The sequence below is a fragment of the Heloderma suspectum genome, chromosome 6 (genome assembly GCF_057233095.1).
Source record: "Heloderma suspectum isolate Gila_16-S chromosome 6, 16-S_ref, whole genome shotgun sequence".
Classification (NCBI taxonomy): domain Eukaryota; kingdom Metazoa; phylum Chordata; class Lepidosauria; order Squamata; family Helodermatidae; genus Heloderma; species Heloderma suspectum.
The window spans coordinates 119460578-119532666 of NC_139463.1; the positions used below are offsets into that span (position 1 = coordinate 119460578).

At 47.7% G+C, this 72089-nt stretch overlaps 2 pseudogenes and 2 gene segments (V, D, J or C); all 4 read left to right on the forward strand.

The window, feature by feature from the left end:
• The first annotated feature begins 5702 nt into the window (after positions 1-5702).
• Positions 5703-6193, forward strand: LOC146342880 (Ig heavy chain V region PJ14 pseudogene; annotated as a pseudogene).
• Positions 6194-7462: 1269 nt separating this feature from the next.
• Positions 7463-7983, forward strand: LOC146342881 (Ig heavy chain V region PJ14 pseudogene; annotated as a pseudogene).
• A 21773-nt stretch (positions 7984-29756) lies between these two features.
• Positions 29757-35462, forward strand: LOC146342882 (Ig heavy chain V region PJ14-like). The segment is given in 2 exon segments: positions 29757-29830; positions 34880-35462. Coding segments are annotated over 2 exon segments (360 nt in total).
• A 17436-nt stretch (positions 35463-52898) lies between these two features.
• Positions 52899-53377, forward strand: LOC146342883 (Ig heavy chain V region PJ14-like). The segment is given in 2 exon segments: positions 52899-52944; positions 53055-53377. Coding segments are annotated over 2 exon segments (369 nt in total).
• The last annotated feature ends 18712 nt before the right edge of the window (positions 53378-72089 follow it).

Genomic DNA, 72089 nt, shown 5'->3' on the forward strand with positions numbered 1-72089 from the left:
CCCCTCAGGAAAAATATGCAAATAATTGTAAACACCCCACTGTTTTATGTATGTTTCATTGCTATGGATCCAAAAGTCTGTGTGTGTGCACACGTGCATATATGTGTGTGTGTGTGTTCTTTTAAGCCCCACCCACCCACACCCCACCACCACCACCGCCCCAAAATCAATTTTTTGTGTAATATGTTGTGTTTAGTGCTTTCCATTTTGTTCACTCAGTTTCCAAAATGTATGGAGCATGTCATTTACGCAATATGGATATGGTGTGATGTCCTATGTTATGGTGAGTTCCAGCCTCACTGCTACCTTGGAGCTGGATGACTGTTAGAGGCAGGGTGGTGGAGGTTCCAGTCAGTTCCTGGATTTTCCTAATGCTGATCATTGCTGATAGATAGATGGTGGATATAGATACAGATACAGATATAGATAATGATACATACGTAAAACAGATTAAGAAGAGAATACTTTATGAATCATATGCTTTGAGCTAAAAGCGTGGGCTTCCTCCCTCATCAGGAGCTGTGCTGGTAAAGGAGTGGCAGTCTGGAATGCCTGGAGAGGCAATTCTTTTGGAGAACACTGAGGTATGATTAGTAAAATGATGACAATTGTCCTCTGGATTGAGGCCAGTGGACTAAGTATTCTGAGTCTGTAGATCCAGAGGGATTCCCTTTTGTCAAGCATGCCAGTGTCTTTTGATTCTTCACTTGGAATCAGTTGTACCTCAGAGAGACGATGTGCAGGAGAGCTGGAATGTCTTCCAAAAGGCTGCTCTAGATTTTTTGTTGAGGTTTGTGGTTACAGAATTTTGCTGCTAGGTCCGTTGTCATTTTCCCCAACATATTGCAAATAACATACATTTTCCTCGTCCCCCCCGTGTTTATATTCAATAAATAAATCACATTAGCGGAAGTGCATATTCCTGATGGTCAAACATCTTTTTTATGTGCACCCTGACCTAAAACTTTACGGAAATTGGGGGGGGGGGTCTGAATGTGAGGCATGGTGGATAAGTAATGGCTTCCATTAAACAAGCCACGTTGTTGCTTTGCTGCTGTGCTTGACCTAGATATAGAGATACAGAAAGATATATAGATGTGTGTGTGCTGTCAGTTCATATGTTTCTATGTAAATGCTATTTATAATATATATGACACTGCATATTCAAGGTTTTTAATTTTTTTTAACAGCCTTGAGAGCTTTGGCTATTGGGCGGTATAAATATGCCATAAATGAAATGAAATAATGACCAAGATGCAGTAATGTGCAGTCAGAAGACACAGCTGACTACTACAGTTAGGGATGTACGAAAGGCACTTACCTTTCGCAGATTATGTTTATGGTTGGGGGGGAGGCATTCCGTCCCTACCCCTGAAATCCTCGCCGGGGGGGGAGGCGCTCCGTTCCTCCCCCCCCCGCGGAATCCTGGCCGGCTGGCTAGCAGGGACGCAAATGGCGGCGACCGTAGCCTCCGCCGTTTGCGTCCCTGCAGTCAGGTGTGATAGGCTTCGTAAATGTTTACATAGCCTATCACGGCTGACTTAAACAAAAAACAAAAAACATGCGTACACAAATGGCGCTACACTATTTGTGTTCCCCTTATTTTTGCCATCTTAGTCTACGTAAATGTTTACATAGACTAAGATGTGCCAAAATAAGGAACGCAAATGGTGGCGGCCGTAGCCACTGCCATTTGCATATGCGTGTTTTTGTTTTTTGTTTTTAAAAGTCAGTCATGATAGGCTATGTAAACATTTACGTAGCCTATCACAGGTTTTTTTCTAAACCTAGCCGTGATAGGCTATGTAAATCTTTATGTAGCCTATCACTTTTTTTAAAAAAACTGGAAATGGTGGCAGCGGCGGCCGGTCGAAAGACCGGCCGCCGCTGCTGTTAAACAGCTGCTGGAGCCGCTGCCACCAGGAAGATCCGCACAAAGTAAGTCTCGTCCCGAGGGGGGCGGGAGGGCAGGCCGTTCTGCCACTGATTTTGGGGGGCCGAATGCGCTGGCATTCGGCCTCCCCAAGATCTGTGGTGGAATTTTTGTACATCCCTAACTACAGTGCAAGTCAGAGACACAGTCATGTGAAGCCAGTCTTGGGTAATTTAAAAAATGTTCATAAGAGTAAGGCCTTCTGTTGTTTGAGCATAGGGGGATAAATCCTGAAGGTGGCAATCATGTTCCACTGTGTAGGGATGAAGTAAAAAATGCTCAGAAACTGAAAGCAGAAGGAACCACAAGTGGTGGAAGAAAACAGAAGTGGAAACTGAATTGACCACAGATAGCAGATGTCTAGGAATTGTATGTTCAATGGAGAAAGGCACCTTAGTTAACCCTTAATCTGACGTAAGCTTTTGCACAGTGGAACAAGAAGGCCATTCAAGGAAATTGTGGCAATGGTTCATTCCTGTGGGAGTCCATGGCTCCATCCCCATCAGTTAGTGTGTCTGTGTGTGTGTGTGTGAGCGCACGCACACATGCACGTGTACATGAGAGCGTGCAGTGGTGCCTGGTGCCCATCTGGGCACCCGGGTTAGAAGGCAGTGCAACAAATGTTAGGTGGGGTCAAAGGTTCTTCTCCACAAAAAGAACTCATTACAGAGAACGGGCCAACTGAGGCAAGGTAACTGAAAGATCATGAGTGTGAAACAAAGGTTGGGGTTGTATCCCTGATCCAGAAAATAATATAAATGCACTCATCTCTGAACCCACATGTGTCTGCTAGAGGAGCTGGGCACTGCAGAAAGGGCAAATTGAAGTGCCCAAAGTAACTTTAAAATAATGAGTGGAAAACAAAGGTTTGGAGATAGAGGTCTGGGCCATACATGAAATCAAAGGACTTCCTTTAAGCCAGATTTCTCTGCTTCACAAACAAGTCTTTTGAATAATAGAGGGAACTGCAATGACTTTAATATCATGAATACAAAGCAGGGGAGAGATCCATGGCGGGGGGGACACACCTCCCTGGGATTACATTTTTTTGCTCCAACAGCAGCCTCTACAGTACAGAAATTCAAGAAGTGAAAATGGCAGGGTTGGGGGGAATAGGAAAAATTGATTCAGAAATACCCTCACTTTCCTCCTCTTCCTCTGTGACATCAACCCACCCACACAGTCAGACACCTCCCCCCTCACACAGGCAAACACAGGGAAATACATAGCATACTTTGTAACCCACATGCCCTCCTCCTTGCTCCTAGGCTGATCACCACCCACCCCTGCAGATTGGGACCCGGAACAGCTATTGAGCACTCCATTTCCAAGGTGATCCAGCTGAGCAGAACATGGAGGCAAACAGCAGGATGGCACACACTGTGACCCCTCACACACATCCTCTCCCTGCTGCCCCTTGAATTCGCACATGGAACAGTTGCGAAGCTCTCCTATCAACATGCTTCTCAGGTGTTCCAAGCACCAAACCGCACCTGCCCCATTGTGCACCTCCCACCCTGCTCCCCATTGCCAATCAGGGAGAGAGAGAGGGGCGGGAGAGAGGAGGAGCACATAACCAGCCTCCCTCCTGATCCAATCATGTCCTGTGCTGACATTTTACCCCCTGAACCTCCACTAGTGCCAGATGCCACCCTCCGGGGCTGAATGTTGCCCACCCCTGATTTAGAGGCCAAGACGATGGAACTTTGTGGAGATCCATCATACTTTTTCCTTGCCCAGAACTCCACACCTTCCAGATGCCAGTTGAACAATTGTGCAGATTCTTGTATTATTCAGCAATAGTTTCGTGCAAGGGTTAGGGATGTTGGAGAATTTCTCCATCAATCTCCGCGAGGCCGAATGCCAACGCATTCGCCCCCTGAAATTGGTGGGGAAATTCTCCCCCCCCCCAAGATGGGACTTACCGTGGCCGAATGTCCCTCGCGTCGGTGGGTCCCGGCGGAGTTGCGGCGGCGTTGCGGCGGTGGCGGCGGCTGCAGCGGCCGGTCTTCCGACCGGGTGCCACCGCCGCCATTTCCAAGTAAAATGTAAAAAAACAAAAACAAAACCCTGATAGGCTACGTAACGATTTACGTAGACTATCACCGCTACATTTTCAAAGTCAGTCGTGATAGGCTACGTAAATCGTTACTTAGCCTATCACTTTTTTTTGTTTTTTTACATTTTTGTATTCTTTCGCAGCCGGAGAGGCGAGGCGCTCCCCCCTGGCCAGAATTTTGGCGGGGAGGGGTGGGGCGCCTCCCCCCTGGCCTGAATTTTGGCAGGCAGGAGAGAGGCGCTCCCCCCCACCAAGAATTTTGGGGGGGAGAACCGAAGCGCCTCACCCCCACACCAAAAACAGCTGCGGGACCAGGTAAGGGACTTTCGTCCATCCTTAGCAAGGGTACAATTAGGGATGTACGAAAGTCACTTACCTGGTCCCGCAGCTTGCTTCGCGGTGGGGGGGAGGTACTTTGGTTCTCCCCCGAAGTTCAGGCCGGGGGGGAGGTGCCCCGCTTCACCCGGCCGAAATTCAGGCCGGGTGGAGGTGCCCCGCCTTGCCCGGACAAAATTCAGTCCAGGGAGAAGCGCCCCATCTCCCCGGCTGCGAAATAAAAAAGTGAATGTAAAACAACAACAACACACACACGTGATAGGCTACGTAACAATTTACGTAGCCTATCACAGCTAGGGATGGCGGAGAATTTCTCCACGAATCTCGGGGAGGCCGAATGCCAACGCAAATAGTGTTGCCCTTATTTTCGCCATAGTCTATGTAAATCTTTATGTAGACTATCCGGACCAAATAAGGAACGCAAATGGCGGCGCCTGTGGGCGCCGCCATTTGCGTACACGCTTTTTTTTTTTGCAAATCACCCGTGATAGGCTATGTAACGATTTACGTCGTCTATCATGGCTGACTTTGGAAATCTAGCCGTGATAGGCTATGTAAATCGTTACGTAGCCTATCACGTGTGTGTGTGTGGGGGGGTTACATTCACTTTGTAATGGCGGAGGCGGCAGCCGGTCGGAAGCCCGGCCGCTGCCCCCACCCCCGCTGAACCGCCACCGAACTGCCGCCAGGACCCGCTGCCAAGAGGGACATTCGAGGGAGGTAAGTCCCATCCCGGGGGGGTGGCGGGGGGGTGGCGGAGAATTTCACTGCCAATTTCAGGGGGCCGAATGCGTTGGCTTTCGGTCTCTCTGAGATTCGTGGAGAAATAATCCGCCATCCCTAGGTACAATGCAATATCTATGGCCTCTTCAAGTGTTTACCTGAAAATCTAAAGCCATTGACATTGTTCATACACACAAACACACACACACATTCCATGCATTATACTTCTTCAGAATTCATTTCAGTCCTTTATTACATTTCCACACTGCACAATAACCAAAGCTGTCTGGGTTGTCTACAAAGTTTAAAAACCTCAAAATACAATATATACAGTATAAAAACCATTTCCATAGGATCTTAAGGAAACAGCACAACAAAGAGACACACATATATCTCTGCAATTTTAAACAAGAATAATAAACCTGTTGGGACTGGGCATGTGGGAATGCTGGGCATGTGGGACTGCTTTTCTCACCCGTACTTGTGCAGTTTGAGACTCTGTCCTATATTCGCAGCATGTGTGGCATTATGCAAATGTTTCTAGTGTTGCATTCTTTAAAGGGAAGTTACAGGACAGGGGTGGATAATTCAAAAGCCTCTGTAGAATTCCACTCACTGTCAGGCCCTTGCAGTTGGTGGCAACAATCAGGCATGGACCTCAGGCTGGTGATCAGTTTCCTACTGACCTTCCCTGCATGTAAGAAAAACTCCGATTTCCCATCTGTACACATTTCAATGACATTTCCCTGTAATTTCTCAATGTTTCTTCTTCATTTTTAAATTTTTGTCTTCCTTAATGCTCTTTTTCTTTCTGTGCAGACATTTCCTCCCAAATTACCCTCACAGAGTCTGGTGGGGGTGTGAAGAGGCCAGGGGAGACCCTCCGACTGACCTGCAAGGTGTCAGGATTTTCACTCACAAGCTACGATATGAACTGGGTCCGTCAGCCTCCAGCAAAGGGACTGGAGTGGGCTGGAGCTATCAGGTATGATGGAAGGACTTACTACAACAGTGCCCTCCGAAATCGGATCGACATCACGAGAGACACCTCGACAAGCCAGGTGTTTCTGCAACTGAGTGACCTTGCATCGGAAGACACGGCCATGTATTACTGTGCGAGGGACACAGTGAGGAAAGTGTAAGTGGATAAGTGATCCATGGGGGGGGGGAACACACACACCTCCCTGAGATTATATTTTTTTGCTCCAACAGCAGCCCCTACTGCATGGAAAAGGCAAACTCAAGAAGTGAAAATGGCAGGGTTGGGGGGCATAGGAAAAACTGATTCAGAAATACACCCTCACTTTCCTCCTCTTTCACTGTGACATCAACCTACCCACACGGTCAGACACCTCCCCCCTCACACAGGCAAACACAGGGAAACACAGAGCATACGGTGTGACCCCTCCTCCTTGCTCCTCAGCTGATTGCCTCCCCATCCCCTGCAGATCGGGGACTGGAACAGCTGTTGAGCACTCCATTTCCAAGGCGTCCAGCTGAGCAGCACAGGGAGGCAAACAGCAGGATGGCACACACTGTGGTCCCTTCACACACATCCTCTCACAGCTGCCCCTTGAATTGGCACATGGAACAGCTGAGAAGCTCTCCTATCGACATGCTTCTCAGCTGTTCCAAGCACCAAACTGCACCTCCCATTGTGCACCTCCCACCCTGCTCCCCATGGCCAATCGGGGGAGGGGAGAGGGAGAGATAGAGAGAGGGGGGTTGGGAGAGAGGAGAAGCACATAACCAGCCTCCCTCCTGATCCAATCATGTCCCGTACTGGCATTTTACCCCCTGAACCTCCACTAGTGCCACATGGCACCCTCAGGGGCCAAAGGTTGCCCACCCCTGATTTAGGGGCCAAGAGGACGGATCCATCATACATTTTCCTTGCCCAGAATTCCACACCTTGTGCCACAACCAGTAAAAAGGCCATTCCAGATGCCAGTTGAACAAAAGTGCAGATTCTTGTATTCAGGAACACACACGGTCCATGCATTATACTTCATTTAAATTCATTTCATTCCTTTATTACATTTATGAAATACAATATATACAGTATAAAAACCATTTCCATTGGATCTTAAGCGAACAGCACAACACAGAGAAACACATATCTCTCAGCAATTTTGAGCAAGAATAATAAAAAAAGACTTCCCATTCTAGAGGGCAGGGAACCTGAGCATGATTATGTCATGGGCACAAGCTGGGTGTGTGGGACTGCTTTTCTGACCTGTACTTGTGCAGTTTGAGACTCTGTCCTACATTCGTAGCATGTCTGGCATTATGCAAATGTTTCTAGTGTGGCCTTCTTTAAAGGGAAGTTACAGGATGGGGTGGATAATTCAAAAGCCTCCATAGAATTCCACTCACTGTCAGGCCCTTGCAGTTGGTGGCAACAATCAGGCATGGACCTCAGGCTGGTGATCAGTTTCCTATTGACCTTCCCTGCATGTAAGAAAAACTCCCATTTCCCTTCTGTACACATTTCAATGATGGTTCCCTGTATTTTTCCCATGTTTCTTCTTCTTCTTTCAATTTTTATCATCCTTAATCATCTTTTTTTGTCTGTGCAGACATTTCATCCCAAATTACCCTCAAAGAGCCTGGTGGGGGTGTGAAGAGGCCAGGGGAGACCCTCCGCCTGACCTGCAAGGTGTCTGGATTTTCTCTCACAAGTGATGGAGTGAACTGGGTCCGTCAGCCTCCCGCAAAGGGACTGGAGTGGGCTGGAGCTATCTGGTACGATGGAAGCACTTACTACAACAGTGCCCTCCAAAATCAGATCGCCATCATGAGAGACACCTCGACAAGCCAGGTGTTCCTGCAACTGAGTGCCCTGGCGTCGGAAGACACGGCCATGTATTACTGTGTGAGAGACACAGTGAGGAAAGTCTTGAACAGGCAGGACAAAAACTTAACTTCCTGAAAAGAGGCATGAGTCATCCATGGGTTTGTCAGCAGCAGTTTGAAAATGCCCCAACCCTGGCACAAGCTCGTCTGGCTGACGGGGGGGGGACTTTGCGGGCGGGTGGGGAGAGATGACATGGCTGCCAGTCATCGGTGCACCCCCTGTGCCCCCCTCACGCAAGGAGGGGCTGACAGAGTTGCCTTAAGCTCTGCCCCTCCATCCCCAGCTCTCTCGCTCACACGGCTGCTGAGTGACAGAGAGAACGTGCTCACCTCTCCTACTTTCCTCTGCGCCTCTGCCTCCTTGGGATGCATCGGATGCGGCGCTTGGCCGGCTTGCCCTGTCCTTGTGGCCACCGGCACTTGCTGCACCACCAGGGCTGCCAGCGCTCACTTTGGCGGTGCATGCACCCCTCGCCTCTCTCCCATGCCTCCGCTAGCTCTCCTTCCATGGGTGACGTGGCTCACGGCCCTGCAGGTCCCAGCTGGCGGCGGCCAACATTTGCTGTACCTTTGTGCAGCTGCGCCCTCTGTCCTGCGCTGCAGCGGTGGATGGCTTTGGCTGGCCCCTGCCAGCGGTGGCTCCCACCACTTTCGTGCAGTTGCGCTCGTGGCGGCAGCTGGCTCCAGTGCAGTTGGCTCATCCTTTTCCCTGCCGGTGATGGCGGTGGCAGCCTGCGCTTGTGGCGCCTTGTGTATGGACGCCTCTTCTCTGCACGCCGCCTCCAGCCCCTGTCCCGAGAAGGAAGCGGTGGCCAGCCCTGGTCCCTACCGCCGGCGGCTGCTTCTTGTCGGCGGCGCTCGATTCAGCGGTGTGCGTGCCCCTCGCCTCCTCTCCCTCGCTCTGTCGCCGGCCATCGTGCTGCAGTGGACACAGTGAAGAGACCACTTCTACCACCTGCAGCAGTGGCTACCCTTTGCTGCCTTCAGGGGGCTCGCCCGCCCACCCACTCTTATCACCAGGGCTGTTCTCTGCAGGCCCATCAGCCCAAAGATGTGGAGTGGTAAGGGAGGGAGGCTATGACCAGTGCCCTTACTGGGCTTGTGGGCATTTGAGGCCTTCGCCACTGGCCTGCCCCCCGCCGGGGCCCTTCTCGTCCGTAAAACATGTGTGGTGTAGTGGTTAGAGCATTGCACTGGGCCATGGGGAGTCCGGGATCTAGTCTCCACTTGGCTATAAGGCTCGCTGGATGGCTTTGGGTCAGTATCTTTCTCTCAACCTTGCCCTTTATCCACATCATGCCTACTAAGAAGGGACCAGGGGACAGAAAAAGAAAGGGTATGGGCCTTCTATGGGCCCCAGCCCGGTTGGGATGGTGCTGCTACTCTGGTGTTTAAGGCACTACCCCGACAGGGCAAATGTGTTCTACTTGGGACACCACTTCATGCTAGGTTTTAGGCCCCCCTCTTTTTTCTAGGTCAACATAGGCCATCCTTACATCGCAAGCAAAATCCCTCCTTACCATGAGTCAACGGGTTCGCGAGAAGATCGACAAGGCAGTACTAGCAGGTAGGGTTATAGCCCCCCCCCCTTCCACACCCCGGCACCTAATCTAGGGATTTCCCCTCTCAGAATGGTGCCCAAGAAATCCTCTAGGGAGTTTAGGCTGATTCATAAACTCTCTTCCCCAGGGCCAGCCTGTTAACCCCAAGATCCCTGATTTTCTGTGCTCGTTGTGATACACCTCTTCGATGAGGCGGTTGTCTCAGTCCAGGATCCCAGCCACGGGTCCCTGATGGGCATGTGCTACATGGAGTCGACAGAGGGTAGTCAGTGTTCTGACCTAATGCAAGCATTGTTTCTCTTTCCTTTTACTTCCTTTTACCTTTTGCCACGTTAACATTCCTGGAAATCGAGTTAGATAGCCTTAGGCAATGTTCTCGCCTCCCTCAGGACAAATTTCTGGTCCTTTGGCACAGCTCCAAGCGGTCGTACATCTTTCTAGGGTCTCCCTTGGGGTCCCCTGCAAGATGTTGTAGGGCATTTTCAATTTCTCATGTTGAAAAATAGTGGCCCTTGGCCGTGCCTTCCTGCCCCAGCTCTTTTTGGGCAGTGCAGGGACTGTGGCTGCTGCACCATCGAACCAGGGTCACTTCTGCTGTGCACATGGATCCGCGGGTATGGTTTCAACTTAGCAGGGCTTTAATGGCATCTCCTTCTGGAGGCGTGAGCTGCTCCTCAAAAATGACCTGCAGATTCATTGGGGTACCTCCTGTACCCTTGGGGTTTCGGAATCATATGTTAGGTCCAATCGTGCTGTTGGCAGTGGCCTGTACAGTTGGGCTGCTGCCAGAATTTGTCTGGTAGAACTGGAAACAGAGAAATGCATGGGGATGTCAGAGGATTCCGCCATGGATCTTGGTGTGGCCGGAATTTGTCAGAACCTTACCTTGCTGGAATCTTCCCTATTTACCTAGCCGAGCACACTTCGGCCGACCTCATAGACAAGTTAGTAGCCCCTCTTCCGTACGACAACATGGTCACGGTGTATGCTATTCATTCCCTGTCCTCCTGAAATCAGAGGGCCATGTCGTTTGTCAGAGCATTCGCGCACCAGTTTCTGCGTCACAACATCTGATTCTGGGTCCACTGTGTGCAGGTTTGGCAAACCCAATTGCCGATGCTTTGTCACGAAATCAGATCGACAGGTTCTGGGCCTTAGCCCCGCAGGCACATCCGTTTCCAGATCCCATCCTTACAGTACTATGGGAGACCGGCATACTGAAGCTGAGCATGCCATCCTGCATTCCATAGCTCCCAGTACAGGAGCCACCTACGACAGAGCAGGTAGGGTGTTCCACGCCTTAGGAGCAAACTTCAGCTACAGGCTTCATGGCCCTTACCTGTAGATCATTTGCCGCAATGTTGCATCTCTTTTAAGGAACAAGGGGCCAGCAGCCAGGACCATAAGACGCAAGCTGGCCGTTTTAGCCTTCTGTCCCACAATGGTGGGAGTTACTAACCCCATGTCAGATTTCAGGGTTTGTCATGCAATGTAGGGTTGGGCACGAGTGTTGCCTACATTAGTAGATCTTAGCCACCCTCTATCCCCGGATACCTCTTTTGGGCTCCTGGGAGTATGGCCCTCCATTTGCGCTTTCTAGTAAGACATTTCCCTGTTCCACGCAGCAGCCTTAACAGCCTTCTTCGGGGGCCCTTACAAATTCAGAGTTGGTCGGGACTCCCATGTCTGACTTGTCCGGGAGGGCCTTGATATACTTCATGGTACAGGTCTGTCCCAATGTATGCCCCATCGGGACCTTATGGGATTTTATGGAATGCCACAGGTCCAAGGAGGGACCTCTGTTTTGTCACTCTTACAGCTTACCATTGACACTACATCAGCATTACCCCACTAGGCCTAGGTAATTTTCAGTTCAGATCCGCTCTCTTGCATTGAGTGGCTCCATGGCAGCCGCTGGAGGTTTCTCTCTTTGGGTGGGTTACAAAGGTTAAAAACCCTCGAAGCACATTATACACAGTATAAAACCCATTTCCAGACACTCTTAAGCAAACAGCACAACACAAAGACACACATATACCTCAGCAATTGTAAACCAAATTTAATGAGAAAAAATGGCTTCCCATTTAGAGGGCTGGGAAACTGAGTGTGATTATGTTATGGGCACAAGCTGGACATGTGGGATGGCTGTTCTCCATTCAAACCACCTGTACTTGTTCAGTTTGAGACTCTGTCTTATATTCGTAGCATTGCTGGCATTATGCAAATGGTTCTAGGGTGGCCTTTAAAGGGAAGTTACAGACAGCGGTCCCCTTCATGGATCACTGCCTTGCTGTGGTGAAGGGGCTTGCGTAACTCAGTGAAGCCATAATCTATGCCGTGCAGGGCCACCCAAGACGGACAGGTCATGGCAGAGAGTTCTGACAAAATGTGGTCCACTGGAGAAGGAAATGGCAACCCACTCCAGTATTCTTGCCAAGAAAACCCCATGGAACGTATCACAAGGCTAAAAGAGATGATGCCGGAAGATGAGCCCCTCAGGTCGGAAGGTGTCCAATATACTACTGGGGAAGAGCAGAGAGTATTTCCAAGTAGCGCCAGAAAGAGTGAAGCGGCTGGGCCAAAGCCGAAAGGACACTCAGCTGTGGATGTGTCTGGTGGTGAAAAGAAAATGCGATGCTGTAAAGAACAATATTGTTTAGGAACCTGGAATGTCAGATCAATGAATCAAGGTAAGCTGGAGGTGGTCAAACATGAGATGGCAAGATTGAACATCGACATCTTGGGAATCAGTGAACTAAAATGGACAGGAATGGGCGAATTTAATTCAGGTGACCATCATATCTACTATTGTGGGCAAGAATCCCTTAGAAGAAATGGAGTAGCACTCATAGTCAATAAAAGGGTGGGAAAAGCCGTACTGCGGTACAATCTTAAAAATGATAGAATGATCTCAGTACGAATACAAGGCAAACCATTCAACCTCACAGTCATTCAAGTCTATGCCCCAACCACTGATGCCGAAGAAGCTGAGGTTGATCGGTTCTATGAAGACCTACAACACCTTCTAGAGCTAACACCAAAAAAAGATGTCCTCTTCATCATAGGGGATTGGAATGCTAAAGTAGGAAGTCAAGAAATCACCGGGATAACAGGCAGGCATGGCCTTGGTGTACAAAATGAAGCAGGACAAAAGCTAATAGAGTTTTGCCAAGAGAACACGCTGATCATAGCAAACACTCTTTTCCAACAGCACAAGAGACGACTCTACACATGGACATCACCAGATGGTCAATATCGAAATCAGATTGATTATGTCCTTTGCAGCCAAAGATGGAGAAGCTCCATACAGTCAGTAAAAACAAGACCTGGAGCTGACTGTGGCTCAGATCATGAGCTGCTTCTTGCAAAATTTCGGCTTAAATTGAAGAACGTAGGGAAACCCACTAAACCTTTCAGGTATGACCTAAATCATATCCCTGATGAATATACAGTGGAGGTGAGGAATAGATTTCAGGGATTAGACCTGATAGACAGAGTGCCTGAGGAACTATGGATGGAGGTCCGTTACACTGTTCAGGTGGCAGCAACGAAATCCATCCCAAAGAAAAAGAAATGCAAGAAAGCCAAGTGGCTGTCTGATGAGGCTTTAAGTGGCTGAGGAAAGAAGGGAAGCAAGGGAGAAAGGGGAAGATATATCCAACTGAATGCAGAGTTCCCGAGAATAGCAAGGAGAGACAAGAAGGCCTTCTTAAATGAACAATGCAAAGAAATCGAGGAAAACAACAGAATGGGAAAGATTAGAGATCTCTTCAAGAAAACCGGAGATCTCAAGGGAACGTTTTGTGCAAAGACGGGCATGATAAAGGACAAAGAAGGCAGGGACCTAACAGATGCAGATGAGATTAAGAAGAGGTGGAAAGAATACACAGAAGAACTATACAGGAAAGATCTGAATGTCCCTGATAGCCATGATAGTGCGGTCACTGAACGTGAGCCAGACATCTTAGAGAGTGAAGTCAAGTGGGCCTTAGGAAGCATTAGTAACAACAAAGCTAGCGGAGATGACAGTCTTCCAGATGAGCTATTAAAAATCCTAAAAGATGATGCTGTTAAAGTGCTGCTTTCAATATGCCAACAAATTTGGAACACTCAACAATGGCCGCAAGACTGGAAAAGGTCAGTTTACATTCCAATTCCAAAGAAGGGCAACGCCAAAGAGTGTTCAAACTACCGCACAATTGCGCTCATTTCACATGCCAGCAAGGTGATGCTCAAAATCCTACAAGCTAGGCTTCAGCAGTATGCGAACCAAGAACTACTGGAAGTACAAGCTGGGTTTCGAAGAGGCAGAGGAACTAGACATCAAATCGCCAACATTCGCTGCATCATGGAGAAAGCAAGAGAATTCCAGAAAAACGTCTATTTCTGCTTCATTGACTACACTAAAGCCTTTGATTGTGTGGATCACAACAAACTGTGGCAAATTCTGAAAGTGATGGGAGTACCAGACCACCTTACCTGTCTCCTGAGAAACCTGTACGAGGGTCAAGAAGCAACAGTAAGAACCAGACATGGAACAACCGATTGGTTCAAAATTGGGAAAGGAGTATGACAAGGCTGCATATTGTCACCCTGCTTATTTAACTTATATGCAGAGTACATCATGAGAAATGCCGGGTTGGATGAATCAGAGGTCAGAATTAAGATTGCTGGGAGAATTATCAACAACCTCCGATATGCAGACGATACCACCCTAATGGCAGAAAGAGAAGAGGATCTCAAGAGCCTCTTGTTGAGGGTGAAAGAGGAGAGTGCAAAAGCTGGTTTGAAACTCAACATTAAAAAAACGAAGATCATGGCATCTGGCCCCATCACTTCCTGGCATATAGAAGGGGAAGAAATGGAAGCAGTGACAGATTTTACTTTCTTGGGCTCCAAGATCACCGCAGACGGTGACTGTAGCCATGAAATTAAAAGACGCTTGCTCCTTGGGAGGAAAGCTATGGCAAACCTAGACAGCATAGTAAGAAGCAGAGACATCACCTTGCTGACAAAGGTCCATCTAATCCAAGCTATCGTTTTCCCAGTAGTAACGTATGGCTGTGAGAGCTGGACTATAAGGAAGGCTGAGCGCCGAAGAATTGATGCTTTCGAACTGTGGTTAGGGGTGGACGAAAGTCACTTACCTGTCATCAGAGCTTGTTCGCGGTGGATAGGCTACGTTAATCGTCACGTAGCCTATCACGGGTGACTTTAAAAAAAAAAAAGCGCGTACGCTAATGGCGGCCCCCATAGGGAGCCGCCATTCGCGTTCCTTATTTAGTCGCTGTAGTCTACGAAAATGTTTACGTAGACTACAGCGAAAATAAGGGCAACGCAAATAGCGTTGCCCTTATTTTCGCCATAGTCTACGTAAATCTTTATGTAGACTACAGCGACCAAATAAGGAACGGGAATGGCGGCTCCCTATGGGGGCCGCCATTATCCGTACACGCTTTTTTTTTTTTTTAAGTCACCCGTGATAGGCTACGTGACGATTTACGTAGCCTATCACTGCTGACTTTGCAGATCTAGCCCTGATAGGCTATGTGAATCATCACGTAGCCTATCACGGGGGCGTTTTTTTTTCTTTCATTGCAATGGCGGCGGCGGCAGCCGGTCAAAAGACTGGCTGCCGCTCCCGCCCTGCTCGAACACCCACCGAACCGCCGTCCGGACCCGCCTCCGGGAGGGACATTCGGCGAAGGTACGTCCCGTCCCAGGGGGGTTGCGGGGCGCGGGGGGGGTGCGGAGGATTTCTCCCTGAAACTTGTTCGGGGGGCCAAACACGTTGGCGCTCGGCCCCCCAAAGTTTCGAGGATAAATTCTCTGCCATCCCTACCATCTTAATGGATTGAACTTTGGACCATCTGCATGGGAAGCATCTGGTCCTCCTCTGAGCTATGACAGAATTAAATGGTGCCAATATGTTAGCCTCTCCCTCTTCTTATTGCATTGCAGCTTTCTTTTTGTTTGGTGTCGTAGTGTTGTTCACATGTGCTCCTGCTGATTGTTGAGTGACAGGGCCAGCCCCACCAATAAGCAGAGTGAGGGAGCCATCTTTGGTGGGAGATGCTCAGTGGTGTGGACAGGCTAGAAGAGGCAACCCACTGGCCATTCTCCTCCATTGGGAGACAGAGCTCCGTATTCCAGGTAACCTGCCCGGACCTCCTAAGCTATCCTGTTCTCCTCAACAAGGTGGAGGTCGCTCCTCTCCACCTTTGAGGTAAGATTCAGCTGCCAATGCCACTCCTTTCAATTTCTGTATGTGGAATGGGAGTGGAGTCATCTCATCCTTCATCTTAGGCAGCAACATGCATTAATCAGCCCTTTCAAGAGTGTCTTTTCATTCACGAGAGAATTGTTGGAACATTGTAACCTCATCTGCAAGTCAGCAGAAGGGGACAGTTTGGCAGTTAGCTAGTTAATGCATGGCAATAACTAGCCTTAGGAACTTTACAGTCTACATCGGCTTCCTGTTTACTCAGCCTAGGTCCTCCACTCCCCCCACCCACCCCTATCTCCCTTCCTCCATTGCTCGAAGCATATGCTCTCTCTCTCTCTCTCTCTCTCTCTCCAGCCTGAACACAAATAAATGGACTGAAAGAATAGGGATGGTGGTCATGGGAATATCCTTTTCACTTTTGGCTTGATGGATCCCTGCAGCACCCCAAACTCAGCACGCATTTGCAAGCCAGGAGGCACGTCACTTCCCAAACCACAGGGACTTCACCAGTCTTGTCTTAATATGTGCACATCCCAATTTGAGCAAAATCGCTCTTGACGGAAATCATGATTTCACAAAATTCTGGCCATAAATAGCACAATTTGCACAAAACTGCAGGTAAATCACCTAATTAGACAATGTACACCTACAGTTTTGCACAAATTGCACTATTTGGGGGCACAACATTGGGATTTCCGTGAATAGGTATACCTAAATTTTTCCACAAATCAGGAGTTGCCTGTGTGTGTGTGTGTGTGTGTGTGTGTGCGTGTGTGCGTGTGTGAGTGTGTGGAAAACAGGAGCTGGCCTGGCATGTTGTACAATAACTCAGGCAAGCTCAGGAATGTGTGATCACGAGTCCAGGGGCTGAGCTAGTGAAAAGCCACCGAGTTCTACCCAACAAACAGATTCCTCTGACATCACGATGAATAAACCCTTCTTCTGAAATGGTAAACGGTGCCCATAAATTGTTAGTGCCAGGAGCTGAGATTTAACCATTTTTCCTTCACCTGAGGTGGTGGCAGCATGAACATGCCAGGAGAGACTCTCCAGCTGACCTGTACCATACCTGGATTTCCTCTCACAAGCATTCACATGCAGTGGGTCCGCCATCCACCAGGAGAGGGACTGCAGTGGGCTGGGCTTCTCTCGAACAGTGGAGGCAGTGGCTATAACATTGCTCTCCCAAAGTGGATCATCATCACAAGGGGCACCTCACAAGGCCAGGCGTTCCTGGAACCGAGGGGCCTGAAGCCGGAAGACACTGCCATGCACTGCTGTCTGCAAGAGGCACCCAGTGAGGAAAACTGTCTGAGAGGCAGGACAAGGGTTGGCGGAGAATTTCTCCCCAAAACTTCGGGGGGCCGAGAGCCAACGTGTTCGGCCCCCCGAACAAGTTTCGCGGAGAAATCCTCCGAACCCCCCCCGCCCCCCGCACCCCCCCCGGGACGGGACTTACCTTCACCGAATGTTCCTCCTGGAGGCGGGTCCGGCCGGCGGTTCGGCGGGTTTTCGAGCGGGGCGGGAGCGGCAGCTGGTCTTTCGACCGGCTGCCGCCGCCGCCATTACAATAAAAGAAAAAAAAACAAAAACGCCCCCTGATAGGCTACGTGATGATTCACATAGCCTATCACGGCTAGATTTGCAAAGTCAGCCATGATAGGCTACGTCAATCGTCACGTAGCCTATCACGGGTGACTTTAAAAAAAAAAAAAAGTGTGTACGGATAATGGCGGCCCCCATAGGGAGCCGCCATTCGCGTTCCTTATTTAGTCGCTGTAGTCTACGTAAAGATTTACGTAGACTACGGCGAAAATAATACGTCAATTGTCACGTAGCCTATCACGGGTGACTTTAAAAAAAAAAATAGCGCGTACGCTAATGGCGGCCCCCATAGGGAGCCGCCATTCGCGTTCCTTATTTAGTCGCTGTAGTCTACGTAAAGATTTACGTAGACTACGGCGAAAATAAGGGCAACGCTATTTGCGTTGCCCTTATTTTCGGCATAGTCTACGTAAACATTTACGTAGACTACAGCGACTAAATAAGGAACGCGAATGGCGGCTCCCTATGGGGGCCGCCATTAGCGTACGCGCTATTTTTTTTTTTTAAAGTCACCCGTGATAGGCTACGTGACAATTGACGTAGCCTATCACGGCTGACTTTGCAGATCTAGCCGTGATAGGCTACGTGAATCATCACGTAGCCTATCAGGGGGCGGTTTTTGTTTTTTTTTTAACTTTCGCGTTCGCGGCCACGCGAGGCGGGAAGCCTCCTCCCCGGCCTGAATTTCGGCCGGGGCGAGGCGGGAAGCCTCCCCCCCGGCCTGAATTTCGGCCGGGGCGAGGCGGGAAGCCTCCCCCCCCCGGCCTGAACTTCGCAGGGGGAGCAGCGAAGCGCCTCCCCCCCACCGCGAACGTCCTTCAAGGACAGGTAAGTGACTTTCGTCCACCCCTCAGCAGGACACAAACTTCAGGTCCTGAAAAACAGGTATTCGGCATTCATGGATTTGTCGGCAACTGCGTGAAATGAAGCCATTTTTCCTTGTGTCTTTCCTCAAGCACACATGCACTCATTTCACAGGGCTATATTACTGGTGGTATTAAAGGCCGAAGTGGAAACAAAGAATTGCATTCTGGGAGGCTCAACATGTTTTTAATACAGAATCTCCTCACTCAAAGGGCAGCGGTGGGGGAACAGCTTCTTCACTTGTCTCAACATAATTTAGGCCCTAATCCTTCCTAGGCTTAGGCCAAACAAGATGGGAACCTGTAGAACTGGAATAGGTTCCACCCCTGCATTGAGAGCGAATTAACAGGTTTCCTTGAGTTCGCCTTTTCCTCCCACTCCTGCATCCCTGCATTACTGCTTTGTCGTTGCTTGGTGTCTTGCTGTTGTTCATGTGCTCCTGTTGATTGGTGACACACAGGGCCAGCCCTACTCTTAGGCAGAGTGAGGCAGCCATCTCTGGTGGGAAGAGCTCAGTGGTGTGGATGGGGTAGCAGAGGCAGCCCCCTGTCCATTTCCCTCAATTGGGAGATGGAGCTCCATATTCTAGGGGTGAACGAAAGTCGCTTACCTTTTCTCGCAGCTTTTTCGCAAATAGCGTTGCCCTTATTTTCACCGTAGTCTACGTAAACATTGACGTAGACTACAGCAACTAAATGAGGAACGCGAATGGCGGCTCCCTATGGGGGCCGCCATTCGCGTACGCGCTTTTTTTTTTTTTTTTAAGTCACCCGTGATAGGCTACGTGACGATTCACGTAGCCTATCACGGCTGACTTTGCAAATCTTGCCGTGATAGGCTACGTGAATCGTCACGTAGCCTATCAGGGGACGTGTTTGTTTTTTTTTTCTTTCATTGCAATGGCGGGGGCGGCAGCCGGGCGAAAGACCGGCTGCCGCTCCCGCCCCGCTCGAACACCGGACGAACCGCCAGCCGGACCCGCCGCCGGGAGGGACATTCAGGGAACGTAAGTCCCGTCCCGGGGGGGGGGCGGGGGGGCTGGAGGATTTCTCCCCGAAACTTGTTCGGGCGGCCGAACACGTTGGCGCTCGGCCCCCCGAAGTTTCGGGGAGAAATTCTCCGCCATCCCTACCATATTCCAGGCAACCTGCCTGGACCCCCTAAGCTAACCTTCTGTCCTCAGGCAAGGTGGAGATGGCTGCATATTCACTTCTATTAAGGAAGTGACGGAAAATGTCCAGTGATGGACACTGAAGGGATGCCCATCACTGTGGGACCTGACCCTGTGGGGCTTGAAGGACTCCCACTGAACAAGATAATTTGCGGACTGAATTGCGGGGATTTTCCCCGCAATCTGGAAAATTTATCTCTGCTATAAATAAATAAGTAAGTAAGTAAGCAAGTGCACAAATTGCAGGGCACAAATTTCATGACTTACACAAATTTTGTCCACAATTTGCCCGATTTATGCACATTTTGGCTGCAAATGGCATAATTTAAGCAACTGGTGGCCAAAATTTGTATCACTCACCCAAGTTGTGCCCCACCATTTGCACACATTCCTACTTACCTAAATCACAACCACCAGAAAAAACTGCTGGCTGGACCAACTCGATGCAGATTGAGTTGGGCCGCCTCACCGTGAACCAACCTGGCATCCAGGCGTCCAAGCTGATAAAAGCTTGCTGAGTTCCATCCCTGGACAGATTCCTCCAACAACCCTAAAGCTAGCATGTGGATGGGAGATCCAGGCCAAGCCCAAGACATTTTGCTGTCTGAGGTGAGGACAAGATGGAGCCTTTGTCTTCCACACACAAATCCCAGGGTGTCTGTGGAGCTCTGGAACAGGGGTCTTTAGACAGTTTGGAAACAGATTTGATGTATAAGCTGGAACATAATCCAGATAAAATGGACATGCTCTGGGAAGTGAAACCGGCTGTTCTTGGCAGAGGGGTGCCCGGAACAGCCCGGGGTGATGTACTCCCACTGAATGGCCAAGCCCACTCTTTGGTAGGGATGGTGCAGGTGCCCGACTCAGTCCTGGAGTCTGAAAGACAGTCCGTGCCTGTGCCCCTGAGCCATTCCCATTGAGCCCATCCCCCACTCAATACCCCCTCCCACACTTTGCAAGCTGCCTGCCGTTACCCTGGGCCGGTCTTCCTCTGCAGCGATCGCTGTGGTTTGAAAAAAAATGGCAATCGAATATTGAATAAGACACAGCCGACTACTACAGTGCAAGTCAGAGACACAGTGATGTGAAACCAGTTTTGGGTAATTAAAAAATGATTGTAATTATAAGGCCTTCTGTTGTCTGAGCATAGGGGGATAAATCCTGAAGGTGGCAATCATGTTCCACTGTATGGGGATGAAGTAGAAAATGCACAGAAACTGGAAGTAGTGGAAACCACAAGTGGTGGAAGAAAACAGAAGTGGAAACCGAATGGACCACAGATAGCAGATGTTTAGGAATTGTATGTTCAATGGAGCAAGGCACATCAGTGTATGAAGAAGTTAACCCTTAATCTGACTTTAGCTTTTGCACGGTTGAACAAGAAGGCCATTCAAGGAAATTGTGGCAATGGTTCATTCCTGTGGGAGTTCATGGCTCCATCCCCATGAATTAGTGTGTGTGTGTGTGTGTGTGTGTGTGTGCGGGCGTGTGTGCATGAGAGCGTGCAGTGGTGCCTAGTCCACATCTGGGCACCCGGGTTAGAAGGCAGTGCAATGAATGTTAGGTGGGGTCAAAGGTTCTTCTCCACAAAAAGAACCCATTACAGAGAACGGGCCAACTGAGGCAAGGTAATTGAAAGATCATGAGTGTGAAACAAAGGTTGGGGTTGTATCCCTGACCCAGAAAATAATACAAATGCACTCATCTCTGTACCCACATGTGTCTGCTAGGGGAGCTGGGCACTGCAGAAAGGGCAAATTGAAGTGCCTAAAGTAACTTTAAAATAATGAGTGGAAAGCAAAGGTTTGGGGATAGAGATCTGGGCCATACAAGAATCAAAGGACTTCCTATAAGCCAGATTTCTCTGCTTCATAAACAAGCCTTTAGAATAATAGAGGGCACTGCAATGACTTTAATATCATGAATACAAAGCAGGGGAGAGATCCATGGGGGGGGGACATCTCCCTGAGATTACATTTTTCTTTGCTCCAGCAGCAGGCCCTACTGCACGGAAAAGGCAAATTCAAGAAGTGAAAATGGCAGGGTTGGGGGGCATAGGAAAAACTAATTCAGAAATACACCCTCACTTTCCTCCTCTTTCTCTGTGACATCAACCCACCCACGCAGTCAGACACCTCCTCCCTCAAACAGGCAAACACAGGGAAATACATAGCATACGGTGTGACCCCTCCTCCGTACTCCTCAGCTGATTGCCTCCCCCTCCCCGGCAGATCAGGGCCCACCTGGGACAGCTGTTGAGCACTCCATTTCCAAGGCCATCCAGCTGAGCAGAACATGGAGGCAAACAGCAGGATGGCACACACTGTGATCCCTTCACACACATCCTCTCCCAGCTGCCCCTTGAATTGGCACATGGAACAGCTGAGAAGCTCTCTTATTGACATGCTTCTCAGCTGTTCCAGGCACCAAACTGCACCTGCCCCGTTGTGCACCTCCCACCCTGCTCCCCATTGCCAATCAGGCAGAGAGAGATTGAGAGAGAGAGAGAGAGAGAGAGAGAAGGGTGGGAAAGAGGAGAAGCACATAACCAGCCTCCCTCCTGATCCAATCATGTCCCATGCTGGCATTTTACCCGCTGAACCTCCACTAGTGCCACATGCCACCCTCAGGGGCTGAAGATTGCCCACCCCTGATTTAGAGGCCAAGAGGACAGAACCTTGTGGATATCCCTCTTACTTTTTCCTTGCCCAGAACTCCACACCTTGAGCCACAACCAGGAAAAAGGCAATTCCATATTCTGGTTGAACAATGTGTGGATTCTTGTATTCAGGAATCATTTAGTGCAAGGGTACAATGCAATATCTAGGGCCTCTTCAAGTGTTTACCTGAAAATCTAAAACCATTGACATTGTGCACGCACGCACATGCGTGCGCGCACACACACACACACACACACACATTCCATGCATTATACTTCTTTTGAATTCATTTCATTACTTGATTACATTTCCGCACTGCACAATAACCAAAGCTGTCTGGGTTGTTTACAAAGTTTAAAAACCTCGACATACAATATATACAGTATAAAAATCATCTCCATAGGATCTTAAGCAAACAGCACAACACAGAGACACACATATATCTCAGCAATTTTAAACAAGAATAATAAAAAAAGACTTCCCATTGTAGAGGGCAGGGAAACCGAGCATGATTATGTTATGGGCACAAGCTGGGCATGTGGGACTGCTTTTCTGACCCGTACTTATGAAGTTAGAGACTCTGTCCTATGTTCGCAGCATTTCTGGCATTATGCAAATGTTTCTAGTGTGGCCTTCTTTAAAGGGAAGTTACAGGACAGGGGTGGATAATTCAAAAGCCTCCATAGAATTCCACTCACTGTCAGGCCCTTGCAGTTGGTGGCAACAATCAGGCATGGACCTCAGGCTGGTGATCAGTTTCCTATTGACCTTCCCTGTATGTAAGAAGAACTCCAATTTCCCTTCTGCAGACATTTCAATGAAGGTTCCCTGTATTTCTCCCATGTTTCTTCTTCTTTTAATTTTTGTCCTCCTTAATGGTCTTTTTCTGTCTGTGCAGACATTTCCTCCCAAATTACCCTCACAGAGTCTGGTGGGGGAGTGAAGAGCCCAGGGGAGACCTATTTGCGTTGCCCTTATTTTTGCCGTAGTCTACGTAAACATTGACGTAGACTACAGCAACTAAATAAGGAACGCGAATGGCGGCTCCCTATGGGGGCCGCCATTCGCGTACGCGCTTTTTTTTTTTTTTTAAGTCACCCGTGATAGGCTACATGACGATTCACGTAGCCTATCATGGCTGACTTTGCAGATCTAGCCGTGATAGGCTACGTGAATCGTCACGTAGCCTATCAGGGGACTTTTTTTTTTTACTTTCGTGTTCGCGGCCGGGCGAGGCGGGAACCCTCCTCCCCGGCCTGAATTTCGGCCGGGCGAGGCGGGAAGCCTCCCCCCCCGGCCTGAATTTCGGCCGGGCGAGGTGGGAAGCCTCCCCCCCTGGCCTGAACTTCGCGGGGGGAGCAGCGAAGCGCTCCCCCCCACCGCGAAAAAGCTGCGAGAAAAGGTAAGTGACTTTCGTTCACCCCTAGGAGAGGCAGAACAAAAACTTATCTTCCTGAAAAAGAGGCATGACTATGAGTCATCCATGGGTTTGTGTGCAGCAGCTTGAGATGAGATCATTGGTCCTTGTTTCTTTCCTCAGGCACAGAGGCACACAGTTCAGGGTGCTATATTCTTGGTGGTGCAAAAGGTAGAACTGGAAACAGAGAAATGCATCCTGGGATCCCCCAAGATTTTTGATGGGGTTATTTTTGCAAGCTCTGAATGCTTCTTCCCAGGCAACACAGTCTTGATGCAAACGCCCCACCTAGTTGTTGTTTTGAAAGTAGGCGTACTCATGTATTCAAAGTGCAACGCCCAAGTAGGGGGGAAGCAAAAGGCTTTCTTCAGTTTCCCTCAGTGTAACTAATGTCTCCCACACATGCTGAGGTCCAGACTAGTTGCGACACAGTTCTGCATAGCTGCAGCCAGAAGCGGAATTCTTTCTTCGACCTGCTACCCTTTTTTGGTGGATTGATCTTTGGACCGTCTGCATGGAAAGCATGTGTTCCTCCTCTGAGTTGTGACAGAATTAAAATGTGTCTATGTGTTAGCCTCTCCCTCTTCATCTTGGGTTGCTGCTCTCTTTTTGATTGGTGTCTCAGTGTTGTTCACATGTGCTCCTGTTGACTGGTGACACACAGGGCCAGCCCCACCATAAGGCAGAGCAAGGCAGCCAGCTTTGGTGGGAGGTGCTCAGTTGGGTGGACGGGGTAGCAGAGGCAGCCACCTGGCCATTCTCCTCCACTGGGAAACACAGCTCTGTATTCCAGGCAACCTGCCCAGACCCCATAAGCTATCCTGTTCTCTTCAGGCAAGGTGGAGGTCACCCAGCCCCACCTTAAAGGTAAGATTCAGCTGCCACTCCTTTCAATTTCTGTATGTGGAATGGGAGTGGAGTCGGCTTGTCCTTCACCTTAGGCAGCAAAATGCATTAACTCACCTCTTTCAAGTGCACTTTTTCATTCATGAGGGAATTGTTGTGGATATTACCACCTCATCTGCAACAGAGCTGTGCATGGACCCCCCAATCCACTTCAGATGCTGCTTTGGATCCTCAGAAATGACCCCTGTCACCCTCTAACTGGTTTGGACCCACTCTATTCTGACTCGGATCGGAAAGCGAAGCAAGATATGGATATGCAGATCACCCATTTTCGGCATCTTCCAATTGATTTGCATGGGAAAACACAACTGGGCAGAACGTTTTTAGTTTTTAGGATGGAGGGATGATATTTGGGGACCTCTTGACCCCCCTGGAGAGGAGAGCCCCTGCACAATTTCAAACAGTTTTGCAAAGTGGGTTTTTTTTGTGCTACATGGCGTTATATATGATGTTTCCCACAGAAACCTCAAAGCAAAGAGCTGTAGCTTCTCCCTGTTTCCACACAAGCACATGACTCCTTGGCCCCTTCCAGCCCCCCTTGAGGGCATCACACCCCCATTACTCAGGCAGATTGGCCCAGTGCCTTCTGTGCTATGTGCAGGTGAAAACTGAGTTTTTCCAGGAAAAAGTTCCAAAACAGCGGAGTGTCTCTTCTCCTCACTTCTGTATATCTACCCCCTTCCTCCACCACTCTCTCTGATTGGAGACTGCTGGCAATGGTTCTGGCTGAGAGTTCCTGTTCACCAAAGCACACTCCCTTCCCCTCCTGCGCTCACCTACCTCCCTCCCCCCACCTTCCCGCATCCGCTCACCTCCCCCTCCCTCCTCCTCCTCATGTTTACCCCCTGAACACACACACACACTCACACTCACACACACACACATATATATACACACACACACTCACACACACACACAAACACGCACATACACACACACACACACACACACACATATATATATACATATATATATACATACATACATACATATGCATACATACATACATACACACACACACATAAACATTAGCAGAAAACCACGAGCTGGCCCGATATGTCATGAAATGACACGGGCAAACTGAGGGATGCGTGTGCCGGAGTCCAGGGGCTGAGCTATTGAAAAGCCACCGAGTCCTACCCCACCCACAGATCCCTCTGAGTTCTCTAGGTACAAATCCTGCTTTTGAAACTGTAAGCAGTGCCTCTGTATGGCAATGCGAGGAGGTGTGAATTAACTGTTTTTCCTTCACTTAAAGGAAGGTGTGGTCTCTTTTTATTGAGAGAACCTTGTGTGTGCGTGTGGACTAGTATACACTCATTCTGCTTTGCCTTTTGCTGCTAAATTGCTGTTCTAACAAGAGGCAGCAATACCATATAAAACCCAGCAAGCAGGAAATGTCTCATTTCAATGTCTGAGCTGAGATTCCAGGAATGCTGAGTTCCCTTCTTTATCAGAAATAATATTCAATTTGGATCCTTTGTGTTTGTACATTTTTAATACAAGCCTTCATGTATTCAAGGAGAAGAATAAAGTTCAAACCCTCCAGCCCTCCACCCTGCATCTCAGTTGGCCACCTAACGTCCTCCGAGGGGTATCCGCTGCGGCTGCCTAATGTGAGGTTGGCAGCCACAACCAGAGGACCCTCTCCTTTGCTGCCCCTCAGTTGTGGAATGACCTGCTGGTTGAAACGCACCTGCTGACCTCTTTGAAGGCTTTTAAGCGGGCATTAAAGACTATTATTCCAGCAGGCCTTCCCTTTTTTGGACTCTTGTTCCTTTTGCTGACTTTTGTATAGTGTTTTTAAATTGTCTTTTTTTATTTTTGGATTTTTTAAAAAATGTTTCTAGTTCAAAGGTCATTTTTAGATATATGTTGTTTGTACGTATTGTCTGTATGCTTTTATGTAAATAGTTTTAAAACTCTGTATATTGTATTTTACCATTTTAACTTTTGTAAACTGCCCAGAGAGCTTCGGCTATGGGGTGGTATACAAATGTCAAGAAGAAGAAGAGTCATACCCTCCAAATTTGTGGGTATAACTATGGAAATCGCAATTTGCACAAAACGGCGGCCATAAATAGTGCAAGTAGCAGTGTGTATTTATGTAGGCTAAAACAGGGAATCAAAAAGGGACGCAAATAGTGCCCGCTACGCTATTTGTGTTCTCCTTGATTTTCGCCGTCATAGTCTACGTAAATATTTACGTAGATTAAGAGGGCAAAAATAAGGAACGCAAATAGCGATGGCTGTAGCCACCGCCATTTTTTTTTAACCCACCCAGCCATGATAGGCTAGGTAAATATTTACGTAGCCTATCACGTCGTCTTTTTTTTTTTTTTAACCTAGTCATGATAGACTCCCCTTCATGGATCACTGCCTTGTTGTGGCGAAGGGGCTTGCGTAACTCGGTGAAGCCATAAGCTATGCCGTGCAGGGCCACCCAAGACGGACAGGTCATGGCAGAGAGTGACAAAATGTGGTCCACTGGAGAAGGAAATGGCAACCCACTCCAGTATTCTTGCCAAGAAAACCCCATGGAATGTATCACAAGGCTAAAAGATATGACGCCGGAAGATGAGCCCCTCAGGTCGGAAGGTGTCCAATATGCTACTGGGGAAGAGCAGAGGGTATTTCCAAGTAGCGCCAGAAAGAGTGAAGCGGCTGGGCCAAACCCGAAAGGACACTCAGCTGTGGATGTGTCTGGTGGTGAAAAGAAAATCCGATGCTGTAAAGAACAATATTGTTTAGGAACCTGGAATGTCAGATCAATGAATCAAGGTAAGCTGGAGGTGGTCAAACATGAGATGGCAAGATTGAACATCGACATCTTGGGAATCAGCGAACTCAAATGGACAGGCATGGGCGAATTTAATTCAGGTGACCATCATATCTACTATTATGGGCAAGAATCCCTTAGAAGAAATGGAGTAGCACTCATAGTCAACAAAAGGGTGGGAAAAGCAGTACTGGGGTACAATCTTAAAAATGATAGAATGATCTCAGTACGAATCCAAGGCAAACCATTCAACATAACAGTAATTCAAGTCTATGCCCCAACCACTGAGGCCGAAGAAGCTGAGGTTGATCGGTTCTATGAAGACCTACAACACCTTCTAGAACTAACACCAAAAAAAGATGTCCTCTTCATCATAGGGGATTGGAATGCTAAAGTAGGAAGTCAAGAAATCACCGGGATAACAGGCAGGCATGGCCTTGGTGTACAAAATGAAGCAGGACAAAAGCTAATAGAGTTTTGCCAAGAGAACATGCTGATCATAGCAAACACTCTTTTCCAACAGCACAAGAGGCGAGTCTACACATGGACGTCACCAGATGGTCAATATCGAAATCAGATTGATTATGTCCTTTGCAGCCAAAGATGGAGAAGCTCCATACAGTCAGTAAAAACAAGACCTGGAGCTGACTGTGGCTCAGATCATGAGCTGCTTCTTGCAAAATTTCGGCTTAAATTGAAGAACGTAGGGAAACCCACTAAACCAATCAGGTATGACCTAAATCATATCCCTGATGAATATACAGTGGAGGTGAGGAATAGATTTCAGGGATTAGACCTGATAGACAGAGTGCCTGAGGAACTATGGACGGAGGTCCATAACAAACTGTGGCAAATTCTTAAAGTGATGGGAGTACCAGACCACCTTACCTGTCTCCTGAGAAACCTGTAAGAGGGTCAAGAAGCAACAGTAAGAACCAGACATGGAACAACCGATTGGTTCAAAATTGGGAAAGGAGTACGACAAGGCTGCATATTGTCACCCTGCTTATTTAACTTATATGCAGAGTACATCATGAGAAATGCCGGGATGGATGAATCAGAGGTCAGAATTAAGATTGCCGGGAGAATTATCAACAACCTCTGATATGCAGACGATACCACCCTAATGGCAGAAAGCGAAGAGTATCTCAAGAGCCTCTTGTTGAGGGTGAAAGAGGAGAGTGCAAAAGCTGGTTTGAAACTCTACATTAAAACAACTAAGATCATGTCATCTGGCCCTATCACTTCCTGGCATATAGAAGGGGAAGAAATGGAAGCAGTGACAGATTTTACTTTCTTGGGCTCCAAGATCACCGCAGACGGTGACTGTAGCCATGAAATTAAAAGACGCTTGCTCCTTGGGAGGAAAGCTATGGCAAACCTAGACAGCATAGTAAGAAGCAGAGACATCACCTTGCCGACAAAGGTCCGTCTAATCAAAGCTATGGTTTTCCCAGTAGTAATGTATGGCTGTGAGAGCTGGACTATAAGGAAGGCTGAGCGCTGAAGAATTGATGCTTTCGAACTGTGGTGCTGGAGAAGACTCTTACGAGTGCCCTGGACTGCAAGGAGGTCAAATCAGTCCATCCTAAAGGAAATCAACCCTGAGTGCTCATTGGAAGGACAGATAATGAAGCTGAAGCTCCAATATTTTGGCCACCTAATGCGAAGAGAAAACTCCCTGGAAAAGACCCTGATGCTGGGAAAGACTGAAGGCAAAAGGAGAAGGGGACGGCAGAGGATGAGATGGCTAGATAGCATCACGGATGCAATGAATATGGACTTGAGCACGCTCCGGGAGAAAGCGCAGGACAGGAAGGCCTGGCGTGCTATGGTCCATGGGGTCACGAAGAGTCGGACACGACTGAACGACTGAACAACAACAAATATACTGTACTTAAATCTACTGTCTGAGGGTGTATAGAAACGTGGACATTCATTGATATATTTGGAAATGATACTATCTAAAATATAGATTGTACAAGATACATTAGTGATTGTTGTATTTTTTCCTTCTTTTTATCATTTATAATTCTTTTCTTTTTAATTATCATTATTAATATTATCAATATTACGATACTAGGATTAGTAAGATTTTTGGTGGTTGATTTTAATCCAAAGGATACGCAGTTGCACCCCTCAGGAAAGATATGCAAATGATTGTAAACATCCCGCTGTTTTATGTATGTTTCATTGCTATGGATCCAAAAGTGTGTGTGTGTGCACGCGCATATATACGTGTCTGCGTGTTCTTTTAAGCCACCCCACCCACACTGCACTACCACCACTACCCCAAAATCAATTTTCTGTTTAAATGTTGTGTTTAGTGCTTTTCATGTTGTTCACTCAAGTTCCAAAATGCGTGGAGCATGTCATTTAGGCAAGACGGATATGGTGTGATGTCCTACGTTATAGTGAGTTCCAGCCTCACCGGGACCTTGGAGCTGGATGGCTGTCAGAGGCAGGGCGGTGGAGGTTCCAATCAGGTCCTGGATGTTCCTAGTGCTGATCATTTAAAATTGCTGATAGATAGATGGTGGATATAGATACAGATACAGATATAGATAATGAGATCATACGTAAAAGAGATTAAGAACAGAATAGTTTTTGAAACATATGCTTTGAGCTAAAAGTGTTGGCTTCCTCCATCATCAGGAGCTGGGCTGTTAAAGGGATACCAGGAGTGTCAGTCTGGGATGCCTGGAGATGTCAATTCCTTCGGAGAACACAGAGGTACGATTGGTAAAATGCTTACTATTGTCCGCTGGATTAAGGCCATTGGACTAAGGACTCTGAGTCTGTAGATCCAGAGGGTTTCCCTTTTGTCAAGCAAGCCAGTGTCTTTTGTTTGTTCTCTTGGAAGCAGTTGTACCTCAGAGAGACAATGTGCAGGAGAGCTGGAATGTCTTCAAAAGGCTGCTCTAGTTTTTGTTGAATCACAGCTACGGAATTTTGCTGCTAGGTCTGTTGTTGTTTTGCCCAACATATTGCATATGACATCCTTATTTCTTTTTTCCCCGTTTTTATATTCAATCAATAAATCACATTAGCGGAAGTGCATATCCCTGATTGTCAAACATCTTCTTTATGTGCAGCCTGAACTAACACTTGACGGAAGTGGGGGGGGGGGGCTGAATGTAATGCATGGTGGATGTTTAATGGCTTCCGTTAAACAAGCCACATTGTTTCTTTGCTGTTGTGCGGCTTTACACTTATCTCTTGACCTAGATATAGAGATACAGAAAGAGATACATAGATGTGTGTGTGCTGTCTGTTCATATGTTTCTATGTAAATGCTATTTATAATCCTACAAGCTAGGCTTCAGCAGTATGTAAACCGAGAACTACCAAATGTACAAGCTGGGTTCCGAAGAGGCAGAGGAACTAGAGATCAAATCGCCAACATTCGCTGGATCATGGAGAAAGCAAGAGAATTCTAGGGATGGTGGAGAATTTCTCCCCGAAACTTCGGGGGGCCGAGCGCCAACGTGTTCGGCCCCCCGAACAAGTTTTGGGGAGAAATCCTCTGCACCCCCCCGCCCCCCGCCCACCCCCCGGGATGGGACTTACCTTCACTGAATGTCCCTCCCGGTGGCTGGTCTGGCCGGCGGTTCAGCGGGTGTCCAAGCGAGGCAGGAGCGGCAGCCGGTCTTTCGACCAGCTGCCGCCGCCGCCATTGCAATGAAAAAAAAAAAAAACGCCCCCTGATAGGCTACGTGATGATTCACGTAGCCTATCACGGCTAGAATTGCAAAGTCAGCCATGATAGGCTACGTCAATCATCACGTAGCCTATCACGGGTGACTTTAAAAAAAAAAAAAAGTGTGTACGGATAATGGCAGCCCCCATAGGGAGCCGCCATTCCCGTTCCTTATTTGGTCGCTGTAGTCTACGTAAAGATTTACGTAGACTACAGCGACTAAATAAGGAACGCGAATGGCAGCTCCCTATGGGGGCCGCCATTAGCGTACGCGCTTTTTTTTTTTTAAGTCACCTGTGATAGGCTACGTGACGATTGATGTAGCCTATCATGGCTGACTTTGCAGATCTAACCGTGATAGGCTACGTGAATCGTCACATAGCCTATCAGGGGGCGTTTTGTTTTGTTTTTTTTTAACTTTCACGTTCGCGGCCAGGCGAGGCGAGGCGCCTCCTCCCCGGCCTGAATTTCGGCCAGGCGAGGCGGGAAGCCTCCCCCCCCAGCCTGAACTTCGCGGGGGGACCAGCGAAGCGCCTCCCCCCCACCGCGAACGTCCTTCGAGGACAGGTAGGTGACTTTCGTCCACCCCTAGAGAATTCCAGAAAAATGTCTCTTTCTGCTTCATTGACTATGCTAAAGCCTTTGACTGTGTGGATCACAACAAACTGTGGCAAATTCTTCAAGAGGTGGGAGTACCAGACCACTTTACCTGTCTCCTGAGAAACTTGTACAAGGGTCAAGAAGCAACAGTAAGAACCGGACATGGAACAACCAATTGGTTCCAAATTGGGAAAGGAGTATGACAAGGCTGTATATTGTCACCCTGCTTATTTAATTTATATGCAGAGTACATCATGAGAAATGCCAGGTTGGATGAATCACCGGTGGAATTAAGACTGCCAGGAGAATTATCAACAACCTCAGATCCGCAGATGATACCACCCTAATGGCAGAAAGCAAAGAGGATCTCAAGAGCCTCTTGTTGAGGGTGAAAGTGGAGAGTGCAAAAGCTGGTTTGAAACTCTACATTAAAACAACTAAGATCATGTCATCTGGCCCCATCACTTCCTCGCAAATAGAAGGGGAAGAAATTGAAGCAGTGACAGATTTTATTTTCTTGGGCTCCAAGATCACCGCAGATGGTGACTGTAGCCATGAAATTAAAAGACGCTTGCTCCTTTGGAGGAAAGCTATGGCAAACATAGACAGCATAGTAAGAAGCAGAGACATCACCTTGCCAACAACGATTTGGATAATCAAAGCTATGGTTTTTCCAGTAGCAACGTATGGCTGTGAGAGCTGGACTATAAGGAAGGCTGAGCGCCGAAGTATTGATGCCTTCGAACTGTGGTGCTGGAGAAGACTCTTACGAGCCCCTGGACTGCAAGGAGGTCAAATCAGTCCATCCTAAAGGAAATCAACCCTGAGTGCTCATTGTAAGGACAGATACTGAAGCTGAAGCTCCAATATTTTGGCCACCTAATGCGATGAGAAAACTCCCTGGAAAAGATGCTGATGGTGGGAAAGATTGAAGGCAAAAGGAGAAGGGGATGGCAGAGGATGAAATGGCTAGATAGCATCACCAATGCAATGAATATGAACTTGAGCACACTCCAGGAGAGAGCGGAGGACAGGAAGGCCTGGCATGCTATGGTCCATGGGGTCATGAAGAGTCGGACATGACTTAACGACTGAACAACAACAAAATGCTATTTATAGTATATATGATATTGTATATTCAAGGTTTTTAATTTTTGTTAACAGCCTTGAGAGCTTTGGCTATTGGGCAGTATAAATATGCCATAAATGAAATGAAATAAAGACCGATATGCAGTAACGGGCAGTCAGAAGACACAGCCGACTACTCCAGTGCAAGACTGAGACACAGTGATATGAAGCCAGTTTGGGGTAATTTAAAAAATGATCATAAGGGTAAGGCCTTCTGTTGTCTGAGCATAGGGGGATAAATCCTGAAGGTGGCAATCATGTTCCATTGTATAGAGATGAAGTAGAAAATGCTCGGAAACTGAAAGTAGAGGAAACCACAAGTGGTCGAAGTAAACAGTAGTGGAAACTCAATTGACCGGAGATAGCAGATGTCTAGGAATTGTATGTTCAATGGAGAGAGGCACCTTAGTTAACCCTTAATCTGGCTTTAGCTTTTGTTCGGTTGAACAAGAAGGCCATTCAAGGAAATTGTGGCAACAGTTCATTCCTGTGGGAGTCCATGGCTCCAACCACATCGATCAGTGTGTGTGCGTGTGCGTGCGCATGTGCATGAGAGCGTGCAGTGGTGCCTGGCCCACATCTGGGCACCTGGGTTAGAAGGCAGTGCAATGAATGTTAGGTGGGGTCCAAGGTTTTTCTCCACAAAAAGAACCCGTTACAGAGAACGGGCCAACTGAGGCAAGGTAACTGAAAGATCATGAGTCTGAAACAAAGGTTGGGGTTGTATCCCTGACCCAGAAAATAATACAAATGCACTCATCTCTGAACCCACATGTCTCTGCTAGAGGAGCTGGGCACTGCAGAATGGGCAAACTGAAGTGCCCAAAGTCACTTTAAAATAATGAGTGGAAAGCCAAGGTTTGGCGATTGAGGTTTGGGCCATACATGAAATCAAAGGACTTCCTTTAAGCCAGATTTCTTGGCTTCACAAACAAGTCTTTAGAATAATAGAGGGAACTGCAATGACTTTAATACCATGAATACAAAGCAGGGGAGACATCCATGGGGGGGGCACATCTCCCTGAGATTACATTCTTTTGCTCCAGCAGCAGCCCCTACTGCACAGAAAAGGCAAATTCAAGAAGTGAAAATGGCAGGGTTGGGGGGCATAGAAAAAACTGTTTCAGAAATAAACCCTCACTTTCCTCCTCTTTCTCTGTGACATCAACCCACCCACACAGTCAGACACCTCCCCCCTCACACAGGCAAACACAGGGAAACACAGAGCATACGGTGTGACCCGCATGTCCTCCTCCGTGCTCCTCAGCTGATTGCCTCCCCATCCCCTGCAGATCAGGGCCTGGGACAGCTGTTGAGCACTCCATTTCCAAGGCCATCCAGCTGAGCAGAAGAGGGAGGCAAACAGCAGGATGGCACACACTGTGATCCCTCACACACACCCTTTCCCTGCTGCCCCTTGGATTTGTACATGGAACAGTTGAGAAGCTCTCCTATGCTGTTAGTATCCTCCTAACACCTTGTGCCACAACCAGGAAAAAGGCAATTCCAGATGCCAGTTGAACAAATGTGCGTATTCTTGTATTCAGGAATCGTTTCATGCAAGGGTACAAATAATTACTGTGATAGGCTACATAAATTCTTACGTAGCCTATGTACAATGCAATATCTAGGTCCTCTTCGAGTGTTTGCCTGAAAACCTAAAGCCATTGACATTGTGCATACACATACACACACACAGACACACACACACACATTCCATGGATTATACTTCTTTTGAATTCATTTCATTCCTTTATTACATTTCCACACTGCACAATAACCAAAGCTGTCTGGGTTGTTTACAAAGTTTAAAAACCTCAAAATACGTTATATACTGTATAAAAACCATTTCCATAGGATCTTAAGCAAACAGCACAACACAGAGACACACATATCTCCGCAACTTTATACAAGAATAATAATAAAAAAAAACTTCCCAGTGTAGAGGGCAGGGAAACTGAGAAGATTATGTTATGGGCACAAGCTGGTATTTTGGGACTGCTTTTCTCACCCAAACTTGTGCATTTGAGACTCTGTCCTATATTCGTAGCATGTCTGGCATTATGCAAATGTTTCTAGCATGGTCTTCTTTAAAGGGAAGTTACAGGCCAGGGGTGGATAATTCAAAAGCCTCTGTAGAATTCCACTCACTGTCAGGCCCTTGCAGTTGGTGGCAACGATCAGGCATGGACCTCAGGCTGGTGATCAGTTTCCTATTGACCTTCCCTGCATGTAAGAAAAACTCCCATCTCCCTTCTGTACACATTTCAATGATGGTTCCCTGTATTTTTCCCATGTTTCTTCTTCTTCTTTTAATTGTTGTCATCCTTAATGGTCTTTTTCTGTCTGTGCAGACATTACCTCCCAAATTACCCTCACAGAGTCTGGTGGGGGTGTGAAGAGGCCAGGGGAGACCCTCCGCCTGACCTGCAAGGTATCTGGATTTTCGCTCACAAGCTATGGAGTGAACTGGGTCCGTCAGCCTCCCGCAAAGGGACTGGAGTGGGCTGGAGGTATCTGGGGCAATGGAAACACTTACTACAACAGTGCCCTCCGAAATCGGATCACCATCACGAGAGACACCTCGACAAGCCAGGTGTTCCTGCAACTGAGTGCCCTGTTGTCAGAAGACACGGCCATGTATTACTGTACGAGAGACACAGTGAGGAAAGTGTAGGGGAGGCAGTACAAAAACGTCTCTTCCTGAAAAGAGGCATGAGTCATCCATGGGTTTGTGTGCAGCAGCTTGAGATGAGATCATTGGTCCCCGTTTCTTTCCTCAGGCACAGAGTCACACAGTTCATGGTGCTACATTCTTGGTGGTGTGAAAGGTAGAACTGGAAACAGAGAAATGCATCCTGGAATCCTCAAAGTTTTTAGACAGCGTCATTTTTGAAAGTTCTGAATGCTTCTTCCCAGGCAATACAGTCTTGATGCAACTTCCTGCAACTGAGTGCCCTGGCGTCCGAAGACACGGTCATGTATTACTGTGAGAGAGACACAGTAAGGAAAGTGTTGGGGAGGCAGGAAAAAAAAACTTCACTTCCTGAAAGGAGGCACGAGGCATTCACGGGTTTGTCCTCAACAGCTTGAAAATGCCCCAACCCCACACCAACTCGTCTGGCTAATGGGGAGTGATGTTGCAGGCAGATGGGGAGAGATGACGTGGCTGCCAGTCCTCAGAGCACCCCCTGTGGCCCCCTCACGCAAGGAGTGGCTGGCAGTGCTCAGCTTGCCTCTCCTACTTTCCTCAGCGCCTCCACCTCCGTGGGACGTGTCAGATGCCACGCTCAGCCGGCTTGCCCGGTCCTTCTGGCCACCAGCACTTGCCGCTCCGCCAGGGGTGCCGGCCCTCACTTCGGCGGTGCATGCACCCCTCGCCTCTCTCCCACGCCTCCGCTAGCTCTCCTGCCATGGGGGACGTGTCTGGCGGCCCTGCAGGTCTCGGCCGGCGCCCCCTGGCGTTTGCTGTACTTTTGTGCAGCTGCGCCCTCTGCCCTGCGCCGCAGTTGTGGCTGGCTTCGGCTGGCCCCTGCCGCCGCCGGCGGTGGCCAGCACTTGCCGCGCCTTTCTCATGTCCACACTCGCAGCGGCAGCTGGCTCCAGCGCAGCCGGCTCATCCTTTTCCCTGCCAGTGATAGGGTTGGCGGAGAATTTCTCCCCGAAACTTCGGGGGGCCGAGCGCCAACGTGTTCGGCCCCCTGAACAAGTTTCAGGGAGAAATCCTCCGAAGCCCCCCCGCCCCCCGCACCCCCCCTGGGACAGGACTTACCTTCGCCGAATGTCCCTCCTGGCGGCGGGTCCGGCCGGCGGTTCGGCGGGTGTTCGAGCGGGGCGGGAGCGGCAGCCGGTCTTTCGACCGGCTGCCGCCGCTGCCATTGCAATGAAAGAAAAAAAAAAAAGTCCCCTGATAGGCTACGTGATGATTAACGTAGCCTATCATGGCTAGATTTGCAAAGTCAGCCGTGATAGGCTACGTCAATCGTCACGTAGCCTATCACGGGTGACTTTAAAAAAAAAAAGTGTGTACGGATAAAGGCGGCCCCCATAGGGAGCCACCATTCCCGTTCCTTATTTGGTCGCTGTAGTCTACGTAAATGTTTATGTAGACTACGGCGAAAATAAGGGCAATGCGACTAAATAAGGAACGCGAATTAGCGTACGCACTTTTTTTTTTTTTAAAGTCACCCGTGATAGGCTACGTGACGATTGATGTAGCCTATCACAGCTGACTTTGCAGATCTAGCCGTGATAGGCTACGTGAATCGTCACGTAGCCTATCAGGGGGCGTTTTGTTTTTTGTTTTTAACTTTCACGTTCGGCCGGGCCGAGGCGGGAAGCCTCCCCCCCCCCGGCCGGAACTTCGCGGGGGGAGCAGCGAAGCTCCTCCCCCCCACCGCAAATGTCCTTCGAGGACAGGTAAGTGACTTTCGTCCACCCCTAGCCAGTGACGGCCACAGTGGCTAGGGATGTCCAAATTGTGTACCTTCCGTGCCGCTTGACTTCTGCAGTTTGTGGCCAGTGCTCAGTACCATCATTCACAAGCCCTAGAATTCTCCTCTTTTTTTTTTCTGCTCCGAGAATTTTACGTATAGATATTTACATATAGATATTTATGTATTTTTTCCCCTGCCCTGAGACGTGCAGTAATTACTTCCAGCCAAAACACGTCCTCCTCCTATGGGGTTTCCCAAAACAAGGCTGCCCTAGGTGTGCCTGAGCAATGCACTCTTTGTTTAAAGCAATGCTGTTTTAAAGAAAGAAAGAAAGAAAGAAAGAAAGAAAGAAAGAAAGAAAGAAAGAGCCTTTTAAAATGACCATGCCAGTCCTGGAGCCCTGCACGAGGTATTATTCTCCCTGCTAAGCTTTATTTTTCCTCATCCAGCATTGTTGTTGATGTTGTGAGGCTAAAATGGAGAGGAGAACCAACTCTGTGCATGTCTACTCAGAAGTAAGTCTTATTGAGTTCAATGCAACTTACTCCTACACATGTCAGCACCCCACTTGCCCCCAGCTCAGCTTTGTATTTCCACATCCAGCTCAGTATCAAACCTGTTAGTTATCTCACTGGGTGACTTTGGGCTGGACTCTAACCACTACATCATACTTCTGTTATGAAACTCATGAAGACTAAGAGACAGTATAATGGAAAGTTCTTTCTGAAGCAGTCACACTTCACTTGTACAAATGCAGCATGAAGGCAAAGATCAGCAACCTTCTCTATGTTTGAATAAAAAGCACACTGTGCACATGCTCAGGGAATGGACAAAATGAGGAATAAACATACCAGGGAATATGAAGAACTATATTCTTCTAGTGTGTGTGTTTGTGTGTGTGTAATATCCCTCAGTCCAGCTGTTCCCTGGAACCCCCCCCCCATTCACCCAAGGGTCTTCTGAGATAACTAACAGGAGGTTTGCTAATGAGCTGGATGTGGAAATACAAAGCTGAGCTGGGGGCAAGTGGGGTGCTGACATGTGTAGGAGTAAGTTCCATTGAACTCAGTAAGACTTACTTCTGAGTAGGCATGCACAGAATTTGTTCTCCTCTCTGCTCTGCTATTCCCTTGTTTTGGGAAGCCCCGAGGAGGAGGAAGTGTTTTGGGTGAAAGTAAACGGAGACAGAGGATTTCAATTGAAAAAGAACACCCACAAACAAGGCGGTGAGCACAATTCATTAAAAAAAACCCAACTTACGTATTTATTATCAGAATATACTACCTTCTGTTTTTATTTAGGAAAATTTCACGACTCTGTGCAGATGACAAAAAAAAGCCGCATGACTGCTGGCTAGGGATGTCAGAGATTTCCGCTACGGATCTCGGTAAGGCCGAATGCCAGTGCATCTGGCCCCCCGAAATCTGTGGCGGAATGGCCTGCCAGACCCTCGCCCCCCCGCGGATCCCCCTCGGGAGGAGACTTACCTGGGGCAGATGTTCCGGGTGGTGGCGGCTCCAGCGGTGTCTTCGGCAGCGGCGGCAGCGGCGGCTGGTCTTCTGACCGGCTGCCGCCACTTGCAGTCTTTTCGTTGTTGTTTTTTTACACAGACGTGATAGGCTATGTAAAGACTTACGTAGCCTATCACATCCCAGTTAAAAAAAAAAAAACATATGAAAATGGCAGTGGCTACGGCCGCCGCCATTTGCATTCCTCATTTTTCTTTGTCTTAGTCTATGTAAATATAACGGCGAAAATAAAAGGGAACGCAAATAGCGTAGTGGGCGCTATTTGCGTCCCTTTTTGATTCGCCATTTTAGCCTACGTAGGATTCCGGGGGGGAGGACTGGATTGCCTCCCCCCCGTCAAGGATTCTGGGGGGAGGGATGGAACGCCACCCCTCCCACCATGAACATAATCCACGGGAAGGTAAGTGACTTTCGTATATCCCTACCGCTGGCTCTGCAGGACCTCGTGGTGCCGTTCTGCAGAGGATTCCGTGGCACAGACTGAAGGGGATTGGATCCCATTTCAGTCCGTGGCAGAATTCTCCGACATCCCTAGCGGTGGCCTGTGCTTGTGGTGCCTTGCGTGCAGCCACCTCTTCTCTGCACGCCGCCTCCGGCCCCTGTCCCGAGGAGGAAGCGGTGGCCAGCCCTGGTCACTACCGGCGGCGGCTGTTTCTTGTCAGCAGCGCTCGGTTCAGCAGCTTGCGTGCCCCTCGCCTCCTCTCCCTCGCACCATCGCCGGCCCTCGTGCTGCGGCGGAAGAAGAGACCGCTCCTACCACCTGCGGCAGCAGCTGCCCTTCGCTCCCTTCAGGGGGCTCACCTGCCCGCCCCCTCTTATCACCAGGGCTGTTCTCTGCAGGGCCATCGGCCCAAAGGTGTGGAGGGGTAAGGGAGCGAGGCTATGACCAGCACCCTTACTGGGCTTGTGGGCATTTGAGGCCTTCGCCTCTGGCCTGCCTCCCGCCGAGGCCCTTCTCGTCCGTAAAACTTGTGTGGTGTAGTGGTTAGAGCATTGCACTGGGCCCTGAGGGCCCCGGGATCTGGTCTCCACTTGGCTATAAGGCTCGCTGGATGGCTTTGGGCCAGTATCTTTCTCTCAACCTTGCCCTTTATCCATATCATGCCTACTGAGAAGGGACCAGGGGGCGGAAAAGGAAAGGGTATGGGTCTTCTATGGGCCCCAGCCCGGATTTGGATGGTGCCAATACTCCGGTGTTTAAGGCGCTACCCCGACAGGGCAAATGCGTTCTACTTGGGACACCACTTCATGCTAGGTCTTAGCCCCCCCTCTTTTTTCTAGGTCAACATAGGCCATCCTTAGCTCGCAAGCAAAATCCCTCCTTACCATGAGTCGACGGGTTCGCAAGAAGATCGACAAGGCAGTACTAGCAGGAAGGGTTATAGCCCCCCCCCCTTCCACACCCGACACCTAATCTAGGGATTTCCCCTCTCGGAACGGTGCCCAAGAAATCCTCTAGGGAGTTTAGGCTGATTCGTAAACTCTCTTCCCCAGGGCCAGCCTGTTAACCCCAAGATCCCTGATTTTCTGTGCTCGGTGTGATACACCTCTTCGATGAAGCGGTTGTCTCGGTCCAGGATCCCAGCCACGGGTCCCTGATGGGCATGTGCTACATGGAGTCTACAGAGGGTAGTCAATGTTCTGAGCTACTACAAGCATTGTTTCCCTTTCCTTTTACTTCCTTTTACCTTTTGCCACATTAACATTCCTGGAAATCGAGTTAGATAGCCTTAGGCAATGTTCTCGCCTCCCTCAGGACCAATTTCTGGTCCTTTGGCACAGCTCCAAGTGGTCACACATCTTCCTAGGGTCTCCCTTGGGGTTCCCTGCAAGATATTGTAGGGCATTTTCAATTTCCCATGTCAGGTAGCGGCCCTTGGCCGTGCCTTCCTGCCCCGGCTCTGTTTGGGCAGTGCAGGGACTGCGCCTGCTGCACCATTGAACCAGGGTAACTTCTGCTGTGCACATGGATCTGTGGGTATGGTTTCACCTTAGCAGGGCTTTAGTGGCATCTCCTTCTGGAGGCGTGAGGTGCTCCTCAAAAATGACCTGCAGATTCATTGGGGTATCACCGGTACCCTTGGGGTTTCGGAATCATATGTTAGGTCCAATCGTGCTGTTGGAAGTGGCCTGTACAGTTGGGCTGCTGCCAGAATTTGTCCGGTAGAACTGGAAACAAAGAAATGCATGGGGATGTCAGAGAATTCCGTCATGGATCTCAGTGAGGCCGGAATTTGTCAGAACCTTACCTTGCTGGAGTCTTCCCTATTTACCTAGCCGAGCACACTTCGGCCGACCTCATAGCCAAGTCAGTATCCCCCCTTCCGTACGACAACACGGTCACGGTTGTCCTGAAATCAGAGGGCCATGTCGTGTGTCAGAGCATTCACGCACCAGTGTCTGTGTCACAACATCTGATTCTGCGTCCGCCATGTGCGGGTTTGGCAAATCCAATTGCCGATGCTTTCTCACGAAATCAGATTGACAGGTTCCAGGCCTTAGCCCTGCAGGTATGTCCGTTTCCAGATCCCATCCTTACAGTACTATGGGAGACCAGCATACTGAAGCCGAGCATGCCATCCTGCATTCCTTAGATCCCAGTACAGGAGCCACCTACGACAGAGCAGGTAGGGTGTTCCATGCCGTAGGAGCAAACTTCAGCTACAGGCTTCATGGCTCTTACCTGTAGATCATTTGCCGCAATGTTGCATCTCTTTTATGGAACAAGAGGCCAGCAGCCAGGACCATAAGTCGCAAGCTGGCCGTTTTAGCCTTCTGTCCCACAATGGTGGGAGTTACTGACCCCATGTCAGATTTCAGGGTTTGTCGTGCAATGTAGGGTTGGGCACGAATGTTGCCTACATTAGTAGATCTTAGCCACCCTCTCTCCCCAGATACCTCTTTTGGGCTCCTGGGAGTATGGCCCTCCATTTGTGCTTTCTAGTAAGACATTTCCCTGTTCCATGCTGCAGCCTTAACAGCCTTCTTTGAGGGCCCTTACAAATTCAGAGTTGGTCGGGGCTCCCATGTCTGACTTGTCCGGGAGGGCCTTGATATACTTCATGGTACAGGTCTGTCCCAATGTATGCCCCATCGGGACCTTATGGGATTTTATGGAATGCCACGGGTCTGAGGAGGGACCACTGTTTTGTTACTCCGACAGCTTACCACTGACACTACATCAGCTCTACCCCACTAGGCCTAAGTAATTTTCAGTTCAGATCCCCTCTTTTGCATTGAGTGGTCTCCATGGCAGCCGCTGGAGGTTTCTCTCTTTGGGTGGGTTACAAAGGTTAAAAACCATCGAAGCACATTATACACAGTATAAAACCCATTTCCAGACACTCTTAAGCAAACAGCACAACACAAAGACACACATATATCTCAGCAATTGTAAACCAAATTTAATAAGAAAAAATGGCTTCCCATTTAGAGGGCAGGGAAACTGTGCTTGATTATGTTATGGGCACAAGCTGGACATGTGGGATGGCTGTTCTCCATTCAAACCACATGTACTTGTTTAGTTTGAGACTCTGTCTTATATTCGTAGCATTGCTGGCATTATGCAAATGGTTCTAGTGTGGCCTTTAAAGGGAAGTTACAGACAGCGGTAGATACGTCAAAAGCCTCCAAAGAATTCAGCTCAGTTTCAAGCCCTTGCAGTTGGTGGCAACAATCAGTCATGGAACTCAGGCTTTTCATGAGTTTCCTACTGACTTTCCCTGCATGTAAGAAAAACTCCATTTCCCCCTCTGAGACAATTCAATGCCTTTTTCTCTGTAATTTCCCCATGCTGCTGCTGCTGCTGCTGCTGCTTCTTCTTCTTCTTCTTCTTCTTCTTCTTCTTCTTCTTCTTCTTCTTCTTCTTCTTCTTCTTCTTCTTTTAATTTTTGTCATCCTTAATGGTCTTTTCCTGTCTGTGTGTGCAGACATTTCCTCCCAAATTACCCTCACAGAGTCCGGTGGGGGTGTGAAGAGGCCAGGGGAGACCCTCCGTCTGACCTGCAAGGTGTCTGGATTTTCTCTCACAAGCCGTGGAGTGAGCTGGGTCCGTCAGCCTCCAGGAAAGGGACTGGAGTGGGCTGGAGCTATCTGGAGCGATGGAAGCAACAGCTATAACAGTGCCCTCCGAAATCGGATCGCGATAACGAGAGACACCTCGACAAGCCAGGTGTTCCTGCAACTGAGTGCCCTGGCATCGGAAGACACGGCCATGTATTACTGTGCGAGAGACACAGTGAGGAAAGTGTAGGAGAGGCAGTACAAAAACTTCACTTCCTGAAAAGAGGCATGAGTTATCCATGAGTTCGTGTGCAGCAGCTTGAGATGAGATCATTGGTCCTTGTTTCTTTCCTCAGGCACAGAGGCACACAGTTCATGGTGCTACATTCTTGGTGGTGTAAACCTAGAACTGGAAACAGAGAAATGCATCCTGGGATCCTCAAAAGGTTTTAGACTGTATCTCCTAAGGCAAGGGAAGTAATGAACTGCTTGTATCTTAATGAAACTAGGGTCCTAATCCTACCCAAGCTTAGGCTATCACTTGATGTGATCTCATAAAACTGGGATGAGTGCAGAACGACTTGGATCAAGAAACTACATCCTGATGCAAGTTGATGAACTGTCCACAAACATAGATAGCTAATTCCAGTCAGGTGGGGGGATTGCCATTTGGGTAATTGTGCACAGATGTACACAGTTCAAAGTGTCACATCATTCCTCATGTACAAAGGTGGAATTGCAAGCATAGAATTGCTTGCAGGATCATCAAATTTTATGTAATGAAAATACTAAAATGAGGGAGGAAGCAACAGATCTCAAGCCTTCTCCCAATGTAACGATAATCCTAATCCTACCATCTGATTTTAGGGCAAAATAGAGATGAATTCATAGATCAAGATTGCACAGATCCCAGTCCGTATCGAGAAAGTATGCCCGGATCACATTCCCAGTATACTTTACTCCACTTGGCTAGGTAATAGCTGATTTCGGCAACAAAGCGTGTTGGGGTATTTGTGCAAGGTCTGAATGCTTCTTCCCAGGCACCACAGCCTTGATGCAGATGCCCCACCTGGTTCTAGTTTTTAAAGTAGCAGTTGTCAGAGATGTATTCAAAGTGCAACACTCAAAGCAGCAGGGGAAACAAAAGGCTGTCTTCAGTTCCGCTCAATGTAACTCACGTCTCCCACAAAGGTGAGGGCCAGGCTAGTTGTGACATGGTTCTGCGCAGCTGCAGGCAGGGCAGAAGTCTTTCTCTGGCCTGCTCCCCATCTAAATGGATTGAACTTTGGACCGTATGCATGGAAAGCATCTGGTCCTCCTCTGGGCTATGACAGAATGAAATGGTGCCAATATGTTAACCTCTCCCTCTTCTTATTGCATTGCTGCTTTCTTTTTGTTTGGTGTCCTAGTGTTGTTCACATGTGCTCTTGCTGATTGGTGAATGACAGCGCCAGCCCCACCAATAAGCTGAGTGAGGCATCCACTTTGGTGCGAGATGCTCAGTGGTGTGGATGGGCTAGCAGAGGCAGCCCACTGGCCATTCTCCTCCATTGGGAGACAGAGCTCCGTATTCCAGGTAAACTGCCCGGATCCCCTAAGCTATCCTGTTCTCCTCAAGCAAGGTGAAGGTCACTCATCTCCACCTTTGAGGTAAGATTCAACAGCCAGTGCCACTCCTTTCAATTTCCGTATGTGGAATGGGAGTGGAGACATCTCATCCTTCGTCTTAGGCAGCAACATGCATTAATCAGCCCTTTCAAGAGTGTCTTTTCATTCACGAGAGGATTGTTGGGAACATTGCAACCTCATCTGCAAGTCAGCAGAAGGGGACAGTTTGGCAGTTAGCTAGTTAATGCTTGGGAATAGCTAGCCTTAGGAACTTTATAGTCTGCATCGGCTTCCTGTTTACTCTGCCTAGGTCCTCCACGCCCCCCACCCACCCCTATCTCCCTTCCTCCATTGCTCGAAGTATGTGCTCTCTCTCTCTCTCTCTCTCTCTCTCTCTCTCCAGTCTGAACACAAATAAATGGACTGAAAGAATAAGGATGACAGTCACGGGAAAATCCTTTTCACTTTTGGTTTGACGGATCCCTGCAGCGCCCCAAACAGAGCACGCATTTGCAAGCCAGGACGCACGTCACTTCCCAAACCACGGGAACTTTACCAGTCTTTTCTTAATATGTGCACATCCCGATTTGAGCAAAATCGCTCTTGATGGAAATCATGATTTCACAAATTTGTGGCCATAAATAGCACAATTTGCACAAAATTGCAGGTAAATCACCTAATTAGACAATGTACACCTACAGTTTTGCACAAATTGCACTATTTGGGGCCACAATTTTCTGCCCCTTGGGATTTCCGTGAATAGGTATACCTAAAATTTTCCACAAATCAGGACTTGCCTGTGTGTGTGTGTGTGTGTGTATGTGGAAAACAGGAGCTGGCCCGCTATGTTGTGCAATAACTCGGGCAAGCTCAGGAATATGTGATCAGGAGTCCAGGGGCTGAGCTAGTGAAAAGCCACTGAGTTCTACCCAACAAACAGATTCGTCTGACACCATGATGAACAAACCCTTCTTCTGAAATGGTAAATGGTGCACATAAATTGTAAGTGCAAGGAGCTGAGATTTAACCATTTTTCCTTCACCTGAGGTGGTGGCAGTATGAAGACGCCAGGAGAGACTCTCCAGCTGACCTGTACCATACCTGGATTTCCTCTCACAAGCATTCACATGCAGTGGGTCCGCCATCCACCAGGAGAGGGACTGCAGTGGGCTGGGCTTCTCTCGAACAGTGGAGGCAGTGGCTATAACAGTGCTCTCCAAAAGCGGATCATCACGAGGGTCACCTCACAAGACCAGGGCCAGCGTTCCTGCAGCCGAGGGGCCTGAAGCCAGAAGACGTTGCCATGCACTGATGTCTGCAAGAGGCACCCAGTGAGGAAAACTGTCTGAGAGGCAGGACACAAACTTCGGGTCCTGAAAAACAGGTATTCGGCATTCATGGATTTGTCTGCAACTGCGAGAAATGAAGCCATTTTTCCTTGTGTCTTTCCTCAGCACACATGCACACAATTCATAGGGCTACTTTACTGGTGGTGTTAAAGGCCCAAGTGGAAACAAAGAATTGCATCCTGGGAGGCTCAACATGTTTTTAATACAGAATCTCCTCATGCAAGGGGCAGCGGTGGGGGAACAGCTTCTTCACTTGTCTCAACATAATTTAGGCCCTAATCCTTCCTAGGCTTAGGCCAAAACAAGATGGGAGCCTGTAGAACTGGAATAGGTTCTACCCCTGCGTTCAGAACGAATTAACAGGTTTCCCTGAGTTCGCCTTTTCCTCCCACTCCTGCATCCCTGCATTACTGCTTTGCTGTTGCTTGGTGTCTTGCTGTTGTTCATGTGCCCCTGTTGATTGGTGACACACAGGGCCAGCCCTACCCTTAAGCAGAGTGAAGCAGCCATCTTTGGTGGGAAGAGCTCAGTGGTGTGGATGGGGTAGCAGAGGCAGCCCCCGGTCAATTTCCCTCAATTGGGGGACAGAACTCCATATTCCAGGCAACCTGCCTGGACCCCCTAAGCTAACCTTCTGTCCTCAGGCAAGGTGGAGACTGCTGCATATTCACTTCTATTAAGGAAGTGATGGAAAATGTCCAGTGATGGACACTGAAGGGATGCCCTTCACTGTGTGACCTGACCCTGTGGGGCTCGAAGGACTCCCACTGAACAAGAGAATTTGAGGACTGAATTGTGGGGATTTTCCCTGCAATCTGTAAAATTTATCTCTGCTATATAAAAATAAGTAAGTAAATAAGTAAGTAAGTAAGTAAGTGCACAAATTGCAGGGCACAAATTTCATGACTTACACAAATTTTGTCCACAATTTGCCCGATTTATGCACATTTTGGCTGCAAATGGCATAATTTAAGCAACTGGTGGCCAAAATTTGTATCACTCACCCAAGTTGTGCCCCACCATTTGCACACATTCCTACTTACCTAAATCACAACCACCAGAAAAAACTGCTGGCTGGACCAACTCGATGCAGATTGAGTTGGGCCGCCTCACCGTGAACCAACCTGGCATCCAGGCGTCCAAGCTGATAAAAGCTTGCTGAGTTCCATCCCTGGACAGATTCCTCCAACAACCCTAAAGCTAGCATGTGGATGGGAGATCCAGGCCAAGCCCAAGACATTTTGCTGTTTGAGGTGAGGACAAGATGGAACCTTTGTTTTCCACACACAAATCCCAGGGTGTCTGTGGAGCTCTGGAACAGGGGTCTTTAGACAGTTTGGGGACAGATTTGATGAATAAGCTGGAACATAATCCAGATAAAATGGACATGCTCTGGGAAATGCAACTGGCTGTTCTTGGCAGAGGGGTGCCCGGAACAGCCTGGGGTGATGTACTCCCACTGAATGGCAAAGCCCACTCTTTGGTAGGGATGGTGCAGGTGCCCGACTCAGTCCTGGAGTCTGACAGACAGTCCGTGCCTGTGCCCCTGAGCCATTCCCACTGAGCCCATCCCCCACTCGATACCCCCTCCCCCACTTGGCGAGCTGCCCGCCGTTACCCTGGGCCGGTCTTCCTCTGCCAAGATCGCTGTGGTTTGAAAAAAAATGGCAATCGAATATTGAATAAGACACAGCCAACTACTACAGTGCAAGTCAGAGACACAGTGATGTGAAGCCAGTTTTGGGTAATTAAAAAATGATCATAATTATAAGGCCTTCTGTTGTCTGAGCATAGGGGGATAAATCCTGAAATTGGCAATCATGTTCCACTGTATGGGGATGAAGTAGAAAATGCTCAGAAACTGGAAGTAGCGGAAACCACAAGTGGTGGAAGAAAACAGAAGTGGAAACCGAATTGACCACAGATAGCAGATGTTTAGGAATTGTTTGTTCAATGGAGAAAGGCACCTCAGTGTATGAAGAAGTTAACCCTTAATCTGACTTTAGCTTTTGCACAGTTGAACAAGAAGGCCATTCAAGGAAATTGTGGCAATGGTTCATTCCTGTGCGAGTCCATGGCTCCATCCCCATCGATCAGTGTGTGTGTGTGTGTGCGCGCGCGCGTGTGCATGAGAGCGTGCAGTGGTGCCTAGTCCACATCTGGGCACCCAGGTTAGAAGGCAGTGCAATGAATGTTAGGTGGGGTCAAAGGTTATTCTCCACAAAAAGAACCCATTACAGAGAACGGGCCAACTGAAGCAAGGTAACTTAAAGATCAAGAGTCTGAAACAAAGGTTGGGGTTGTGTACGGGATTTTTTTTTGTAGCCTGCCATGATAGGCTATGTAAATACTTACGTAGCCTATCATGGGCTCTGCAGTGATGCAAAAGGCGTCCCTGTGTTAGCCGTGATAGTCCATGTAAGTATTTACGTAGCCTATCACAAATATGAAGAAGAAGCGAATGGCGGCCGCAGAGCCATGTCTGGTTTGGTCATTGGGGGGTTGGGGCGGGCAGGGGCTTCATCCCGCCCGACTCTCGTGGGTTGGAGTGGCGGGGGCTTTGTTCCGCGACGGAGTTCGGGGGGCCGAATTCACTGGCATTTGGCCTCACCGAGATCTGTTGTGGAATTCTCTGACATCCCTATCTGGAATTAAAAGGGGAAGCAAGAACAGCATATAGATGAAATCTTGGAAGAGCAGCTTATTTTGCAAAGCAGCAGAAAGGCTGAACTCCAAGGTAGCCTGCCAGAGCTTAGACACCGCTCAATGATGTTTTGAAACTCCTATCTAATTAGGAGAACACAGGGCTGACGAGTTCCAAATGTAGTTATTAATCTATACAGACTAAGGAATACCAACAATGTCTGAGGACCTGCAAGATCTGTTTGAAGGGAAGGATGGCAACATCAAGGAGGAAAAAAGGAGCAGGATCTCTGCCGACCCCCCCATGCCTCGCATGGCAAAGGCTCTGAGAAGCGATGGAAATGCAGGGGGGTTGCTTGCTCTGATAAAAACTTTTGTCTTCGAAATTTGCTGAACAAGATAAGAAGCTGGATACAATTCAAATTTCCATCACGACCCTGCAAGGGGCTGTGTACTTTATTAACACTTCTTGGCAAATGATGGAGGTGGTGGTTAATGAGCTGCAAGATCTGGTGGCAGCTCAGGAGATTGCATCACAAGCTTCACAAGTATCAAAGATCTTACTGATTTACTGATTTACTGATGTAAATTTGTCTACTTTTGTAGATAAGTTTCTGTCGAGATACTCCCTGTTACTTGATATTGAGCAGGCATTCTGTGTGCCAAATGCTAAAGGGCCTGACTATACGATTATAGTTCAATTTGCAAGAATCTCCACAAAAAATTATATCCTGCATTTGGCAAGAGTGGCCAGAAATCTTCTTTGGGGATCAAAACAAGTTAGAGTTATGTTATTTCCAGATTACACCAAAGAGGTTGCTGATAAAGGAAGGCAATTTACCAAAGCGAGGAACCTGGCAAAACAATTGAACTTACAATATCATTTAAAATATCCTGCTATGTTTTGCATTTTTTCTGAAGGTCAGATGAAGAAGTTTTTAATGGAAATGGTGGAGGCGTGGCTAATCAGAAAAACACGCGAGACTTCTGTTCCAGGCCCATGAACTGGAATTTATAAACATGTTTTGTCAAGTGGCTATGTTTAGTTTGTAAGATCCAGGCTAGGCCAGAGATAATTGTTCATACATATCCATCTTTTTTCTCTCATTGCCCCCCCCCCTTTAAGACCTTTCTCTTTAAAATAGAGATATATACTGTACTTAAATATCCTGTGTGAGGGTGTATAGAAATGTGCACACTCATTGATATATTTGGAAATGATACTATCTAAAATATAGATTGTACAAGATACATTAGTGATTGTTGTATTTTTTCCTTCTTTTTTATCTTTTATAATTCATTTCTTTTTATTTTCATTATTAATATTATCAATATTACGATACTAGGATTAGTAAGATTTTTGGTGGTTGATTTTAATCCAAAGGATATGCAGTTGCACCCCTCAGGAAAGATATGCAAATGATTGTAAACATCCTGCTGTTTTATGTATGTTTCATTGCTATGGCTCCAAAAGTGTGTGTGTGTGCACACGTGCACATGCATATATATGTGTCTGTGTGTTCTTTAAGCTAATCTAAGATCATGGCATCTGGCCCCATCACTTCCTGGCATATAGAAGGGGAAGAAATGGAAGCAATGACAGATTTTACTTTCTTTGGCTCCAAGATCACTGCAGACGGTGATTGTAGCCATGAAATTAAAAGACGCTTGCTCCTTGGGAGGAAAGCTATGGCAAACCTAGACAGCATAGTAAGAAGCAGAGACATCACCTTGCCAACAAAGGTTCGTATAATCAAAGCTATGGTTTTCCCAGTAGCAACGTAAGGCTGTGAGAGCTGGACTATAAGGAAGGCCGAGTGCCGAAGAATTGATGCTTTCGAACTGTGGTGCTGGAGAAGACTCTTACGATTCCCCTGGACTGCAAGGAGGTCAAAACAGTCCATCCTAAAGGAAATCAACCCTGACTGCTCATTGGAAGGACAGATACTGAAGCTGAAGCTGAAATGTTTTGGCTACCTAATGCGATGAGAAAACTCCCTGGAAAAGACCCTGATGCTGGGAAAAATTGAAGGCAAAAGGAGAAGGGGACGCAGAGGATGAGATGGCTTGATAACATCACCGATGCAATGAATATGAACTTGAGCATACTCCGGGAGAGAGCGGAGGACAGGAAGGCCTGGCGTGCTATGGTCCATGGGTCACAAAGAGTCGGACACGACTTAATGACAACAAAATGCTATTTATAATATATATGATATTGTATATTTAAGGTTTTTAATTTTGGTTAACAGCCTTAAGAACTTTGGCTATTGGGCAGTATAAATATGCCATAAATGAAGTGAAATAAAGACCGATACGCAGTAATGTGCAGTCAGAAGACACAGCCGACTACTCCAGTGCAAGTCAGAGACACAGTGATGTGTCTCTGTTTACCAGTTTGGGGTAATTACCCCAAATTACCAGTTTGGGGTAATTTAAAAAATGATCATAAGTATAAGGCCTTCTGTTGTCTGAGCATAGGGAGATAAATCCTGAAGGTGGCAATCATGTTCCACTGTCTAGGGATGAAGTAGAAAATGTGGAAACTGAATTGACCAGAGATAACAAATGTCTAGGAATTGTATGTTCAATGGAGAAAGGCACCTTAGTTAACCCTTAATCTGACTTAAGCTTTTGCACAGTTGAACAAAAAGGCCATTCAAGGAAATTGTGGCAACGGTTCATTCCTGTGGGAGTCCATGGCTCCATCCCCATGAATTAGTGTGTGTGTATGTGTGTGTGTGTGTGTGTGAGTGTGCGCACGTGTGCATGGGAGTGTGCAGTGGTGCCTGGTGCACATCTGGGCTCATGGGTTTGAAAGCAGTGTGTCTAATGTTAGGTGGGGTCAAAGGTTCTTCTCCTGGACAGGAATCCATTACACAGAGTGGGCCAACTGAGGCAAGGTACAATAACTTAAAGATCATGAGTCTAAAGCAAATTTTGGGGCTGTAACCTGACCAAGTAAACAATACAAATGCACTCGTCTGAACCCACATTTGTCTGCTAGAGGAGCCAGGCACTGCAGAATGGACAAATTGAAGTGCACAACTTACCTTTAAAATAATGAATGGAAAGCAAAGGTTTGGGGATAGAGGTCTGGGACATAAAAGATACCAAAGGACTTCCATGAGGCATATAATTTAGTGTGTGTGTGAGTGTGTGTTTAACTTTAATTTGTTTGTGTGCTAATTTAGTTTAACTTTAATTAGTGTGTGTGTGTGTGTGCTTGGGACCGTGCTGTGGTGCCTGGTGCATATCTGGGCAACTGGATTAGAAGGCAGTGCAACGAATGTTAGGTGGGGTCAAAGGTTCTTCTCCACAAAAAGAACCCATTACAGAGAACGGTCCAACTGAGGCAAGGTAACTTAAAGATCATGAGTCTGAAACAAAGGCTGGGGTTGTATCCCTCTCCCAGAAAATAATACAAATGCACTCATCTCTGAACCCACATGTGTCTGCTAGAGGAGCTGAGCACTGCAGAATGGGCAAATTGATGTGCCCAAAGTAACTTTAAAAAAATGAGTGGAAAGCAAATGATTGGGGATAGATGTCTGGGCCATACAAGAAATCAAAGGACTTCCTCTAAGCCAAATTTCTCTGCTTCACAAACAAGCCTTTAGAATAATAGAGGGAACTGCAATAACTTTAATATCATGAGTACAAAGCAGGGGAGAGATCCATGGGGGGGGGACACCTCCTTGAGATTACATTCTTTTGCTCCAGCAGGCCCTACTGCACAGAAAAGGCAAATTCAAGAAGTGAAAATGGCAGGGTTGGGGGGCATAGGAAAAATTGATTCAGAAATACACCCTCACTTTCCTCCTCTTTCTCTGTGACATCAACCCACCCACACAGTCAGACACACACACCCCTCACACAGGCAAACATAGGAAAATACAGAGCATACGGTGTGACCCGCATGTCCTCCTCCATGCTGACTGCCTCCCCCTCCCCTGCAGATTGGGGCCTGGGACAGCTGCTGAGCACTCCATTTCCAAGGCCATCCAGCTGAGCAGAACAGGAAGGCAAACAGCAGGATGGCACACACTGTGATCCCTTCACACACATCCTCTCCCTGCTGCCCCTTGAATTCGCACATGGAACAGTTGAGAAGCTCTCCTATGCTGTTAGTATCCTCCTAACACCTTATGCCACAACCAGTAAAAAGGCCATTCCAGATGCCAGTTGAACAATTGTGCGGATTCTTGTATTCAGGAATCATTTCGTGCAAGGGTACAATGCAATAAATAGGGCCTCTTCAAGTGTTTGCCTGAAAATCAAAAGCCATTGACATTGTGCATACACATACACACACACAGACACACACACACACATTCCATGGATTATACTTCTTTTGAATTCATTTCATTCCTTGATTACATTTCCACACTGCACAATAACCGAAGCTGTCTGGGTTGTTTACAAAGTTTAAAAACCTCGACATACAATATATACAGTATAAAAACCATTTCCATAGGATCTTAAGCAAACACCACAACACAGAGACACACATATATCTCCGCAATTTTAAACAAGAATAACAAAAAACACTTCCCAGTGTAGAGGGCAGGGAAACTGAGCAAGATGATGTTATGGGCACAAGCTGGGCATATGGGACTGCTTTTCTCTCCCATACTTGTGCAGTTTGAGACTCTGTCCTATATTTGCAGCATGTCTGGCATTATGCAAATGTTTCTAGCATGGCCTTCTTTAAAGGGAAGTTACAGGACAGGGGTAGATAATTCAAAAGCCTCCCTAGAATTCCACTCACTTTCCGGCCCTTGCAGCTGGTGGCAACGATCAGGCATGTACCTCAGGCTGGTGATCAGTTTCCTATTGACCTTCCCTGCATGTAAGAAAAACTCCCATTTCCCCTCTGTAGACATTTCAATGATGGCTCCCATCTTTCTTCTTCTACTTTCAATTTTTGTCATCCTTAATGGTCTTTTTCTGTCTGTGCAGACATTTCATCCCAAATTACCCTCACAGAGTCTGGTGGGGGTGTGAAGAGGCCAGGGGAGACCCTCCGCCTGACCTGTAAGGTGTCTGGATTTTCGCTCACAAGCCGTGGAGTGAGCTGGGTCCGTCAGCCTCCAGGAAAGGGACTGGAGTGGGCTGGAGCTATCGGGGGCAGTGGAAGCACTTACTACAACAGTGCCCTCCGAAATCGGATCACCATCACGAGAGACACCTCGACAAGCCAGGTGTTCCTGCAACTGAGTGCCCTGGTGTCCGAAGACACGGCCATGTATTACTGTGCGAGAGACACAGTGAGGAAAGTGTAGGAGAGACAGTACAAAAACTTCCTGAAAAAGAGGCATGAGTCATCCATGGGTTTGTGTGCAGCAGCTTGAGATGAGATCATTGGTCCTTGTTTCTTTCCTCAGGCACAGAGTCACACAGTTCATGGTGCTACATTCTTGGTGGTGTGAAAGGTAGAACTGGAAACAGATTAATGCATCCTGGGGTCCACAGAGGTTTTAGACAGTGTTATTTTTTAAAGTTCTGAATGCTTCATCCCAGACAATACAATCTTGATGCAACTTCCTGCAACTGAGTGCCCTGGTGTCCGAAGACACAGCCATGTATTACTGTGTGAGAGACACAGTGAGGAAAATGACGGAGAGGAGAGGCAGTAGAAAAACTTCACTTCCTGAAAAGAGGCACGAGGCATTCATGGGTTTGTCCGCAACAGCTTGAAAATGCCCCAGCCCTGGTGCCAGCTCGTTTGGCTGAGGGGGAGTGATATTGCAGGCAGGTGGGGAGAGATGACGTGGCTGCCAGTCATCGGTGCACCCCCTGTGGCCCCCTCATGCAAGGAGTGGCTGGCAGTGCTCAACTCGCCTCTCCTACTTTCCTCGGCTCCTCCACCTCCTCGGGACGTGTCGGATGCGATGCTCAGCCGGCTTGCCTGGTCCTTGTGGCCACCGGTGCTTGCTGAGCCTCCAGGGGTGCCGGCCCTCACTTCGGCGGTGCATGCGCCATGCCTCCTGCAGGTCCCGGCTTGCGGCAGCCGGCGTTTGCTGTACCTTTGTGCAGCTGCGCCCTCTGCCCAGCGCCGCAGTGCTGGCTGGCTTCGGCTGGCCCTTGCCGCCTGTGGCCAGCACTTGCCACGCCTTTCTCTCAGCCACACTCGCGGTGGCGGCTGGCTCCAGCGCAGCCGGCTCGTCCTTTTCTCTACCGGTGATGGCCGCAGTGGCTAGGTACCTTCCGTGCCGCTTGAGTTCCACAGTTTGTGGCCAGTGCTCCGTACCATCATTCAGAAGCCCCAGAATTCCCCTCTTTTTTTTCCGCTCCGAGAATTACGATGATAAATCCGTACCGACAGCCATAATTCCGGTGCTGAGCCATCTCAGTGAATCTGCATGACTTCTGTAAGAAACGCTTTTTTTTGTAGATATTTACGTATTTTTTCCCCAGCCCGGAGATGCGCAGTAATTACTTCCAGCCAAAACACGTCCTCTTCCTAGGGGCTTCCCAAAACAAGGCTGCCCTAGGTGTGGCTGAGCGATGCACTCTTTGTTTAAAGCAACGCTCTTTGAAAGAAAGTAAGAAAAAGTCTTTTAAAATGACCATGCCAGTCCTGGAGCCCTGCACAAGGTATTATTCTCCCTGCTAAGCTTTATTTTTCCTCATCCAGCATTGTTGGTGACGTTGTGAGGCTAAAATGGAGAGGAGAACCAACTCTGTGCATGTCTACTCAGAAGTAAGTCTTATTGAGTTCAATGCTACTCACTCGTACACATGTCAGCACCCCACTTGCCCCCAGCTCAGCTTTGTATTTCCACATCCAGCTCATTATCAAACCTGTTAGTTATCTCACCGGGTGACTTTGGGCTAGACTCTAACCACTACATCATACTTCTGTTATGAAACTCATGAAGACAAAGAGACAGTATAATGGAAAGTTCTTTCTGAAGCAGTCACACTTGTACAAATACAGCATGGAGGGAAACAACCTTCTCTTTGTTTGAATAAAAAGCACACTCTGCACATGCTCAGGGAATGGACAAAATGAGGAATAAACATACCAGGGAATATGAAGAACTATATTCTTCTAGTGTGTGTGTGTGTTTGTGTGTGTGTGTGTGTGTGTGAGTGGAATATCCTTCAGTCCAGCTGTTCCCTGGAAACCCCCCCCCCATTCACCCAAGGGTCTTCTGAGATAACTAACAGGAAGTTTGCTAATGAGCTGGATGTGGAAATACAAAGCTGAGCTGGGGGCAAGTGGGGTGCTGACATGTGTAGGAGTACGTTGCATTGAACTAAGTAAGACTTACTTCTGAGTAGGCATGCAGAGAATTGGTTTTCCTCTCTGCTCTGCTGTTCCCTTGTTTTGGGAAGCCCCGAGGAGGAGGAAGTGTTTTGGCTGAAAGTAAATGGAGACGGGGGATTTCAATTGAAAAAGAACAACCACAAACAAGGTGGTGAGCACAATTCATTTTTTTTAAAATAAAAAACTTATGTATTTATTATCGGAATATACTACCTTGTGTTATTATTTATGAAAATTTCGTGACTCTGTGCAGATGAGAAAAAAAAAGCTTGGGAGACCAACCCTCCTCACTCACCCAGGTGTTGTGCGGCACCGGGAGGGCGTGACAGGGGAAGGTTTACCTCCCCCGGAAGGGGCAGTCTAGAGGAGTGGCGAGATCAATGCCACCCCTCAGGCTGGGTGTGTTTTCACCCAAGAAGTGCCAGCTAGTCACTGACCCAGTTTGGTGCCCCTCCTAGGTACCCCTTTGCAGATGTTTTCAATAAATGTGGCCCAATTTTCAACCCAAACTTTGTTGTCTGCATCTTCTTTAACCCACCTCCGCTCACAATGATATCATTTGTCCTTGTTTCTTTCCTCAGGCACAGATGCACACAACCCATAGTGCTACATTACTGGTAGTGTGAAAGGTAGAACTGGAAACAGAGAAATGCACCCGGGGATCCTCAAAAGGTTTTAGACGGGGTTATTTGTGCAAGCTCTGAATGCGTCTTCCCAAGCAAGACAGTCTTCCCCCCCCCATAATAATATTTCTGTAGGCTAGAACGGTGAAAAATAAAGGAACCCAAATAGCTTCCACTACACTCTTTGTGTTCCCACTTTTTCCCACCATTTTTTAGTTTTATCTTACATAAATATTTACTTAAGATAAATTGGCGAAAAATAGGGAACAAAAATGGCGACCGCTGTAGCCGCTGCCATTTGCACATGCTGCATTTTTTTTTTTTTTAGGTTAGCCATGGTAGGCTACGTAAATTCTTACGGAGCCTATCACAGTCCAAGGATGGAAATGGCAGCGGCAGCCGCCACCGCCACCGCTGGAGCTGCCGCCGCTGAATCCACCCCAGGTAAGTGTCGTCCTGGGGGGATTCCACAGGTGGGGCGGGGGGTGGGAGGCCATTCTGCCACAGGTTTCGGGGGGCTGAATGCCAGTGCAGTCGGCCTCACTGGAATCCACAGCTGAATTCTCCCCCATCCCTAAATAATAATAGTAAAGAAAAGAAAAAAAAGAAAGGGATAAAAAATAATAACAAATCACTAATATAATTTATACTGACTATATTTTAAATACTATCATTTCTGGAGATTATATATATATATATGAATGAATCTGTACACCAAATTAAAACTTTATATAAAGTATGTCATATCTAATATAAAAAAGAAGTAAGAAGAAACCAGGAAACTATATACACAATCCTCCATGCTGGCATACTGCCCGGCCCTTATAGCCTAAACAAATCCAAATAGCAATCTTGATTGAAGAATTCTCAGCTCATGGAGCTGGAAAAGATGTCGCCTGCATTTTGCTTTCTATGCCAGCCAACGAAGCCTCTGCCAATTCATGATTTATTTATTTCTTCATCTGGCCTTCAAAAAGAATACAAAATATAGCAGGATATTTGATATGATATTGCAAATTCATTTGTCTTGCGTGCTTTCTCACCTTGGTAAATTGCGTTCCTTGGTCAGCAATTTCTTTGGTGTAATCTGGAAATAGCATAACTTTATCTTGATTTGGTCCCAAAAAACATCCTTTCATTTCTCTAGCCAAGCGTAGGTTATGAGTTTTTTCCATTTCCAAAATGGAAATTGCGGTTGCAGTCCCATTCGTGCCACAAGGTGCACCTGGAACACGGTCTGCATGTTCAAAATCAAGTAAGTAATATGCTGGCAAAACAGGTAGTTCATGCAGAAATTTATCCAGGATTTTAGGCAGGTTTAACCCATCAGGCACAGATTTCATACCCAGGATGCGCAGATTTGCCCTGCATGAATTTGCCTCCAGTTGGGAGATTCTAGCAGACATGACAGTATGACCAGCTTGCATTGTAGTTTCTTGCACAGATATCTGTTCTTGGAGGGCATTGACCTTCAATTCCATTTTTTGCCAAGAACTATCAATGAAATTCACAGCCCCTTGAAGGATAGTAATGGAACCTTGGACTGTGTCCAGCCTCTTAGCCTGTTCTGCTCGTTGAAAAGACAAAGTTTTTATCAAGGCCAGTACCTCCCCTACTGCAGGATCTTGAGAAGCTTTAACAAAGGAGGGGTTGGGGGGGGTTGGCGGTGGTCTGACCATTTTCTTCCTTCCCTTTGATGCTGCCATCCCCCTCTTCCAAAGATCAGGCAGGTAGAAATAGTTCAAAACAAACAGTCACATAAAGAATCACATAAACAGATTTTGCAGGTCCTCAGATGTGGTTGTTCTTTTCAGTTCAAAATTACTAACGAAAACTGGCGCTCGTCAGCCCTGAGGTCTCCTTACTATGTAGGAGTTTCAAAACAACTTTGAGCAGATGACAGTCTGGAAGAAAATGACCTAAAGCATCCATCCCTTCTGCTGCTTTGCAAAAGGAGTTGTTCCAAGATCTTATCCAGATGGTACTCAAGCTTTCCCTTTTAATTCCAGGGAAAAATGAAAACGGTTTTCAGCCTTTTAAAAGCTGTGTGAGGGGGCGACCTGCGCAGCTGCCACAGAACGCTTGCCAAACGACATGGTGCCAACCGGATGTCCACTAAACACATTCATTTTTGGTAGCATGTACCCATAGGTGAAAGCTTTTGTTCATATTTTGGAAATGTATGATTTTTACTCACACATTTTTCAAATGTCTGCATGTTGTTGCATAAATGTTGATTTGGGAACACACACCAACCTCAAAAATGTCCAGGATTCCCACCTCAAATCACATTTGGTTCTGATGGTTGCAAATCGGATAAAGGTGTATGTCCTTGTTATTCTTGGGTGGGGGGAGAGAATAACATGGGGGAAGAATAACAATAACAAACAAGAATCCCCCTTGGGGGGGATTGCACATCTAAATCAAATTAGATTTTGATTGGAGGTGGAAACAACCTGCTTCCCGCCTCCCAGCTGAGCAGAGCAGAGCAGAGCAAGCTGCTCCAGCTGGTCCAGGGACTACAGAAGCAGGTAAGCTCCCAGAGAGCGAGCGACCAGAGCGAGCGAACAGGGGGAGCAAACAGGAGTTGGCCAGGGGAGTTCAAGTGGTTGAAGAGACAAAGGAGAAAAAGGAGACAAAGGAGAGGTAAGTGGGCTGCAGGAAGCCCAGGGCGCTGCCCTTTATCCTTCTGAGTGGCTGTGAGCTCACCAGGTGCTTCTGAGAGCTCCAACTGAATTGGAGGGGTGTGGCCTGAGTACTCCCAGCAGCTGACTGGGCGGGAAGCTTTAGTCTGTTTCCCACCTCCCAGCTGAGCAGAGCAGAGCAGAGCAGAGCAAGCTGCTCCAGCTGGTCCAGGGACTACAGAAGCAGGCAAGCTCCCAGAGAGCGAGCGAACAGGGGGAGCGAACAGGGGGAGCAAACAGGAGTTGGCCAGTGGAGTTCGGCAGAGGAGGTCAAGGGGGAGGCCCCTAATTTTTTTTTTTTAACTAACTTTTTTCCATTTATTTGTCTTGTAACACACTCTTTCACACCAGTGGGACTCTGCTTTTAACCTCTACTGAGTAGAGGAACAGGCACAGGCTAGTCTAGAACAATCACAAAGCTAGACACAAAAAGGGAAAAGAGGCTATGGAAGGACAAGACTCTCCAGTAGGGGTGTACGAAAGCGACGTACCTGGTATCGCAGCTTGCTTCGCGGTGGGGGAGAGGCACTTCGCTGCTCCCCCCGAAGTTCAGGCTGGGGGGGGGAGGCTTCCCTCCTCGCCCGGCCGAAATTCAGGCCGGGGGGGAGGCTTCCCGCCTTGCCCGGCCAAAATTCAGGCCGGGGAGGAGGCGCCTAGCCTCGCCCGGCCGCGAAATAAAAAGTTAAAAAAAAAACGCCCCCGTGATAGGCTACGTGACGATTAACGTAGCCTGTCATGGCTAGATCTGCAAAGTCAGCCGTGATAGGCTACGTTAATCGTCACATAGCCTATCACGGGTGACTTAAAAAAAAAAAAAGCACGTACGCAAATGGTGGCCCCCATAGGGAGCCGCCATTCACGTTCCTTATTTGGTCGCTGTAGTCTACATAAATCTTTACGTAGACTACGGCGAAAATAAGGGCAACACAAATAGCGTTGCCCTTATTTTCGCCGTAGTCTACGTAATCTTTACATAGACTACAGCGACCAAATAAGGAACGTGAATGGCGGCTCCCTATGGGGGCCGCCATTAGCCGTACGTGCTTTTTTTTTTTTTTAAAGTCACCCGTGATAGGCTACGTGACGATTTACGTAGCCTATCTCGGCTGACTTTGCAGATCTAGCCGTGATAGGCTACGTTAATCGTCACGTAGCCTATCACGGGGGCGTTTCTTTTTTTTTTTTACTCTTATTGGAATGGCGGCAGCGGCAGCCGGTCGAAATCCCGGCTGCCGCCCCCGGCCCTGACGAAGACCTGCTGAACTGCTGCCAGGACCCGCCGCCGGGAGGGACATTCGGGAAAGGTAAGTCCTGTCCCGGGGGGGGCGGGGCGGGGGGGCGGAGAATTTCTCCCTGAAATTTCTTCGGGGGGCCGATCACGTTGGCGCTCGGCCACCTGAAGTTTTGGGGAGAAATTCTCCGCCATCCCTACCTGCAAGGTTTGTGCAATGTTTGTTTTCTTGCCTGAGAACAACATGCCCTACACCTGCAACAAGTGCAAATTGATCACGCTGCTGGAAGAAAAAGTAAGTGGACTAGAGCGGCGACTGTCGACCCTCTGGGGAATACGAGAACACAAAGAGTTCTTCGACAGAATGGGGGAACTACAGCAGCAAATGGAAGACCAGAAGCTTGAAGAGCAACAGCAAGATGAGGCAGTGGGAAATGCTGAGGTGAAGAAAAATGGAGTAGAGGATACTCCTTAGAAAAGGGTGACAGTTAGGAGAAGAAGAACTAGATGCCACTCTGCACCAGCGGAAGCAGTGGAGCTGTGGAACCGATTCCAGGTACTTGCGGATGAGACTGGAGGACAGCCTGCAGAGGAAGAATCACAGGGGAACCTGCATAAGAGTGAGCAAGAGGCTGAAGGTCAGTCAAACAGAGGCTATGAAACCCAGGCCTACAAGAAGAAGAAGAGAAGAGTGGTAGTGTAGCAGCCATGTCAGGGGTCAGACTAAGTGGTCTCATGTTATTGCTGAGCTAGCATAGTTTGGCAGGAACAGCAATGTAGAGACTTCCCCTGTCAGCAAGCCAAATTGCACAACACAGTCATGATTTTGCCTTTTTGCTTACTGCAAGACTGTATCCTTGTTCTCAAGATAGAATGTCCTATGGCCCATTTCCTGTACTATAAACAACTGTACCAACTGTAAAACCACAGGAGAGGGGGTGGGAGAAAGGGTCGCTTGTGTGTCATCATCTCTATAAAAGTAATGTGTGGCTATACCTCGGGGCTTCTGGCTCTTTGGAAGTGATTCCAGCCTTAAGCCCGCGCGTTAAATAAAGAAGTACCATGCATTGAGCAGGGGGTTGGACTCGATGGCCTTGTAGGCCCCTTCCAACCCTACTATTCTATGATTCTATGATTCTATTCCTTCACTCCATGGTCTCTCTGACTCTGATTTCTGCTACAGTAGTAGGGGGAGACTCCTTGCTGCGTGGGATCGAGACCCAAGTATGTTGCGAAGACCCGTGGACTCGCCAGGTATGTTGTCTCCTGGGAGGACCCATAGAGATGTGACTGAAAGGCTGCCTGCACTCGTAAAGCCCACTGACAGGTATCCCTTTCTTCTCATCCATGTGGGAACAAATGATACTGCCAAGCGGAGCTACGAAGAGATCCCGTCAGAATTTGAAGATTGGGAAGGAAACTCAAGAACTTTGGGGCCCAGATAGTTTTCTCATCCATCCTTCCAGTAGTTAGAAGAGGGATAGAAAGGGAACGAAAAATACTCTGGGTGAATGACTGGCTACGAAGGTGGTGCTTATGAGAGAGATTTGGATTCTGGGACCACAGCTATACTTCCTGGAAGATGGGCTCTTGGCTAGGGACGGGTTGCACCTCACAAAGGATGGGAAGAATGTGTTTGGCCACAGCATGAAGAACTACATCATGAGGGCTTTAAACTGAATCCTACGAGGAAGGGAGATGGGGTAACAATGGACGTAGGCGCATGCACTGCAATGGAGAGAACAGCTCTGATAGCGCTGAATAATAGTCTTCAGACATATGTAGGAAGAAAGCCAGACTATGAAGCACATGGTCTTCAATGTCTATATACTAGGGGTGCACGAAAGTCACTTACCTGGTCTCGCAGCTTTTCGTGGTGGGGGGGAGGCGCTTCGCTACCCCCCCCGTGAAGTTCAGGCCGGGGGGGGAGGCTTCCCGCCTCACCCGGCCGAAATTCAGGCCGGGGGGGAGGCTTCCCGCCTCGCCCGGCTGAAATTCAGGCCGGGGAGGAGGCGCCTCACCTCGACCGGCCGCGAAATTAAAAGTTAAAAAAAACACAACGCCCCCGTGATAGGCTACGTGCTGATTAACGTAGCCTATCACGGCTAGATCTGCAAAGTCAGCCGTGATAGGCTACGTAAATCGGCACGCAGTCTATCACGGGTGACTTTAAAAAAAAAAAAGCGCGTACGCAAATGGCGGCCCCCATAGGGAGCTGCCATTCGCGTTCCTTATTTGGTCGCTGTAGTCTACGTAAATCTTTACGTAGACTATGGTGAAAATAAGGGCAATTAAAAGAAATTAAAAGAATGGCGGCGGCGGCAGCCGGTCGAAAGACCGGCTGCCGCTCCCGCCCCGGACAAAGACCCGACGAACCGCTGGCCGGACCCGCCGCCGGGAGGGACATTCGCCAAAGGTAAGTCCCGTCCTGGGGGGTGTGTGGGGGGTGGGGGGGTGCGGAGAATTTCTCCCCGAAACTTGTTCAGGGGGCCAAACATGTTGGCGCTCGGCCCCCCGAAGTTTCGGGGAGAAATTCTCCGCCAACCCTACTATTTACTGATGCCCAGAGTATGGGAAACAAAGAGAACGAACTTCAACCCTTAATACAAGAGGGAAATTATGACCTGATAGGTATAACTGAGACTTGGTGGGATGACTCTCATGACTGGAATACAGCAATTGAAGGATATAACTTGTTCAAAAAGAACAGGAGGAACAGAAAGGGAGGTGGGGTTGCACTGTATGTGAAAAATACATATCTCTGCACAGAAATATAGGAGGAGGAGCTTGGTAGCCCCATCGAGAGCATCTGGATCAAAATAAATGGAGCAAAGAATAAAAGGAACGTGGTGGTTGGAGTCTACTACCGGCCACCCAATCAAGGAGAAGGCAAGGACGAAACTTTTGAAAAGCAAATTGCCAATGTTTAATGGAAGCATGATATAGTAGTAATGGGGGACTTCAATTTCCCCGTTATTTGTTGGGAGACAAATTCTGTAAAACATGGCCCCTCCAGGAAATTCCTGACTTGTGTGGCAGATAACTTCCTCCTACAGAAAGTAGAGGAAGGAACTAAAGGATCGGCTATTCTTGACTTGATCCTAACCAACAGAGAGGACTTAGTGGATAAAGTAGCAATTACAGGAAGCCTGGGGGAAAGCGACTATGCTGTACTTGAGTTCTTGGTTCTAAGGGAAGCAAAAGCTGAGTGTAGTCAAATGCGTACCCTGGATTTTAGGAAAGCTGATTTTAATAAACTCAGAACAATGATCAGTAAGGTCCCATGGCAAGCGACGCTAACGAGAAAAGGAGTCCAAGATAGGTGGGAGCTTTTAAAAAAGGAAATTCTCAAGGCACAATCACAAACCATTCCAACAAGAAGAAAAGGTGGAAGACAACAGAAGAAGCCAATGTGGCTTCACAAAAAGCTTAGGGATGACCTGAAAACAAAAAAGGACACATATAGGAAGTGGAAAAAAGGCCAAGTGACAAAGGAAGAGTACAGACAGATGGCGTAGAATTGCAGGGATGGCATCAGGAAGGCTATTTATTTATTTATTTATTTATTCATTTCATTTCTATACCGCCCAATAGCCGAAGCTCTCTGGGCGGTTCACAAAAATTAAAACCAAACAACACACAATGAAACAATTTAAAATATATAGAACATTAAAACCACAATATAACAATACAACCACATATAACAATACAATCAGATGCTCGACATTTACCTTTATGACCCCTATAACCTGGCTTAATTACCAGGAGACCCCTCACTACCATCTCAGCATTTATTCATATGGCTGCTGCCATGGGAATGCCCCTGTGTCAAAGGGGAATAAAAGATGGCTGTCATTTCTCTGGCAGAGGGGAAATGTTCTGTTTCTCCAGTTTCTCCCAAATGCAAATTTCATAAAATGGTGAAGTACTATTGTGCTATTAAAATCATCCAGATAAAACATAGGATTGCACCAGTAATGTATTAAAACCATCTCACTAAAACATGCAATGACCTATAGAAGCTGAGGAAGGGAAGTCCACATGTCACATCCACTAAAAAAAAGCCCTGCTTCATGCAATTACCTTCCAACATTAAAAATAATAATAACACCCAAATCATGGTCCCAACTGATCACCTCTTCTATATTTGGAGGTTGTAAGGGGATAATGGCCTCTTTGTGGATCCTTTGATGAGAAATAATGTATGTGCAGAGAATGAATCTTACCACAGTCCAAACAATTATGGGATTTCCCTCCGGTGTGCATTCTCAAGTTCATGGAGGCTTAATGCGTCATGAACACTCTTGTTACAGTGTGAGCATTTGTGTGACCTCTCCCCTGTATGGACACTTAGTTGTATCACGAGGTTTGCTATCCAAGTGAATATTTTTCAATGTTATAAGTATTTCTACAGAGTCTCCCCTATATAAAGTTCTTTTATCTCTAGCAAGTTCTGAACTCCCAACTTAGCTCTACAAAAAGAGCATGCATACAGCATATCCTCTGTAATTTTCTTAACATGATAAAATACAATCAAGCTATTAAAAACATCCCACAATTACAATAACCAGCGAACTACAGAAGCTGAGGTAACGCATTCCACTTACCATATCCATTAAGAAGGCCCTCATGAAATTACCTTCCAAGCAGGGATGACTATCGTGCGGAAATCTGTCCTTTTTTGGGCTCACCGGATTTCCCCAAAGCCCCATGCTTGACTTGAGTTTGTGAGCTAAGCTGGGGACTTTCCCCCCAAATCTGGGAACTTTCGCATTTTTTTTCCTCCCTCAAAATTGGAATTTACACAAGTTTCAGTGGCAATTTCCATCAGTTCCATGAGTTTTGGCCAGTTTGCAGGTAAGCGAGCTGGACCACTGGGGGCATTGCTGCTGAAAGGTTGGTGCACTTGACCCCTTGAGCACATTCCTCCATCTTTCCTACATCCAAGATGCAAAAGACTTAAAACCTGAAGAATAGCCCTAGCTGATCACCTACCAATATTGCGAGGACCAAATGAAAAAACATGTGGATCCTTTAATGCAAGGTGTGTGGAGGGGCTGAAAGTTCTACGACACTCCAAGAAGACAGAGTGTTTCTCTGCTCTGTGCATTCTCATGTTCATCAAGACTGGATTCATCATCAAAAAGTGCCCTGCAATGACTGCCAATGCATTAAGGACATGGTTCTGTATTGTAAGTTTTGCTAGGCAAGTGAACATTTTCTCACACACTGAGCATTTATAGGGAGGCCCCTGTGTATGAATTCTTTGATGATTAATAAGATGTGAGCTCAGACTAGATGTTTTTCTGCACATAGAGCATTTCTAAGGTTTCTCTCCTGTGTTAATTCTTTCATGTTTACTAAGGGTTGAGCTGTGCCGAAAGCTCTGTCCACATTCTTCACATTTATAGGGTTTCTCCACTGTGCAAATTAGTTCATGTCTGGCAAGGGATGAGTTCTGATTGAAGCTCATTCCACATTCCTAACACATCAGATTCTTCCGTTCATGAATTTTTTCATGTCTGTTAAGATTTGAGCTCTGACTGAGGCTAAAGCTGAGAATGAGCTGAGGTTAGCAAGGGATGCTAAAAACAACAAAAAGGCTTTCTTCAGCTACGTGCATAGTAAAAGGCAGAGGAAAGAAAGGGTGGTTCAGCTATTAAATAAGGATGGCAAAATGATAACAGATGACAAAGAAAAGGCAGAGGTGCTCAATTCCTACTTTGGCTCAGTCTTCTCCCAAAAGAGGGTCTATGACCCCCCTGGCAAAGGCGAAGTACAGGCTGAAGGGGCAGGATTGCAGCTTGAGATCGATAGGCATATGATCAAGGAACACTTATTTACTTTGAATGAGTTCAAATCTCCAGGGCCAGATGAACTGCATCCTACAGTAATAAAGGAACTGGCAGAAGAACTCTCAGAACCACTGTATATTCTCTTTGAGAAATCATGGAGGACGGGGGAAGTGCCAGATGACTGGAGGAGGGCTAACGTTGCCCCTATCTTCAAAAAGGGTAAAAAGGAGGAACCTGGGAACTACAGACCAGTCAGTCTGACATCAATCCCTGGGAAAATTCTGGAGCAGATCATAAAGCAATCCATCTGGAAACACCTTGACAACAATGCCGTGATTACTCGAAGCCAACATGGCTTTGTCAAAAACAAGTCCTGCCAGACAAATCTGATCTCATTTTTTGATCAAGTAACCTCCCTTGTAGGCCATGGGAATGCTGTAGACATCATATACCTGGACTTCAGCAAAGCTTTCGACAAAGTGCCCCATGATATCCTGATGAGCAAACTAGCTCAAAGTGGGCTAGAGGAAACAACACTCCGGTGGATCCACAGTTGGCTACAGAATCAAACTCAAAGAGTGCTTATCAATGGGACCTTCTCAAACTGGGGAGAGGTAACGAGTGGGGTACCGCAGGGCTCAGTCCTGGGCCCAGTGCTCTTCAACATTTTTATTAATGACTTGGAGGAGGAGGTGCAGGGAATGCTGATCCAATTTGCAGATGACACAAAATTGGGGGGGATAGCTAATACTTTGGAAGAGAGAAACAAAATTCAAAGTGATCTGGATAGACTGGAGCGCTGGGCCGAAAACAACAGAATGACATTTAATAGGGCTCAATGCCAAGTTCTGCACCTAGGAAAAAGAAACCAAATGCACAGTTACAAGATGGGGGATATGTGGCTCAACCACACTACAAGTGAGAAGGATCTTGTAATTGTTGTCGATCACAAGCTGAATATGAGCCAACAATGTGATGTGGCTGCAAAAAAAGGCAAATGCTATTTTGGGGTGCATTAATAGAAGCCTCGCTTCCAAATCCCAGGAAGTACTAGTTCCCCTCTACTCAGCACTGGTTAGGCCTCATCTGGAGTACTGTGTCCAGTTCTGGGCACCACACTTGAAGAAGGATGCAGACAAACTGGAGAGGGTTCAGAGGAGGGCAACAAAGTTGATCAGGGGACTGGAAACAAAGCCCTGTGAAGAGAGACTGAAAGAACTGGGCATGTTTAGCCTTGAGAAGAGAAGTCTGAGGAGATATGATAGCACTGTTCAAGTACTTGAAAGATTGTGACAGAGAAGAAGGCCAGGATGTCTTCTTGATCATCCCAGAGTGCAGGACACGGAATAATGGGCTCAAGTTACAGGAAGCCAGATTCCAGCTGAACATCAGGAAAAACTTCCTGACTGTAAGAGCAATACGACAATGGAACCAAATACCTGGGGAGGTGGTGGGCTCTCCCACACTGGAGGCCTTCAAGACGAGGCTGGACAGCCATCTGTCAGGGATGCTCTGACTTGGATTCCTGCATTGAGCAGGGGGTTGGACCCGATGGCCTTGTAGGCCCCTTCCAACCCTACTATTCTATGATTCTATGATTCTAAATATGTGGACAGACCCTCTCAGAAACTGATGAGGTAGAAATATTCTGATCTTAGGAGCAGGCTGATCTTAAACCTCTCTGTTTCCATGTATCAGGCTGTTATTAAAGGCAGAAGAGCAGTGCCAGTAAAAATGTGATCCATCTGTATCAATCCGTGGCATTCCCCTGTCATGATGTTTCTGTTTTGTTTTCATCTCTTGCAGATTTTCAGGGACAAGTTAGGACACATATGGGCAACCCGTTGTTTCTGAGCCTCATGTGGCTCTTGCCCGTGTCCCGTGTGACCCACACGTCCTCCACCTTGCTCCTCAGCTGATGGCATCTCCCTCCCTTGCACATGGGGCCTGGAACAGCTGTTGAGCACTCCATGCCCAGGGCCAACCAGCTGGGCAGCACAGGGAGGCAAACAGCAGGATGGCACACACTGTGATCCCTCACACACATCCTCTCCCTGCTGCCCCTGGAATTGGCACCTGGAGCAGCTGAGAAGCTCTCCTATCGACATGCTCCTCAGCTGTTCCAAGCGGAAAACTGCAGCAGCCCCACTGCGCACCTCCCACCCTGCTCCCCATTGCCAACCAGCTAGGGACTGGGGGTGCATGATGAGGAACAGCTGTGTGTGTGTGTGTGTGTGTGTATCTGTGTGTGTGTGTTTGAGAGAGAGAGAGAGAGAGAGAGAAGAAGAAGAAGAAGAAGAAGAAGAAGAAGAAGAAGAAGAAGAAGAAGAAGAAGCACGCAACCAGCCTCCCTCCTGATCCAATCATGTCCCATGGTGACATTTTACCCCCTAAACTTCCACTAGTGCCATATGCCACCCGCAGGGGCCGAAGGGTGCCCACCCCGATTTAGAGGCCAAGAGGAGGGAACCTCGTGGATATCCTTCATGCTCTTTCCTTACCTGTAACACCACCCCTTGTGCCCCAGCCAGTAGAAAGGCAATTCCAGATGCCAGTTGAACAAATGTGCTGACTCTTCTATTCAGGAATCCTGTCATGAAAGGGAACAATGCCAGATCTAGGGCCTCTTCAAGTGTTTACACGAAAAAATATAGCCATTGCCATAGTGTGTGTGTGTGTGTGTGTATAGACAGACAGACCGACAGACAGACCGACAGACAGATATTCATTCATTCAATGGATTATACTACATTTGAATTCACCTTGTGACACAGCCAGTAGAAAGGCAATTCCAGATGCCAGTTGAACAAATGTGCTGATCCTTGATTGATTGATTGATTGATTGATTGATTTCTATACTGCCCAATACCAAAGGTCTCTAGGTGGTTCACAAAAAATAGTGTTCCAGGTAGAATACAATAACTAGGGCCTTTTCAAGTGTTTACATGGAAAAAATAGAGCCATTTCCATAGCAAATACGTATACTGCTTTTTATTATATATGTTCGAAGGAGTATACTACCTTTGAATTAATTTCATTCATTTATTACATTTCCACACTGCACAATAATCTCTGGGTGGGTTACAAAGGTTAAAAACCCTCGAAGCACATTATACACAGTAGAAAACCCATTTTCAGACACTCTTAAGAAAACAGCACCACACAAAGACACACATATATCTCAGCAATTGTAAACCAACTTTAATATGAAAAAATGGCTTCCCATTTAGAGGGCAGGGAAACTGTGCTTGATTATGTAATGGGCACAAGCTGGACATGTGGGATGGCTGTTCTCCATTCAATCCACCTGCACTTGTTCAGTTTGAGACTCTGTCTTATATTCGTAGCATTTCTGGCGTTATGCAAATGGTTCTAGTGTGGCCTTTAAAGGGAAGTTACAGGGTGGTGGTAGATATGTCAAAAGCCTCCGAAGAATTCACCTCATTTTCAGGCCTTTGCAGTTGGTGGCAACAATCAGTCATGGAACTCAGGGTTTTGATCAGTTTCCTACTGACTTTCCCTGCATGTAAGAAAAACTCCATTTTCCCCTCTGTAGACAATTCAATGCCTTTTTCTCTGTAATTTCCCCATGTTTCTTCTTCTTCTTCTTCTTCTTCTTCTTCTTCTTCTTCTTCTTCTTCTTCTTCTTCTTCTTCTTCTTCTTCTCCTCCTCCTCCTCCTCCTCCTCCTCCTCCTCCTCCTCCTCCTCCTCCTCCTTCTCCTTCTCCTTCTTCTTTTCATTCTTGTCATCCTTAATGGTCTTTTTCTGTCTGTGCAGACTTTTCCTCCCAAATTACCCTCACAGAGTCTGGTGGGGGTGTGAAGAGGCCAGGGGAGACCCTCCGCCTGACCTGCAATGTGTCTGAATTTTCGCTCACAAGCAACCATGTGAGCTGGGTCCGTCAGCCTCCAGGAAAGGGACTGGAGTGGGCTGGAGCTATCTGGAGCGATTGAAGCAAGAGCTATAACAGTGCCCTCCGAAATAGGATCGCCATCACAAGAGACACTTCAACAAGCCAGGTGTTCCTGCAACTGAGTGCCCTGGCGTCCGAAGACATGGCAATCTACTGTGAGAGAGACACAGTTGGGGAAGTGTAGTAGAGGCAGTACAAAAACTTAGGGATGTCAGAGATTTTCTCGTCGAAACTTTGGGAGGCCGAGTGCCAATGTATTCGGCCCCCCAAAGTAGTTTCGGGGAGAAATTCTCCGCCCCCCCCGCACCCCGCACCCCCCCCCAGGATGGGACTTACCTTTCCCAAATGTCGCTCCCGGTGGCGGGTCGCAGCGGCGGTTCGGCAGGGCTTCGACAGGGGCGGGTGCGGCAGTCGGTCTTTCGACCGGCTGCTGCCGCCGCCATTCCAAGAAAAGTAAAAAAAAAAAAAAAAACGCCCCCGTAATAGGCTACGTGATGATTAACGTAGCCTATCACGGCTAGATTTGCAAAGTCAGCCGTGATAGGCTACATAAATCAAGCGAAGCGCCTCCCCCCCACCGCGAAGCAAACTGCGAGACGAGGTAAGTGACTTTCGAGCACTCCTACAAAAACTTAACTTCCTGAAAAGAGGCATGAGTCATCCATGGGTTTGTGTGCAGCAGCTTGAGATGAGATCATTGGTCCTTGTTTCTTTCCTCAGGCACAGGGGCACACAGTTCATGGTGCTACATTCTTGGTGGTGTGAAAGGTAGAACTGGAAACAGGGAAATGCATCCTGGGATCCTCAAAAGGTTTTAGACTGTATCTCCTAAGGCAAGGGAAGTAATGAACTGCTTGTATCTTAATGAAACTAGGGTCCTAATCTACCCAAGCTTAGGCTATCACTTGATTTGATCTCATAGAACTGGGATGTGTACAGACCGATTTGGATCAAGAAACCACATCCTGATGCAAGTTGATGAACTGTCCACAAACATAGATAGCTAATTGCAGTTGGGGGTGTATTGCCGTTGGGGTAATTGTGCACAGATGCACACAATTCAAAGTGCCACATCATTCCTCATGTACAAAGGTGGAATTGCAAGCATAGAATTGCTTGCAGGATCATCAAATTTTATGTAATGAAAATGCTAAAATGAGGGAGGAAGCAACAGCTCTCAAGCCTTCTCCCTATGTAACTATAATCCTAATACTATCAACCGATTCCAGAGGAAAATTGAGATGAATTCGTAGGTCAAGAATGCACAGATCCCAGTCCGTATCGAGAAAGTATGCCGGGATCACATTCCCAGTATACTTTACTCCACTTGGCTAGGTAATAGCTGATTTCGGCAACAAAGTGTGTTGGGGTATTTGTGCAAGGTCTGAATGCTTCTTCCCAGGCACCACAGCCTTGATCCAAATGCCCCACCTGGTTCTAGTTTTTAAAGTAGCAGTTGTCAGAGATGTATTCAGAGTGCAATGCTCAAAGCAGCAGGGGAAACAAAAGGTTGTCTTCAGTTCCGCTCAATGTAACTCACGTCTCCCACAAAGGTGAGAGCCAGCCTAGTTGTGACATGGTTCTGCATAGGCGCAGGCAGGGCAGAAGTCTTTCTCTGGCCTGCTCCCCATCTAAACAGATTGAACTTTGGACCGTCTGCATGGGAAGCATCTGGTCCTCCTCTGAGTTGTGGTGGAATTAAATGGCATCCATGTGCTAGCCTCTCCTTCTTCTTATTGCATTGCTGCTTTCTTTTTGATTGGTGTCCTAGTGTTGTTCACATGTGCTCCTGTTGATTGGTGAACCACAGGGCCAGCACCACCAATAAGCAGAGTGAGGCAGCCATCTTTGGTGGGAGGTGCTCAGTGGTGTGGATGGGCTAGCAGAGGCAGCCCGCTGGCCATTCTCCTCCATTGGGAGACAGAGCTCCATATTCCAGGTAAACTGCCCAGACCCCCTAAGCTATCTTGTTCTCCTCAGGCAAGGTGGAGGTCACCCATCCTGCCTTTGAGGTAAGATTCAGCTGCCAGTGCCACTCCTTTCAATTTCCGTATGTGGAATGGGAGTGGAGTCATCTCATCCTTGGTCTTAGGGGACAGTTTGGCAGTTAGCTAGTTAATGCTTGGGAATAGCTAGCCTTAGGAACTTTATAGTCTGCATCGGCTTCCTGTGTACTCCGTCTTGGTCCTCCATTCCCCCCACCCACCTCTATCTCCCTTCCTCCATTGCTCGAAGCATGTGCTCTCTCTCTCTCTCTCTCTCTCAGTCTCTCTCTCTCCAGCCTGAACACAAATAAATGGACTGAAATAATAGGGATGGCGGTCACGGGAAAATCATTTTCACTTTTGGTTTGATGGATCCTTGCAGCGCCCCAAACTGAGCACACATTTGCAAGCCAGGAGGAACGTCACTTCCCAAACCACGGGAACTTTACCAGTCTTTTCTTAATATGTGCACATCCCAATTTGACCAAA